The sequence below is a fragment of the Corythoichthys intestinalis genome, chromosome 8, assembly GCF_030265065.1.
Source record: "Corythoichthys intestinalis isolate RoL2023-P3 chromosome 8, ASM3026506v1, whole genome shotgun sequence".
Lineage (NCBI taxonomy): Eukaryota > Metazoa > Chordata > Actinopteri > Syngnathiformes > Syngnathidae > Corythoichthys > Corythoichthys intestinalis.
In genome coordinates, this window is record NC_080402.1 from 13,539,515 (window position 1) to 13,611,603 (window position 72,089).

Genomic DNA, 72,089 nt, shown 5'->3' on the forward strand with positions numbered 1-72,089 from the left:
ACTAAGTTACTTTAAAAGTAACTTATCAGTTACTTTTGATCAATTTTTCTCCTTTTGCTGCCTCAACATAAAAATTACATAAGAAAAATGTCATCACATGCAATTGAATTTTTCAAATAAGACTTAATCTTTGAGTTAGCGGGGGTTTAAATAGTTGATGGAGTTGATTTCAACCACCATTGAATTGTTATTGCTGTATCAGCAGCTAGTTATAAACGCAAATTTGAAATGCTGTTTTTGAAAGTGAATTTGATTTCATTTTTATTTTATAAGTGTTGATGTCATGAGAAACTGAATAAAGACAGCAAACCACACGGACATCTGACGTCGGAGTTTAGCGCGCTGTCTAGCGAGGATGTAGCTCCAATGTCTTGGTGAAGACATTACAATGATGTATAATACTTGTTTTTGATATTTATTTTGAGATTCGCCTTGAGAAGTCACCAGCGTAATTATTATTACATATTATTTTGCTATAAATTGTTGAGTTATTTTTAAAGTGCCAGCTTTATACCTATTTTGTTACAAAAATATCACTTTTAAAACTAAATCACAATTTGCAAAGAATCTAGGGGGGGACTAAGGTCAGATTTGGATTCACCTCCCCAGAATACATAAGAACACGTTTGGATCAATGCACCAAATTTTGTTGACCAGTGTATTTATCGTGATTTCTTGAGTGTAATACGCTCATTTATAGCACACCCCCTACAAAATCACTCAATTTTGTCTTTTGCACATGTACTGTTATACCGCCCTCCCTACCAGAGGTGGATAGAGTATTTTACTTAAGTAAAAGTAGCATTACCTCAAAATATTATTAATAATTACCCCAAAAATTTACTCAAGTACTGTACGAGTAAAAAAGTGCTTGCTGAATAAAATATTCAAGTAATGAGTAACTGCTTACAATGTCGGAATTTATTTTCCCCAAACAATGGCATTTTTTCCCCTCAGCACTACGTCATCTATATGAACTATTTTTTTCTGTACTATAACCAATTACGTGACTATAATAGGCCAGAGAATTACATAAAAATCTAAATTCCGAATACAAAAATCTTCAGAAATAAAACATCACCTGCCCATAGAGCATGAGTGTACGGCGCCCCTATAAAGTTAGCCAATTGCAGATATTGGCTAACTTGCATAGCAAAAGTCCGCTAGCTTAAATGCTATATACTAATGCTAATGTTTACCAGATAGTTTCTGGTGCGCACCAGATTGCTTAAATTAATTTTATTTCTGTCGATGTTCCTTTCGGGGCTCCGTATGAGTGCCCTCTAGTGGAGAAAACATATTTCCTCTCTGTCTATGTTCATTTGAAATTGTTGGAAACATTTGTTTTTGGGTTAAAACGTTTTAAATTTTACAGACATTTTGAGTAAATTTCGTTGACTAAAAGTAGATGACAACAAACACATTTTGAAATGACTAAAATATGACTTCTTCACCACTTTGGTCACAACCTTGGATGGATAAAATATGACTAAGACTAAAATGTATTTTCGTACAAAACACTAAGACAAAAACAAAAAAACGGCTGCCATTTCAATCCATGGGCTAAAAATCAGATTTTGACTACCAGTCTGAATAAGGCCTAAGTGATCGGTATGTGAGGACTGAGGAGCAACCTGTCAAATCTCCAACATCCTGAACAACGATAAACCACAAAGCCTGACGTGAAATCAAGCAAGAGAGAGCATTATTAAACAAAACATTATTTCCTCACCCAATATGCTGATTGCTTCTTCAGTCAAGGCAGTTGTGCATCAGTTTCCCGACGTGACGGACATGCCTAAGATCACAGCCTCTAAACACATCAAGATTCTTCTCAGTTCAGCTCACTATAAAGGAACTGCTGGAAAATGACGTACAGTGCTAGGATCAAACACGAACAAAATTGTTAGGTTTGATTACCATTGTTTGTATTTTTTTTTTTAATGTACAGTCACTTGAAATAATACTAAGTGAATACACATATTTAGAAAAAAAACATTCAATGATATAAAATAAAAATGCTGAGCAGAACAAGTCATTTCACTTGCTATAAAGAAAGAAGCAGGATATGCAAACTTTCACTGTTGAAGAGAGTAAGTTCCTTTTAACATTGACAGGATAAAACCTCCTTAAAAGGTCAATTCATACTCGAAGCCTGCAAAACTCACTTCTTTACAAGTGATGCAAACTTAAAAACTTACAGATAAATTACTTCTCAAAAGAAAATGCCCCCATTAGAGAAAAAAAAAAAAAGAATGAGAGGCTACTGCGTTTGTGTTAAACAGGATGCCAATGTTTTTATTCCAAAAAAAGTGCATAAGAGCAGCAGCATTACTGGGACAGTGTGGGACAAAATATCATTAATAAAAAATTAAATTAGAAGGGATTTTTTTTTAAAGAGACAAATTAAGGATTTTACTATAAAAAGGTGTCAAGAGGGATTACCTGCCAATGTTTTATCAAACCTTTTTTTGAGGCTCTGATACACTCGCCAAGTGAAGTCCTTTAAAAATGTTTGATATGTTGGTCAATGATCAAGTGGATGACAGCTATGCAGCCCAACACTGAAGAGAATATCAAACAAGTAAACAACTAAAATTGCACTCAAGGCAACAACCAGGATTTGTATACGTTATATAAAAACATCTCGTGAATCCCCATCACCTGTTTCTTTTTATCACACAACAGATGTGCGTGAAGGTCACATGGCGCCGGCCACATTTAAGAAAAGTCCAACTTGCTTTTTTGATTGGTTCTCATATGTATACATTACTTTACATTTGACAACTACTGCTGCTATTGCTTAAAAAAAAAAAATAAAAAAAAAAACTCCAATTGCCCTATGCCACAACTTATGATAGCACTTAAATAGATTCATTCAACAGCCAACACTAAAGTAAAAACAGCAGTAATAAAAAGAAACTTTTGAAATAATTTATGTCTTTGTATTCTCATGGACAATATGTGTTTAGAAATGAACCACTGGATCACTCTAAACATAGGCACAGTTTAAAAGAAAATATTTTCAAAAATAGAAAAAAAAGAAAAGAAAAAAAAAGTACAAAACAAGTATAAACACGCCATCGTTAGACCTTTGTTCTCTGTGGTCAAGAAAAATGAACACAAGTAATCATCTCGAAAGAGCGAGGTCGGTGTCAAAAAAAAGGGAAATGATGAAAAGAAAGATAACACCTTTGCGTTATGGCAGCAGCAGTAAATGTGATGATCCAAAGACTTTAGTTTGTTTTTGCATATAGCTGTACCCTCGCTCACAATGTTTGTAATTACTGTAAATACATTGGCAAATGGAGCACGGTTTTGTATGATTAAAAGACTTGCCACTTAGCTCACAGTTACTCAATATAGAAATCCATATATCTTCAGTTTTGGCAAAGAGATGGGAATATTTTCCTCCTGTCCGATTCGGAATGGATTGATGAGCGCTGGAGTCCGAGAATGACTGTTATAAAGTGGAGCGATGCAGAATCTCTTTTCCGTCCATCGCACACTGATGATTTGAGGGGGGGTGGCTGATTTTCTTACAGTGTATGATACACGGAATGGGGCGGGGCAGGCAGGCATGAGGGTGGGCTCCGTCCTCAGACCATGGCACGGTAAGGTCCCTGCATCTTGAGGAACTGGATGATATAGGAGGGGCCCCCACCAACAATCTGGGGTGGCAGATGGCTGAGGGGACAGTTTTCAATGCTCATGATGGACAACTTGCTGCACAAGGCCAACTCAAAAGGCAGGCTGTGCAGGTTGGGGTTGTCGTTGAGGTACAATTCCTCCAGGTTCTCCAGTGTGCCTAAGGAAAGAGTCAAGCACAAGTGCCTTATTAACATCTATGCGCAATCATTCAGACCAAAAACAGTGTATCACAAAAGTGAGTATACCTCTCTCATTTCTGCAGATATTTAAGTACCATAATTTCTGGACTATAAGGCGCGCCTGACTATAAGCCTCTACCCACCAAGTTTGACACGAAAACGGCTAGTGTTCTTAGATAAGCCGCACTGGACAATAAGCTATCCTCGCTGTATTATGGATATTTACCCCAAAAGATATTAACCGTTAACACTTTTTTTGACAGTGGCATCATAAGACTGCCATGAGAACAAATGAACCACCATGAAGCTTTGAACAACTTGGCTGCAAGACTTCATTGCTTCAAGAAGTTTAATTTGGCCATCACTGCTGCCTTGGTGGGAGAGAGTCAACCTCTGCTGCCACCTGCTGTTGCCGTCCAACATGCCTCCGAGCATGCATTGCAATGCTACAGATGTAAAAAAAAAACAATCAAAATTCATGTTCTGCGCTAATTATTTCTTCAGTTACTGTTCCACTTGTTTCATTAATTGCTAGTTATTGGATTTAGTAATATTTTATTTGACAGTGGCGTCATAAGACTGTCATAAGACAATCGTAATTATGACATGACATTGTCATGAGCATTAATGAATGCTTATAACAGATGTTTTTTCGTGTCATCCAGCAAATTATCTCACTTCTGAATGGATGTAAAAGATCTGAGCTGGACATAAAGAGAGTTACTGACATAATTTGCTGGATGACAATGAATGACATCTGTCATAAGGATTCAGTAATGCCCATGATAGTGGCATGTCATACAGTAATTATGACGGTCTTATGACAGTCTTATGATACCGCTGTCAAATACAGTGTTACCTATTACCCCAAATAAATCAACAAATAAACCGCACTGGACTATAAGCCGCAGGATTCAAAATGAGGGGAAAAAGTAGCGGCTTATAGTCCGAAAATTATGGTATATCTTTTCATGGGACAACACTGACAAAATGACACAATGAAAAGAAGTCTGTGTGCAGCTTATATAATGCAGTTAATTTTTTTTCTCCTCAAAATAACTCAAAATATAGCCAATAATAGCTAAACCCCTGGCAACAAAAGAGAGTACACCGATTGGAAACTACGTACATCCCTAACTGTCCAAATTGAGTACTGCTTGTCATTATCCCTCCAAATTGTCATGTGACTCGTTACAGGAGTGCTGCTGAGTGGCAGATGTTGTTGATCTCTCCAGACACGCTTGGAAATAGAGCTGAAACGAATACTCGAGCAACTCGAATAACTCGAGTTTAAAAACTGATCCGAGTAATTTTATTCACCTCGAGTAATCGTTTATTTTGACAGCTCTAAGCATCACGTTTTGCTCGGACTACTTTTAATGCGGGACAACGCGCTGATGTCACGTGCGTAGAGGAAGAAGCAAAAAAAAAAAAAAAAAAAAAAAACTGCTACAAACAACGCCGACGTTGCTAAATACTAGCCCACACGATGCTACGTTGGTAGCAGGTAGCGTCTGATGCGTCTCATAGAGATCACATGTATGTTGAACTAGATACGAAATGACAGAGTCAGCGGCGTTAGTAAACAGCCGCCATCTTAAAGCAGTAGAAAATAAATAAGATTAATGTTACTGTCACTAGCTCACATAACGTTAGCCCTGCGGAGGGCTAGGTTTCCTATTAATTATGACCACTGTCGATGCGTGGCTAACGTGTCTTACATACAGGCTTTAACATAACAGAGTTGTGGAGTGATGAGGGTGTAAAATAAAAACTTAATAATGTTCACTATCAATTTTAGCTCAGCTGTCATTGCTGGATAAAACACCAAGTAGCACTGGTCCCTAATGTGTTCCAATACAGCCTGTATCATACATTTATTTTGAACACTGCAAAAACAAAATCCTATCAGCACTTACAGTTTAGACTAACTTAAAACTTAACTAGAACTTAAAAATGGCTTGACACAAATAGAAACTAATCGCGGCGGGGTCTGGTCCCCATTAACCGCGAAAAACGAGGGATCACTGTAATACATTGTTCATCTTTTTTTCTTCTTTTTTAAAGGAACATTATGTAAGATTTGCACTTCATTTATTTATTAAAATGCCTAACAAACATGCTTTTTGGAAATTAGTTCTAACACTGTTCTCAATGGTTAAGCTGAAATTTTCCCAATTTAAAAGACTGTTTTGGACCACGAAAAGTCATAATGGATGTTTCGTTCACAAAGGAAGACTTCTATAAGCCGGTCATCAATGCATTTGTTTGGACGAAATGGCACGTGGACTTCACTTATAAGTAAAGGTAAGACTGTGTGTGCTAAAATAAAAAAAATATGTGTAAATAATGCAGATATGAGATTTTAAACACAATCAATTAATTGCTGCCAATCAAATGGTGAATACTCTGCTCTGGAGAGCTCATATGTTTGTAAATCTGACTGATGACGTCACTCCCTCACCAGTTATGAACCTCACCGCACCTCACTGTGAAACGCTTATCTGGCAACCCAAAACGAGAAGGGATGTTGTGCGCGTCAACATTTGGATCCTGGTTGTAATGCCATTTTTGGCCGTCAGTCTTACTTATTATTTAAAAATTGAAACGACAAAATACGCCGCAGCCGCCCTGGATCTTAAACAAAAATGAGAAAATGAAGTATTTACCAATCTCTTCGGGGAGATGTTGCAGCAGGTTCTCCCCCAAACCCAGATGAGTCAAGTTGGTAAGGTGGCCAATGCCTCTCGGTAATGTTGTCAGCTGGTTATTTGTTAACACCAATTTCTAATGAATTGAGAATGCCAGACAGTAATCGATAGGAAAAAACACATTTTTAAATTCCTCATTGCACTTCAATGTTCATGACCACAATATTCTCATTGTGTGAATGCTACTCAAACAGAACTAACAACAATGTATTTGCAAAACTTGCCTGTAAATCCTTGAGATAAGCTATTTCATTGGGGAGGCATTCCAATTTGTTTTCCTCCAAGTCAAGCTCTCGAAGCTTTCTCAAATTGCCGATACCGTGCGGTAACTTTTTTAAAAGATTATTGGACAAAATTAACACCTGTGAACAAGAAAAAAAAAACAAGGCGTCAAATATGATTCAATCCAAGGAATTTAGGATTGTCATCGTAAAGTACGTCTGTCGATCGGGACTGACACTACAATGCTCTGTGTGCGGCAGGCTGAAGGCTCACCTCAAGAGACACCAGACCACAGACGTCCTCTGGGATCTTGGTCAGCTGATTGGTGGCTAGGTTAAGCTCCACCATGGAGGTCCATGTGCCAAAGTCCAACGGCAAAGACGTTAACTGGTTGTCCTGAGAAAGACAATGGCATGCATTTAATAAGCTAAATGTGAGACAACTTAGAGGGTCAATACAAGGATCATACTGTTCAAGCAGCTGAGCACCACTTGGATAACTGAGTTAGTTGGCGCCTGAATCAATTCTTATACACTTAAATACACCCAATGCCAATGAGTCTGTGTAATATTACTCCAGTATATGTTGTACAAACAGACACAGACATTTAAAACATGGCTGTACAGTCCCTGACAAAAGTCTTGTCGCTTATCCATTTTGTAGAAACAATTGCTAATAACCTGACTTTTAAGTTTTCAATTGTTTTCAGAAATGGCTCATATGAAAGCTAAGACCCTCCCAAATGATGTTGAATGTACAAAAATATATTTGTTTCATTGAAAAAAGATTGATCATTTAATGAAGATATAAAGGTCAAATTTTGGCAAGACAAAAGTTTGGTCGCCTACAGAAAGTAGTATGAAAATTGAACAAAAAATGTACTTCAAATTAGGGCTGCAGCTGTCGAATAATTTAGTAATCGAGTATTCGACTGAAAATTCTATCGATCAATTGAGCAATCGGATAAAAATATTTTTAGGTAAAGAGCAATTATAAATATACATGAGAAAACAAGACATTTCACCTAAGATCGAACCATTTTCAGACAATCAATGTCTCTATTTTCGATGTGCATTAATGAAAACAGCCAACAATTGCATCTCAGACGTGATTAGAAAAAAAAAAACAAATTCGCTTTCACTCAAAAAACTTCCAGACCTTATTAAAAAAAAAATTTTTTTTTTTAAATTATATATATATATATATATATATATATATTCCTTACCAAAAAATGTCATTACGCTGATAGGATTATGAGTTTTTACAGTGTTCAAAATAGGGCTGCAGCTATCAATTATTTTAGTAGTCGATTAATCGATGAACTACTTAGTTCGAATAATCAAATAATCTGATAAGAAACATAAAAAAATGAAAATACCTGAGCTGAGCCTGAAACGGTATAAAAAGAATAAACGAGGATCTATGTACAACAAAAGAACAATTGGCTAGCTAGCTTAAATGCTATAAAATGGTAAGGTTTTTTTTTTTAACCATGCTCTTAACAAATGGTTCAAACGCATATGCCCACAAAAACAGTTAAATTTACCTACAAACTAAAATAGAAATGCATTAAAAAAAACATTAGCTTAAACAAAAACTTAGCTTATGTTGGTCTTAACAGAGAGCAGCTGGATTCATCCATGTGAAATGAGACACACTAGAAGGCAGTGTATGCACCCAAATCATTACAACTAAAGGCAAACACTTTCAAAACAAACCATTACAATGCCACTATAATTAAACGAATACTCGAAGCAGCAAAATTTAATTTGAATCTTTTTTTTCTAATCGAATACTCGAGTTAATCGATTAATCGTTGCAGCACTACTTCAAATACAAAAATATGTTACATAACATAAGCGAATTAAGTAGTGGCGCTGTGAGATCCAAATTTAATATTTTGTTTCTGCACCCAGATCTCTCAGGTGCAGACATTAAAAAACCGTGTGGCATTTGCCAAGGCCCACAGCCAGTCAAAAGTTTGGACGCTGGAAAAGTGGCAAAAGGTGGATTTTTCCAGATGAATCTTCAATTGAATTACACCACAGTCGCCGCAAATATTGCAGGAGACCTACTGGAGCCGGCATGGATCCGAGATTCACTCAGAAAACAGTGAAGTTTGGTGGTGGCAAAATCATGCTCTGTGGTCACATATGGAGGTGAGCGAGAGATCTGCAGGGTGGAAGGCAACACAAATAGTCTGAAATATCAACAAATCTTAGCTATCTCTTACATTCCTAACCATAGAAAGGGACAAATTCTGCAGCAGGATGGTCCTCCATCGCACTCTTCAATCTCTACCTCAAAGTTCCTCAAGGCAAAGAAGATCAAGATCCTCCAGGACTGGCCATCCCAGTCACCAGACATGAACATCACTGAGGATGTCTGGGCTAAGATGAAAGAAGAAGCATTGAAGACGTAACCCAAGAATGTTGATGAACTCTGGGAGGCATGCAAGACTGCTTTCTTTGATGTTCCTGATTACTTCATCAATAAATTGTATGAATCCTTGCCGAACCACATGGATGCAGTCCTTCAAGCCCATGGAAGTCATACAAAATATTAAATTTGGATCTCACAGCACCACTACTTAATTTGTTTATGTTATGTAACATATTTTTGTATTTGAAGTACATTTTTTGTTCAATTTTCACACTACTTTCTGTAGGCGACAAAACTTTTGTCCTGCCAAAATTTGACCTTTATGTCTTCATTAAATGATCAATCTTTTTTCAGAGAAACAAATATATTTTTGTACATTCAACATTTGGGAGGGTCTTGGCTTTCATAAGAGCCATTTCTGAAACCAATTGAATAATTAAAAGTCAGGTTATCAGCAATTGTTTCGACAAAATGGATAAGCGACAAGACTTTTGTCAGGGCCTGTATATGTTAAAACAGCATTTTAAATTTTGGTTAATTAATCTGACCTTCCTTTGAGGAAAATAAACAAAACAAATACATTTGTAATCTCGCTATGGTCAACCCTTATTACATGCAGTTTTATGATGCGTAAAAGTACAGCAACTCTGACATTTTCATATTGTACGTGGAGTACGTCAGCTTGCATTGTCAGTGTTGTGCTGTGCCTCTTCCTCAATCTCCTTAGTTTAGGATGTGTTTCAAGTTAGGCTGCGTTCCACCTTGCTTGTTTGGAAACACATGGAAAGATTTGTTTTCTTATCTTGGTAAGAGAGAATAAGCAATGTTGCTTTAGCCTTTAAAGGTCTGTGCTTAGTGATCATCACACACTAAATGTAACTCCTTGCGTTAGAATAGCAGTCATGTTAGCATTAGCATCAACTTTAGCATGGCGAGCATCCTCTGAAACAACTTTTTTTTTTTTTCTAGATACAGTTTGTGGCTTCTAGGCGGGCTTAATTAGAATAAGAATTACTGCTTTTGCTGCTGAGTGTGTACTATCATCACCAAGTTGGCATTGCCCTTGTAGACGCTCCAATATGTGCTCGTCCCTCTATGTACATTCGAAATTGTTGGAAACCTTTATTTTTGGAATAAAGTTTTAGAATTTTACAGATGAAAATATTTTGAGTAACTGTGACTAATACTAGACGAAGACAATTTTGTTTAATTAATTCGGGTGGATATACTGCCTAGGCTAGGGCAACAGTTAATATGACATAACTTATTTAACATGGCTGGATCCAGCTGCTCCCTGTTAAGTTTTTGTTTGAGCTAATATGATTGTTTATGCATTCGTAAATTAGTTTAGAGGTATTTTGCAGTTTATGTGTTTGAACGAATTGTTAAGAGCTTTGGAAAAAAAACGTTACCATTTTATAGCATTTAAGCTAGTGGACTTTTGCTATGCAATTTAGTGAACTCCTCTTTTGTTGTACTTTGATCCTCATTTATTATTTTTTGCACCGTTTGTGTCAAAACTAAGGTATTTTAATTTATTATTAAATGGATTTATTCTTTATTATGCATTTTATATCTTGTGGAATGAAACTGCAATTCTGCATAATTTGAAAAAAAAAAAAAAAACACTGCGGAATTTTATTTTGTACTTGGATTTAATGCTCTTTTGAAAGTGCAATCTTCTAAAATTTATTCTGCAACGCATTAAATGTTCCTAATCCGATTACTCGATTATTTGAACTAACAAATTGATAGATTAATCGATTACCTAAATAATCGATAGCTGCAGCCCTAACTAATACTAAAATTAAAAGGGCTGCCAAAAACAACACTGATAAGGTGCATTTGATTATGAGGCGTACTGTTGACTTTTGAGAAAGTTGAAGGCTTTTAGGTTCTTCTTATACTGCGCAAATTAAGGTATTTCATACAAATTATAAAAGTGTGTTCTATTACTATTAATATGGTCAACGAAGCCATGCACACATACACGATTTAAAATATATTCATATTTAAAGAGTACTATACTTTTCAACATGATTTTATGGGGGAAAATAGAATTATGTTGGAAGTAATTAAAGAAAAAAAATTTCTTAGATAAAACACGTACCTTCATGTTAAGCTTGCTTAATACTTTGGCCCTGATGAAGATTCCAAAAGGGATCTTGTTTATGCGGTTGTGCTCCATATTGAGCGAGTAGATGGTTGAGAACTGGGAAGGTCCACCCACTGGGTATGACTGGAAGCAGTTCCTTGCTAATGTCAGGCTAGTCAGGTTGACCAAACTTGACAGGAGGCCCTGGTTAATAACAAAAAGAGGCATGACAATAACGAGTGCGGGGCAATTTTGAAAGAGGTAGTAGAGCAAAAAAATTTTTTTAGGTCGATCATGGTGATCAGCCATTACATTTTTAAGCTAACATAACATGCTGCTGATGGAAACTGAATAGTTTGGAAGATTTTGAACAGTCCCTCAAACAGAGTCCAATGTTGATGTTTTCAAGCAGTTTAATACATTCCAGTTGATGTAATGCTAGAATACATAACAAAGAAACTTGCACATATTGTACATTGAAATGTGCCACCCATGTACAGTCAATGTAAGGCTCATTGAAAAAGTGTGAAAACAGTCACTTATGCCACTATTTAGCCTGCTCATAATATCACAGTGCAACCTTGTTTTTTATGACATTCGTGGATTTCGGAGATTCGGAAGTTTCGACAATTATTTCTCAGGATAAAAAGCACATCTATCATTTGGGAGTATTTTGGATTTGAGACTAAAGACGTACACTAAAAAAATGTCCTTTGCAAAACTTGTCACACTAAGGTACAGTGTATCACCAAAGTGAGTACACCCATCGCATTTTTGCAGATATTTAAGTATATCTTTTAATGTGACAACACTGATAAAATGACACTGGCACAATGAAAAGTAGTCTGTGTGCAGCTTATATAATAGAGTTGATTTATTTTCCCCTCAAAATAACTCAAAAGTATAGCCTTTAATATCTAAACCCCTGGCAACAAAAGTGAGTACACCCCTTAGAAACTACGTACATCCCTAAATGTCAAAATTGAGTACTGCTCGTCATTTTCCCTCCAAAATGTCATGTGACTCGTTACAGGAGTGCTGTCAGCATTGCTGCCGAAATTGAAGAGGTGGGGCGTCAGCCCAGGAAGAAGCCTCTACTGAGGACGGTACACAAGAAAGCCCGCAAACAGTTTGCTGAAGACATGTCAACAAATCGTATGGATTATTGCAACTATGTCCTATGGTCTGAAGAGACAGGCGGACATTTTGGAGGGAAAATGACCAGCAGTACTCAATTTGCACATTTAGGGATGTGCGTAGTTTCTAAGGGGTGCACTAACTTTTGTTGCCAGGGGTTTAGATATTAATGGCTATATTTTGAGTTATTTTGAGGGGGAAATAAATCAACTCTATTATATAAGCTGTACACAGACTACTTTTCATTGAGTCAAAGTGTCATTTTGTCAGTGTTGTCCCATGAAAAGATATACTTAAATATCTGCAGAAATGAGAGAGGTGTACTCACTTTTGTGATACACCGTATGGGGTCGCGATGTCCCGATCGCATATTTTTGCACTAGAGTCCGTGTCACCTGATTTTGAGAATTTGCCGATACAGAGTTCCAATCAGATACCGAAAAAGTAAAAAAAAATAAAAAAATAAAAATATATATATTAAAAAAAAACTTTTAAACATGCTACTGTCCCACCGTGCTGCCTTCATAATGTGAATTACTTTAAAACAAGACTAACATAGAAAATTACTTGTCTTTATTAAATGCTTCATTAAGTGAGTCCACTCAAATCCACTCATGCTTTGATTCTCACGCTGCTGAAAACAGCCTCTCACTTCCACAATGAGTTGCCACAGCGTCACAGCACACTTCCGCTAATGTTTAACAAGCTAGACAATGATTAACAGATGTGCGCCTTTGACGGTAGAGCTACCAAGCTTCTCTGGCAAGATCAAAGCCTCAAACCTGTCAATCATTGTTAACTTTAAATAGCTAACTCCAGGGCAATGCTGACCAGGAAAAGCAGCAGGAGGGAGAGTTAAAAGCTGTACAAGCATGAAGCAGGAAAACAAATATCTTTTAAATTAAAAACCGATTCAGATCCTCTGAAAAATGGTGCGATCGGCCCGATTTCCAATCAAGTGATCGGATCGGGACAGCCCTAATATGGGGAACTGTGAATGAAATCGAAATTGCGATATCTATAGAAAAAAAAGATTTTTTTCTTGAATTGTTCAGCGCTAGTAACCGATATCGGATATAACCAAAACGATACTAAGCCCTACATCTAATTGTTTCCGGGAACTGGAGAACCAGTGCGGCTTGCCGTCCAATTGTGATGTGCGCGCTTGAAATGAAGTTAAAGAGATTACTTGGCAAATTTTTGTTTCCATTTCAAGAACTGTCAGTTATCCTTCAAACTAGTTTTGTGCTAAAATGCAAGTGTAATTTTGTTAAATAAGAGCATGTCAAATATTGTGTGCAGTAAAAATTCTGTCAATCCAAAACATTACTATCGTCATCACAAATTTTCTTGAAATATCATGATTTAATTTTAAGGCTATACATCCCACAACTATTCCATGAAAATTAATACCTTTCACATTTGGAGCACTAGACTATGTTATTTGTTGAACTTACCTCTGGTAACACTGAAATGTTATTGTTTTCAAGATTTAGCTCTTCCAGTTCTCGACATTTGGCTAATGATCTGGGGATGGCTGATAATCTATTGTATCTCAGACCCAAGCGATTTATGCTGGCAAGGTTCCCTGAAGTACAAGATATGCACCATTATTACTTCTCAACACAACAAGTCATTTAATGCTTATTCAGTGATTATACTGATCAAACTAAGTAGCCTACCTATAGTCTCTGGAAGGTCTAAGAGCTCATTGTGCTGCAAGTCTAGGTTGGTTATTTGTGTGCAATTTCCAATCTCCTTGGGTAAGTGCTCCAGCTGATTATGGGCAACATCCAGTGTAATGAGGATGCGAAGTTCCCCTGCAAACCCATACAAAACACAGCCAATGAGTTAACAGGTACAAGATGACTTCATCTATAAACAGCAGAGGTGGGTAGTAATGCGTTACATTTACTCTGTTACATTTATTTGAGTAACTTTCTGAGAAAAAAAATGTACTTCCAAGAGTAGTTTTCCCACGTCATACCTTTTACTATAACTTCAGTAGATTTGTGAAGAAGCGCTGCTCTTATTCCGCTTCTTTGGGTTTACACGAGAATAGTTACATTTTTCCTCTTTATTCTACATATTAAATTTTACTTTACTTTTGCCTGAGATGCCCAGTCGTTCTACCAGTTTGACCAATGATTCGTGGAAACAATCATCACTAGTGCTGCAACGATTAATCGATTACTCAAGTATTCGATTAGGAAAAAAATATTCGAATTAAATTTTGTTGCTTCGAGTATTCGTTTAATTAAAGTAGCGTTGTAATGGTTTATTTTGAACGTGTTTGCATTTAGTTTTATTGATTAGGGTGGATACACTGCCCTCTGGTCTGCCTCTTTTCACATGGCTGAATCCAACTGCTCCCCGTTAAGACCAACGTAAGCTAAGTTTTTGTTTGCGCTAATATTTTTCAATGCATTCACAATTTAGTTTATAGGTATATTTAGCCGTGTTTTGTGGGAATGTGTGTCTGAACCATTTGTTAAGAGCATTGTAAAAAAAACTTTAGCATTTTATAGCATTTAAGCTAGCGTACTTTTTCTATGTAAGTTAGCCAACTGTTCTTTTGTTGTACATAGATCCTCATTAAAAAAATTTATATATACCGTTTGAGGCTCAGCTCAGGTATTTTAATTTTTCATGTTCCTTATCAGATTACTCGATTATTCGAACCAACTAGTCCATCGATCAATGGACTACTAAAATATTCGATAGCTGCAGCCCTAGTAATCACGACTATTATAATAATCAGACGCAACGACGGTCATGACAACACACAAACTGGCAGTCGGAAGTCCTAGGATTATGCCGGTGTGTTCAATTACATGGCGTCTTGAATGTGCCATGAAAAAAATAACCAATTGACATAGAGCGTTGCCATCAACATTACTTGAAAGCGCAGATTTCAACCTCTTTTTGTCTTTTGTTATCGGACGTTATAATAATGGTTGATCTTCATGGCGCTGTGAAAAGAAAAAATATACCGTCGTTTAAAAGAAAACAAAAACTGACATTGTAAGCAGTTACGTTAGAATTCGTTTCACCAAATTTTTTACTTGAGCATTGTTGTTTTTGCTCAACAATGACGGTAACGAAAATGTTTCGTCAACGAACACTTTTTTTTCATGACGATGAGCTATAAACATGGCTTCGGCGACTAGAACATAACGAGATGAAAGCCTGTTTTTGTCTGACAAGACGACAACTATACGAAAATGTGACAGTTTCTGTCATATGTTCACAATACGTGACATTTTCAGACTGTACGTGGAGTACGTCAACTTGCACCGTAGCAGTGTTTGGGTCGCAGCTTGGCGAGCACCCTAAACGCGCTGGCTTTTTTTTTTTTTTTTTTCAACATACTGTTCGTGGCTTCTAGGTGTGTTTAATTGAAATTATTGTACTGCTTTTCCAGCTGAGTGTGTATTATTATCACCAAGTTGGCATTGTCTTTGTAGATGCTACAATATGCGCTCGTATATGCGCTCGTCTATGTTCATTCCAAATTGTTGGAAACCCTTATTTTTTGACTAAAACTTTAAATTTTTACAGACCAAAACATTTTGATTAACTGTCTAAAACTAGACGAAGACAAACACATTTTGAATTGACGAAAATATATGATATTTTCATCCAAAAGACTAAGACAAAAATTAAAAGAGCTGCCAAATGCAACACTGTACTTGAGTATATTTATTGGGTCACTACTTTTACTTTGACTTGAGTAATATTATTTTGAAGTAGCGCTACTCTTACTTGAGTAAAATTTCCAGCTACTCTACCCACCTCTGACAAACAGTAGAGATAGACGTTTGACCTACCAATCTCCGCGGGAAGCTGCTTGATCTTGTTCTCCCGGATACTGAGCATGGTGAGCTTGGAAAGGTTCCGGATGTCTTTCTCCACTGTGGTGATGCGGTTGAAGCGTAGGTAGAGCGTGGCCAGCGACGTCAGTCTGTAGACTACCGGCGGGATCTCCCTCAACTTGTTGTGCCGGAGATCAAGCATGCGAAGCTTCTTAAGGGAGTCCAGTGAGTCGGGCAAGCTGGTCAAGGAGTTCTCACTCAAGGCCAAAGTGAGCAGGCCTGAGAGGCAACCCACTTCAGGTGGTAGGCTCTGCAGCTTGTTGCTGTATAGATAGAGTTCAGCCAGCTGCGTCAGCTCCTTAATGGAGGTGGGCAGCATGTGAATAGAACGTTTGGAGAGATCCAGTCTCATGGAATTTTCCTCCCTGCACTTGTTAAGCTCTTTAATCACCTCGGCATTGCTGGACTTCTTGCGTGTACCCGGTGCCGGGTTAGGCCGCTTTATCGTATTGTCGACAGAGAAGGCAACACCCGGTGTTGAGCTGCTGGTGTCCTTCTTACCTTCTTTGGTCTCTTTCCCTTTGGTCTTGGTTTCTTTGCCCCCTCCATCCTTGAATTGGCCAGCTAGAGCCTTGGCATCCTTTTCCCTTTCTTTGCCTCCCGAACCACTTTTGGGGTCCTTTTCTTTAGAATCTTTTTCTTTGCCTAAAGTACTACTCATGTCGACGTTATCGATCTTCCTGCAGAGTTGCTCATGAGTTTCTCGTCAGGTTACTTATTTAGGACAAAAAGGGGTGTGGAAAACAGAGAAAACATCGCCGTGCGAAACCACACACTTCTGATTCTTCTCGGGAGAAGCAAATTTCGCAACGTTTTCAAATGTTGCTCCTTTGTTAAAATGCCAGTGAGTAAAAAATCTGGACTGTGGCATCCGTGGACCACATGCTTCAGCGTTGAAGCTGCATATAATCGCAGGACTTTTAAGCAAAACTTTTGGAATTCCTTCAGGCTCAAAGGGTCATCAAGGTCTTGGTAATCCGCCTGTTGAAGAAAAAACATTTTTACATGTTGGCAGTTTTAAAAAGAATGATTTTGAGCTTTCTCAAATGTGATGACAATTCGGGCGATTTGTACGACCTTTTGAAATATTCATTAGTTTCTCGCATTTTAGAAACTTTGCGAGTACAGGTTAGTGGTGATTACAAATTGTAATTTATGGGGTCTCGAATCCAGATTGTGTCGCAACCGAACCGAGAAGGACAAACTTCCCTGTGCAGTTCATTGCATAGAACTTTGCTTCAGCCTTATTATGTAATACTTTTTGTGTTCTGTATATTTTATACTCAGAGTAATTGTGTATTTTTAATCCATCCTTTTTTGCCCATATTTTTTACAACTATTGTCATATGGTATTGTCAAATTTAAAATGTTGAAAAATAAACGGAACATCTTGATATTGTATCTTTAAATAACTTTTATTACCAGAAACACACCAAAGCACACAAAATTGTGTTGAGTACCGGTATCAATACGCAGATACCCAGAATCCGTAGAATACCCGTTGGTGTGTTAAGGTAACAAGGTTCAGTTAGCCCACGTTTCGGTTTGGACCTCGGTTTTGGGATCACTTGCCACGTTTACATGGAGCCAAATATTCCAATTACAATCGGAATATTTGTTCAAACCGAATAAATGTGTTCCATATAAACACCTCATTCGGAATGAACAGGCCCAAACCGAATGGAATTTCATTCCGATTCACAGGGGTGGAATATTCCTTTTCCCAAACCGATTAGAAGTAAAATTATATCATGTAAACAGGGAAGCGGAATGGTGTCTGGTTGCGTTCTTTCTGCGCATGCTCCGTACTGACGTGGTGACGTCACTTGGTGACGTAAGTAACGTCACTTGCAACATGGCTTCCAAGCACACGCACAGCGCACCCACACAACTTTTTAAATGAACGGCGTATCATTCTGAAGTTTTGTTTCCACTCGAAAAGTTAAAACAGCAGCTGATCTGACAATCGATCTCCATGTTTTGCAACGTGACGCTTTGTTTTGATTAATCTGCGCATGTCAGACGGCAGTTGTCAAACGTCCTTTCGGAATAAAGGCGGTCACATGTAAAGGCTGGATCGGAATAGATGAAGTGACATGTAAACAGCTGATGTGAAATTTCCATTCGGAATGATTTGACTCGGTATGAATAAAAGTCAGCATGTAAACGTGGCTAATGTTTCGTTTCGGTTTCGGTTTGCGTTTTTTTTTTTTTTAAGCTGCCTTTATTTTGCTTTTTAAAAAATGAAATAAACACTTAAAATGTAAACATTTTCGACTGTTAAAATGCCTCTTAGCTCTTTGGCTAGTGTAGTGACTGACTAAAGAAAAACACACACAGTAGTAAAAAAGTTACTTGGCAAAGTAACTGGTGATACCTTTCATGTTTTTTTTTTTTTTCATAAAAAAAACAAACAAACAAACAAACCCAAAAACATAGTAACCTTTGCTATGTTTGGAGGTCATTTAATGTTGTGAATCAACCGTTAAAGTTGATAAAATTGTTCCCGTTTTTGCATTAGTTCCCTTCTGTCTACTTTCGACATGTGAAAATTTTAAAACTGTTTCATCCTTTAAAGATAGACTAAAATCAAGATTTTGCCGATTTAGGAGTATTTTAGATAAAAAGTTGCTTAGGTTCGCTCGTAAGGTTTATTACAACAGAGCCTTTCTGAGAAGTTTACTGCTCTAAAATGGCGGCTGTTTACTAACGCTACCGAGTCTGTCATTTCACATGTAGTTCTATATGCATGAGATATCTAGGCGTAGATTGTATGTTGTCGGCTAAGTCAGGTAATATTGGAGCCACCTAGCCTAGCATCGCGTTTGCTACAGCGTCTCAACAAACACTCTTCCCTCTCAGAGTCTCTGACTTTTCTCGCGTCATTCAAACAACGCATTGTCTTGTTGCAGAAACGGTGACCAAATCCGAACGGATGAAAAAAAAAAACTTAATGCACGAAAAACGTGCAGATTTTGAACGTAACGTACGGCGTACACATTTAAAAATGAGTGCTCACTTGTACAAATTACGACGAGACCGTACAATTTTACAGGTATGAATTATAGTGGACCGTCACAGGTAGTAGCACTCTGTAGCACGGGACGTCCAACTTCCAACTATCAGTGGTCAGGGCGAAACTATGTGCTTTAGCGAAATCATCTTCGATGGCTTTGCGTGCCATTTCATAAATGTTGGGGATTACGTTTTTGGAGAAATATGTCCGCGAGGGAACAATGTAACGCGGGTCAAGCGTTGCAAATACATTAACGAAGTCCGCCGTGTGTTTTCACTGGTGTCATCTTCGGGGTTGTCCTACCCTGAGAAAGTGATATCTGTGGGTGATGCCGGCTGAGGTGCCGGAGTCATGTTATAAAAGTGTTGCCATTAGCATGGGGAACAAGCGCTGAGCAATGCTTGCAATTTTGTTTTTTCTTCAATATTTTCTCTCCCTCCGCATTGTAGTCCACGGGGAAACCAAAATGTTGCCACACCGCAGATTTGAAAGAAGCCGGTGCTTCCTCAAAATTCGGTCTTTCCGCTCCTCCGCTCGCCATAGCTATTTGTTTTGTTTCTTGTTTCACTTTCACTTCGCTCGTAAGCGAGAGAGGGCGTTACTCGGCTTCTATTACACAGGTGCTGGACAGCGATCCGACATTTACTTGGGGGGCGGGAATTTCTCCACAGCGGTGCTTCACGTCACACACAGGCACACAGAGCTCGATCAATTCATTCCAAAAGGTGCGGTTCATAAAGGCGTATTGAACCGTACAAGGCGAACCGTACGGTTCGGCTTTGAAATGCAAACCGCTGCACCGCTATGGGCAATACAGTGCTTTTTTGGAAATAAATGACTTTTATTGCACTTTTCTACCTTCAAGGTACTCAAAAAGCTTCAACTGAATCCTCATTCATCTCACTCTGACCCGGCATCAGGACCAATAGGTAGGAGTGGGAACCTCTTGGTACCTCACGATACAATACGATTTGAGACACAACGCTCACGATAACGATAATCTGACGATATGGCGATACAACGATTATCGATACATTGGTCAGGAAATCATTCTAGGATATTCTACAAATGACTACCGTAATAAACAGAAAAACAAGCTTCTGCTGTGAATTGGAATGAGTTTATCACTAGTAGACATCCAATCCATTTGAACTGGGAGGGTGACACAACTTCAAGCGGATTAAACGTCTATGGCCGTCAGTGGCAGCCAATGCCAGGCAATGAGGTAATTTTGGGCCATTTAAGGTCATTAACCTGTTGATTTTCAGTTACTTCTTGTTGATTTTGGGGTATCTTATGGGTCACTTCCTGTTGATTTTGAGTTACATAACAGGAAGTGGCCTGGGAATCACCCAAACGAATAGGCAGTGACTCAAACTCAACAGGAAATAACCTGTAAATGCCCTAAAATGAACAGCAAGTGACCTGAAAATGCTCTAAAAATCAGACAGAATGACTGTGAATGGTCTGGTTTCAAATGAATGAACGTTTCTAGTCTAAATGGATTGGGCGTCGAGCACCGTCAATGCAGCTTTAGAGTTAACTGAGACGCTATTATGGTGGAAGATTTTGGTGGCAACTTGTTGGTTCCTTTTTATTTTTTTTTGACATTGACACCTTTTTAAAATGATATCTCGATTCTTGGCAGGAGCATATCGAGAACTTTTGGGGATACAAAGTATCATGATATATCACCATTTCGATATTTTGTGTTTTGTCACACCCCTACCAATAGGAGCCTTCAGTATCTTGCTCTGGGACACTTCAACATAATAATTGACACTCAAACCCACAATCTTTGGGTTGGAAGCATTGTTTATTCCGTCAACAATGACGATAATAAAAATATTTTATACAAATACAATTTTTTCATGTCGATGATGCCACGAGCTAAACACATGGCTTGGGAACATAGCAGGACAAATGCCAGTTTTCATCTGACGAGACGAAAATGCTACATAGTACCTGTCATTTGTTCATAATGCGTGACATTTTCATATTGTACGTGGAGTACGTCAACTTTGCATTGTAGCAGTATTTGGGTCGTGTCACTCATGTCAGATGCGTCTGTAACCCACATGAGCAAAAGTGCACAATAAAAAAAAAAATTGTATGTAATCGTTTCACAAATTTTGCGAAATATATTAGTTCATATTTGATTTATTTTTATCAAACTAATGATAAATAAATAAAACAATCCCGCCCTCGTATGTTTCAGTAGGTAGCAAGATAGGTTGCAGAACACAATTGAGCGGCAACACAGACAGACAGACAGAGAGAACTGCCTAACAGGCGAGTGAACACATCGCTTGGATGGGAGTATTTTGGCTACTGAAAAGAAGCAGATGGCCGCGTCTTAAGGACGTCAGACGTCAAGACTTGCTTGCAGATGATGGCTGCAGGGGGGGGGGGGGGCAACACCTCAAACTTGATTTCACATTTACGTGCCCATCATCAGACTCTTATACAAAATTTAAGGTAAGTAAAAGCTATCATTTACATTTCCCACCAGCTACGAGAGTTCACTCCAGCATGTTTAGCGTGTCTAGCGATAGTAGTGCTGCAACAATTAATCGATTAACTCGAGTACTCGATTCGAAATAAATATTCGAATTAAATTTTGTTGCTTCGAGTATTCGTTTAATAAAAGTGGCGTTGTAATGGTTTATTTTGAAAGCGTTTGCATTTAGTTTTATTGACTAGGGTTGGTACACTGCCCTGTGGTCTCTTTTCACATGGCTGAATCCAACTGCTCCCTGTTAAGACCAACGTAAGCAAAGTTTTTGTTTGCGCTAATGTTTTTTAATGCATTCATAATTTAGTTTCTAGGTATATTTAGCCGGTTTTTGTGGAATTTGTGTCTGAACCATTTGTTAAGAGCATTGTAAAAAAAAAAAAAAAAAAACATTAGCATTTTATAGCACTTAAGCTAGCAGACTTTTTCTATGTAAGTTAGCCAATTGTTCTTTTGTTGTTAATAGATCCTCATTTAAAAAAAAAATATATATATATATATATATATACATATATATATTAGGCCTGAACGATATTGGAAAAAAAGTATTGTTGCGATTTTTGGGGGTTTGCGATATATTGCGATATTAAAAAAAATTATCTATATATTTTTATATTTTTTTAAAGAGATTTTCACTTGATGACTTGAATAGCTGTTTGGAAAGACTTTGGATGACTCACCATCACCACAGTGTACAGTGATCCTTCGTTTTTCGCGGTTAATGGGGACCAGAACCCACCGCAATAAGTGAAAAACCACGAAGTAGCGCACCCCCCCCCCCTTTTTTTTTTGTGTGTGTTTGTGTTTTTTGTGCTCAATGTATTTATTCAGATTTAGCATTGGAAAAGAGATACATATGAGACATGTTTTTTCATCACTTTTTCCCCAAAAGTGATTTAAAAAATGTATATAAAATGGTTTTTAAGCACTTCATATGTCAAAATTATGATCAGTTTTAAACATAACTGTCCAACCAAATCCTTTTTGAACAAGAATACAGTACTGTAGTAGATAAATGCTTGGCTTTATTAAATGCTTCTGTTTATCTACCTTAGCTGTGACTGTTAGAGTGACATGTAGAAATTTCAAACTCCTCATGATCACTTCTGGCATTTATATGTCTCCAAAGTCTCCACACACACGCACATTCATTCCAGCACGGCTTCCTTGCAGAAACTGTTTAACAAGTTAAACGATGATTGACAGATGCCCGTTTGAAGTCTGCTTCTTTGGCCAGATCAAAGCCAGTTAACTTTAATAGACAAGTGCCGCAGTGACTGAGAGGAACAAAGGGCTGGGAGAGGGAGGCTGGGCGCAGAGTAGAAAGCAAGGTGTATATGGATTAAAAAAAAAACAAAAAACTATCGTAAGTTCTTGCGATGGGACTATCGCGCACGTGCACATCGCGATGGCGATGTTTAAACGATATATCGTTCAGACTTTATATATATATAAATACCGTTTGAGGCTCAGCTCAGGTATTTTAATTTTTCATGTTCCTTATCAGATTACTCAATTATTCGAACTAACAAGTCCATCGATTAATCGACTACTAAAATATTCGATAGCAGCAGCCCTAAGCGATAGTAAAACAAACACTATGACGTCATGTAACTGGCTTGTTAACGAGGCAGATAATGTGGCTAGTTAGCATGCTAAGACGGCTAACCGGGTTCCTCCCTACCATTAGCCAACTTTTCTACAGTCTTCCGCACAAGGGTACTTGCCAACAGTACAGTGTGCGGGATTACCCGCAATATAGGAAGTTCCGACTGGTAGTGGTACCACTGCTGCCGACGCCGACCGAACCAATCGGAACTTCCTATATTGCGGGTAATCCCGCACAATCTGGGAGTGATATCTTGGCAAGAGAGAATATGCAATGTTGCTCTAGCCTTTAAAGGTCTCTGCTGAGTGATCATTACACACTAAAAGTAACTCGTCGTGTTAACATAGCATTTGTGTTAACATTAGCATCAACTTTAGCGTGGCGAGCATTCTCTTAAACGCTCGGACAACTTTTTTTTTTTTTACATACAGTTTGAGGCTTATAGGTGGGTTTAATGGAAAATAATGTTCGGCTTTTCCTGCGGAATGTTATAATCACGAAGTTGTCCTTGCTGTCCTTGCAGACGCTACAATATGTGCTCGTCTGTATATGCTCATTTGAAATTTTTGGAAACCTTTATTTTTGGACAAAAACTTGGGATTTTACCGAAGAAAACATTTTTGAGTAACTGTCGACTACAACTAGATGGACACATTTGTAGAGCTGTCCCGACTAGTCGACATAGTCGACGTCATCGATGATGTAAATCCGTCGACGAGCACAACATCCCGTCGACGTTTAATGAAGGGTTAAAAAAATATATGCGTGGAAAGTTCAGAATGTCGGACGCTTAGTATGCAAGCGGGGAAAGTGGCACAAAGCCAAAAAAGCGCACCAGATTCCAAAACATTGACTTATTTTTAAAGAAACAAAGGAGGGTACACTGTTGTGTCCTGTCTCTTCAATGCCAAGCTTGGCTGCACGTCGGCCGTGAACGATAACAACAGGAGATTGTAAGTCCTTCTAACTAACTAATGACATGTTTTATTGAAGTTGCTAAGCCTGTCGCGATATGCAATGAGTCCATTTATCGCATGGTAAATAAAAATGAGGGCGGTCATTTTCACGGCTACGTTTTATCGCTGCACGGGCGTGCGTGCGTACATTTGTGCGTGCGTGCCTGCTGATGGCATATGATAATTCAGTTCTTTTCTCTCATCAACACGCTGTAGAATTAAAGTTCAGACATACAAAATAAGAAAATACATCTATATTAAACACTATATACGTTAGCATTGCTACACTGAGGTGAATGGGGAAAAAAGATGACCTACTTTAGCCGGCTATAAAACAGGCAGCCTTCTCCAAAACTTTCAGTTAAAAGGTGACACTTCAAACATGAAAAATCGCTGGTTAACAGCATTTGCAAAAGGAAAAAGAACTCTATTAGTGACAACACATGCAATACAAAAAGTGCTTTTTTTGCGGAGTGTAAAGCTTAAATTAGCGGTTTAGCGAACGTACTTCCGGTGACCATTTCAAAATAAAAGCATGTAATGTTCGTCATATAAATAACGATTTCTGGAGTTAATCCCACATACTTCAGATTCTACACTAAGAATACCTTTAAAATGACACCCGTTATGAAAATTCTGATTGGCAATGAATAATTATTATAATACTATTACATATAGTACTACAGTATACTATAATATTAATGCTAGGTATTTTTCTAAGAATTGTTTTGAATCATTTTGGAAAGGTGAAGTCAGTGTTCTGAATCTGTTTATATTCCATTTTTTTGTACAAGTTAATTCTATCAGCATTTAAACTCATTGTTTATCTGTGATTTATTATTGTTATTAATCTGTTTATTTGTACTTTAATCAAGAATTTAAGTGTTCCAAAATGTTTTGGTGAATTGACAAGCGTAAAAAAAAATTTCATTGCTAAATTAGCAACAAAAAAAAAAAAAATTTTTTTTTTTTTTTTTTTTTGTCGACTAATCGTAAAAATAGTCGGCTGACTAATCGGGAGAAAATTAGTCGTTTGGGACAGCCCTACACATTTGTATGAGATTTTTTTGACTAAAACTAGACAAACTCATTTTAAAATGACTAAAATATGACCAAGACTAATAAGTATTTTCGACGAAGACAAAAATTAAAAGGGCTGCCAAAAACAATACTGTCCTTGAGTACATTTTTGGATGACTATGACTTGAGGAATACTTTTTTGAAATAATGCCGCTCTTACTTGAGTCAAGGCTGCCAAAAACAACACTGGAACTTGGAAGTCTACCACTTCCACAAGCTGAGCAATCCCTGCAACCTAAATACATAGCCAACTAATAACTTTAATGTGCATTTACTATTTATTTTATGAGATGAAAAGATGAAACACAAACCCTTCGAACAGGTTTGCTGGGTTGCTAAGCACTGTTGAGTAAACAAATTAGGTCACACCAGTCACAACAAATCTGTTGAATGTAATAGACCTAACCTCAGAGCAACTTTCTCCCACTAAATAAACATAGCCCAGCGGGTGTTGACATTACAGATGCCTCCAGCCCCACCTTAACTTGCACTCTGCTATGTAGCCATTCCCTGTTGTTAGTACCACAGAATCGTGGGATATTTGTGTCCTAGAAAAACAAAGAGGCAATGTCTAATCAGTAATAAAACAGTGTTGGTTGCTTGGGATTCAATCTGCTTAGTCCCTGTTAGTGTATAAATCTGGTTCATACATGCTAAGCCAATGAAAAGAGACATTTGGATGAAGTTCAGAACTAAGTAAAAAGGTTAACACTGCGGAGAGAGAGTAAGCTTTTTGAAGTGGCCTTCAAAGCACCAACAACATAGAAGTGGCCTTCAAAGCACCAACAACAAGAGGTCATATGACCTTTACGGAAAACTACAACAGCCCTAACATGACACCAAGTTTGACTTGGCCAACATGTACAGTGGTCTGTGAAATGCATGGCTGTGCTTAAAAGCATTTGGAACATGATGCGAAAAATGCCAGAGCAGCCCCATTGTCATCTAGTCCAAACTGAACAAGAAACTTCCTTTTTTGGTTGTACGTTCTGTGTCCCTGCATGACAAAGTGCTTCGAGGTTACTCACAGCCTACAGGTTATTAGTAGAGTCATGTGTTTTCTTTTTTTTAAAGTGAAACCAGAAGTGCAAATTATGATGTTAATTGTTGTAACACTAAGCACAAACCATTGTTTGAATGAGAATGCACAAAATCGGCTTATGGTATTATATTTTAATATTTTCATTTTTCAGAGGAAGAACCAAAATGACAGCATTATTTTAAAAAATATATATAACAAAGTTAAAATCCAAATGTGGGGCTGGATGATGACAACCATAATTTCCACACTAAAGAGCGCACCTAACTATCAGGTACATAGCCCAAAATTCTCCCAATCAAAAAAAAAAATCCACACCTGACTTTAACATGCATGCGTCAATCTCTTCAAGCAACACAATGTAACCTTTCAGTTTTGGTCGATTTTAGCGACGCTGGTGGACAAAAGCGGTAGTGTTTTGCCCTAAAGTGCGTACGACAGGAGAAAAAAAGTCTTAATAGCATTATTATGTGAATTATAATCATATTTTAAGACGATTCGACTATATACAACAATTTAGCAAAGCGCAGATGACGAGAAATTAGTCTTTTAATTTGCCGGTTAGCCACGCCTACCATTACAGGGTTCTAGCGTCCCCAACAGGTGGATGACGTCAGCGGGTCGGTTTTACTATTCAGCTCATTGAGGGGGAATCATTCAGAACGAGGAAAACGCGACGAGTGTTCAGTCTCTCTACTCCAATATTTTTTTTAATCGAAGTATTTTCCCCAATAGCTAAATAAATGGCATGGTCATGACAAAAAAACAGTCTTGTGATAATTGCAATATGAAATAATAAAAATGCATTTATTCACGACGACATGGCAAAATTACTCCGTAATGGTCAAAACTGTCGACTTCACCTTTACTGTCGCATCTCCCAACGATATTTTATGCCACCTAAGTCGGGCTGATGTCATTTCCCTTCCCCGGCTTCGAAGAATGTAAACAAACCAAGAGGCGTGACAGCTAGTCGACATGCTAACCCGAACCGAGTGATGTTTCAAAGTCTTCGAAGCGGAAAATTACACATAACTAGCCCGGATCATTTCACATGACGACTGGGTTGTCGAATGTCTTTGTCGATCGGCAACCCGCCCGGCGGCAAACAAGTTAGAGCTCGTTGTTCCCCTGCTGAGGGCAGAGGGCTCGTTTGCGGGGAAGCAGCTGGACAATGACCGCCGACAAACTGGTCGACGTCGGAGGAGCGTGTAGCTGCCAAATGGTTAACACGAATATGACAAAATAATGCTTTACTACACGGCGAAGTCGTAAACAGCCAGAGACTCATAGGAGGGCGGCTGCAGTTGTTATGTGTATGAGGAGAGCTTTTTACATGCCCATCCCTGATCAAACGTAAGTAGTCCTTTATTTAAAGAAAGTTTGTAGTGTTACTTTGTAATTGTTGTATTCGCAGCTATTTTTAACACAAAGTTGCAATTTCTGATCGGTTGACAAAACACCGGGCACATGAAGAGGGCAATAAGTCGAGTATAGTGCTCTCCCGGCGGCCGAGGGGACAAGGAGCATGTCAGCCACAAAATGCAAGCCAACTACATATTAAAATGATCCCAATATTTGACATAATACAAAACACAATGTTTACTCACTTCCTCGTACGTCCCATGGTCCCACGGTAGTAGGACTTGTTTTGGTCAATATCCACCGGTGAATGGGTACCTTTTGAAACCCCAAAAAGGCTCACAAGCCTCTCTGTCGTACAGCAAGATTTTTCTGCAGCCATTTGGCTGGCGTGATGCGAAAAATAAATGAATTAATCCGCGAAATCAGCTGAATCCTTAGTCCTTCTCATACAACAGTACGGCTGTATAGTGAAGAGGACTCCTTCTCCCGTACACGTCACAGCGCCCTCTTCCTCAATGTAAGACCGAAGCCGGAAGTCTGTCATTTTCGTAGTCGGGATTCAAAAATTTAATAAATATATCGATCGCTTCTTCACACATCCAAGTAGTCCATTTCATTCAGGAGCATAAAATACCGCGTATTATGAAATAAACATGCTTTTTCGTGTCACAGGCCCTTTAAGGAAGACTGCGTTTCCCATGAAGAACAGCGCTGCTTTTCTCATGACCAGCGCACACCCGCAGTGTCGTAAAATCATCAGTCAATCAAAAATCAATCTCCCGGTCGCCTGCAGATGGATTAAACAACATTTCTGTTTCCAGTGGCTGTGTGACGGATGAATAGTAATTAGGTAATGAATCCAGTTGTGGCTAAACAATAGCATACAGTATGACGTTAGCAACCTGTGGCTTAGTGTGCCTAACCCCCCACCCCCCACCCCCACCAGAACTTGTCAGTGCTGACGAATTCAGATGGAGGGGGGGGGGGGGGGTGTCAGCGAGTGAGTCGGGCCAATGTTTATTCTGTATATCCTGGTAGCCACTAGGCTAAACGATAGTGGGAAAAAAAGATGACATTGCGACTTTTTGGGCGTTTGCAATATATTTTGCGATATTAAAAAGGTGTGCAAAATTTCCAATTCCTAGATTTGGCCTCCATTATTGCCAACAAAGGGTACATAACAAAGTATTGAGATGAACGTTTGGTATAGACCCAAATACTTATTTTCCACCATGATTTGCCAATAAATTCTTTAAAAATCAAACAATGTGATTTTCTGTTTTTTTTTTCCCACATTCTGTCTCTCATGGTTGAGGTTTACTAATGTTGACAATTGCAGGCCTCTCTAATATTTTCAAGTGGGAGAACTTGCACAATTAGTGGTTGACTAAATACTTATTTGCCCCACTGTATATATCCGTCGTGTCTTATCTTTCCATTCCAACAATAATTTACAGAAAAATATGGCATATTTTATAGATGGTTTGAATTGCGATTAATTACGATTAATTAATTTTTAAGCTGTGATTAAGTCGATTAAAAATTTTAATCGTTTGACAGCCCTAAAAAAAAATAAAAATCACACGTCTTGCGATGGGATTATTGCGAATGCGCACATTGCGATGGTCAGACGAACATTGCGCAGGCCTATTAGCCACCCTTTTTTGTATTCTCCACATATTTTTAGTGTATGTACAACTCTACTGTCTTGTCTTCAAGCTCATGGTTGTTTCAGTCAATTGGTGGTTATTTGTATTATTTTCTTCTGAAAACAAAACGTGTTACAAAGGAGAATAAAACAAAGGAAAAATAAACGTAATTATCGTTTCATGCCATCTTTAATGAGGTCTAGTGATGTGCGCAAACAACTCGCATACAATGCCGATGTCACAATTTGACAGTTCAATGTCCAAAGATACGCACAGCATGTAAGGTACATTTTTCTGAATATGCCAAAGTCCACATCTTAAAAGTTTAAATGGATTCAGAAATGTGATATTCAACAGTGATAGAAAAAGGACCAATCCATCATTAGATAGATTGCTACATGCGATACACTCACTCATCTCTCCTTTGATAATAAATAACGTTTTGTAAACTATTGCTCTCACTTAAAATGTCATTCTTTTTATTGTCAGGTTGTCAATGTGTTTTCTTTTTTAGTGTTTCCTATTTGCTAATTTGCTGCCAACACATGAATTTGCAAACTTGTAGCATTTCCCTCCTTTGTGTATTTTTTTTTTCCAATTGAAAAAAACACAACAAGCTTTGTTTCAAGTTCAAAAGTTAACATGAGACCTTAAAACAGTTTGGAGCAGCATGCAAAAGTCCAAAAACAGAAGATTAAACTTCCAGTCTGCATCTTTCAGGAGTTGCAATAGGTCCACTATTAACGCACTCGATTTATTACAAGTAGGGCTGTAAGATACATTGATCTGGATCCATATACCGATCGGTTAGGCACAATTTAAATGAAATCAATCAATGTCCCTGATAGAGGTGTGCGAAATTTGTGATTCTTAGATCATCCCCAATTCGGCCGTGGAAGATTCGAGAACGATTCACAAACATCCAAATTCCGATTATTGAAATATGCCAAGTAAAGCAGAACTAAAACACAGTCAGCGCAATCTTCGGGATGCAATAAGGAACGGACCGAGAGTAAACATCATGCTCAACTCATGCCGCTAAATAAAAAACAACAATACGTGACTGCGGCCGACAGCCGCTACAAACTACCCCCACATAATGCTGCGACAAATGCCAAATGACAGACTCGGCGGCGTTAGCACATGTATAGAAAACTAGATGCAAAATGAAAGACTCGCCAGCGTTAGTAAACAGCCGCCATCTTAAAGCAGTACACTTCACTGGAAGGCTGTTGTAGCCAACCTTCCGAGCGAAAAAAAAAAAACTTTTTATCTAAAATACTCCTCAATCGGCAAAATCTTCACTTGAATCTATCTTTAAATGATGAAACAGTTTTAAAACTTTCACATGTCGAAAGTAGACAGAAGGGAAATTATGGAATGATGGGAGCAATTGTAACAGCTTTAACGGTTGATTCAGAACATTAAATTGAATGTAGTTTAAAGCTGCTGATACCGAATGGGTACTTGGGTATTTTATTTACTGTTTAGGACTGTTAACTTGATACTGAAAAAGTAGTTTATTTAAGCCTGAGAGGATGTTTGTACATTTTTTGTAACTAATGTAGGAAACATTAAAAGCAACTAATAGCTGGGGGATTCAATAATCGATTCTGAATCGGTGGGTTCTGAATCGTAATCGGAACCGGATCATTAGGTGCCCCAAGATTCCCACCTCTAGTCCCTGATCCGATCATGTGATCAGAAATCGGGTTGATCGTGCCATTTATCAGAGGATTGGAATAGGGTGAAAAGGATCGGGTTTTTAATTTCAAGTAAGTAAATACAGTGCCCTCCATAATGCCCTCAGCATGCGCATCTTTCGTGGCACGCCAGACCCACTTAGAGTGTTTGTTGCCAAAAAGCTCAATCTTGGTCTCACACAAAAATACACATCAAATACTGTGTGTCACAATTATTAGCACCCCTGAGACCTCAATCTTGGTCTCATCTGACCAAAGGTTTGTGGCAACAAACACTAAGTGGGTCTGGCGTGCCACGAAAGATGCGCATGCTGAAAAGCACCTCATACCCACTGTGAAGTATGGGGGTGGGTCAGTGATGCTGTGGGGCTGTTTCGCTTCCAAAGGCCCTGGGAACCTTGTTAGGGTGCATGGCATCATGAATGCTTTGATATACCAGGACATTTTAAATCAAAATCTGTTGCCCTCTTCCCGAAAGCTGAAGATGGGTCGTCACTGGGTCTTTAAAGGGTATGTCATGCCCAGGGAAAATGTTAATATTCCATCATTTATCCATAAACGCATGCCTTTTGTATTCATATCATGCCACTTCGTGTAATTACACACAAGAAAATGAGAGAAATTTGGCTCGATTGTCAAGCTAAAACGACCGGCGCCCGAGATCTGGCAGATTGTGTGCGTGACGTCACGACAAGTGAAGAGAGTGCCACCGGCCACTAGGGGGGCAGCGCCTGTCTGCATCAATATAATTCCTTCTAGTGAGGGGAGAATTAGGGGTGTTTTGAGCTGTTTATGCTGATGCATTGTGTTCGTCCTGCACATATTCCAGGTTCCCTCATGAAGAAACACCCCTCGTTGTCAATAAAAGAGAATTCAGAATTGACAGTGAGGGGTGTTTCTTCAACAAGAAAAAGGCTCAGTGCTTTAATACTGAATGGCGGCGATGATGGCAGACAATTTAGTTTCTAGTTCCAGCGACGAATCCGACGTAGAAGGACGTAACGAATGTTCATCTAATGGTGACGAGGAGAGTTACGAAGCTTTAATTGGTGTTTTAGGTTACCAATTTGAGCCCAAACGAACGCCAATGCAGCGTAATGAAACGGTCATTGAGGGGAGCAATGACACTGATGAAACATCGGCAGCAGATCGTGTGGGAAACACCAATGATTTGTTTTGCATTTCTTTTTGTGAAGCTGATACACCGTGACTGCAAAATAAAGGAATGCATAGAATAATTATCATTTATTGCGCTATCATAGCTTTTCGCTCTGCCAACAGACACAAATATGAATGGGATAGGAGGATTTGTTCTATATATTTTACGAACGATAATTTATATATGTGTCCAGTCCTGTATCCAATGCGTGACATTTTTTTATTATAAAAGAGTACTCACTCTGGCCATTTCGAGCTTGGCTGCTCCCCTCCTTTGCTTAGCCTTAGCCTCCTTTGCCAGTCATCGTCCTCGTTCTTGATATCTCGGGATATTTAAGTGACTGCGCGTGTATGGTCGGCACCGCATCTCCTTTGAGCAGCAATCTTTTAGCAAAACCCGATTTCACTTGTCCATAGTTCGAGAAGCTTTCAGGTGGAAAATGCGCACCATAGAAAACCGTGCCGGAGGCTGTGTCTAGAAAATTAGCCCTCTTTGCACGGACGAACTTTACGCATTGTCTGCGTAGTCCAGCTTTTTTTTTCGCGTTCAGGAACTCATGGATACTATATTCCGATAAATAGCTATTTGTACACCACATAGCACAGCAGTTTTGAACCATTCTAGTGATGTTTTGGTCAAACAAACCCGAACGCTACTCTCTCGTCGGTAAAAAACAATGGCACCTGGCTCCGCCTCGACTTTCATTCACTTGTCGTGACGTCCCCGCCCCATTCGGCTGTTTCCGGAACACTTTCGGAAATGTTCGTCATTTTCGATCTATTTTCGATAATTGCTCATTAATGTGATTGATTTTTTTGTTAACTTTATCAATATTTGTTATCTTGGCACATAATGGTTCTATTGATGTCTCACACCCCCTTTGCCGCTACATACCCTTTAAGCAAGACAATGACCCTAAACATATGGCCAAATCTACACAAAAATGGTTCACCAGACACAAAATCAAGCTCCTCCATCTCAGTCCTCAGACCTTGTTTTGCTGGCAAAAGGTGGTTGTACAATGTATTGACGCCAGGGGTGCTAATAATTGTGACACACATTATTTGATGTCAATTTTTTTTTTTTTTCATGTGGGATTTTTTCCCCACTGAATGAATGCACTTGTATTGAAGGTTGGATTTTTCTCTTTTTTTCCATTAAGGTCCCATAATATTTGAATTAAAAAATATATATATTAGAAGCTAAAAAACACATCTTTTTCAGGGGTGCCAATAATTATGGAGGGCACTGCAAGTACAAGTCAATAAGTATAAAGTTTTGGGATACAAAGTAATGCGATAGATCACCTTTTCGATATATTGTCACACCCTTAATCGAATTATGAAATTGGGGATTTACACCCCTAATTATTGGTATATTATATAATTTTCAAGAGCACTTGTAGTTTAACATTGTTCGCAACGGGGTATTTGGAGTGCTATGTTTTTCTTTATAGAATGTACTTGATCTGAAAGGTTTGACAAGGACTTAAACAGAGCATATTTGTATTGTTTGAGAGTATTCGGTTCATTTGCTATGTAGTTTACAAAGAAAAAACATTTGACTGGTTGATTAGGGTACACTTAAAACTCTCCAAGGCTGCTGTGCTAATGACAAATCCTGGGAATCAGATTAACGACACATCAGTAGCAGGTCATGCATGCCTTGACACCTAGATTACCTCTTGTATATAAACCACAATATCTCTAGTATACAAACTCTCAAGACTGACATAAAATTTGACGTAATGATTTTGGTTGCGTGGACCTGATGTAACTGACTATTGTAAGTTGTAATACATATATTGTTAGCTGGTTGAGTCGGGGACGACGCGTTCATAAACAACACATTTGACGCATAGAGTGAATAACTAGTGGAATAGGCAAGTGACATGAGTACAGGAAATAAAAGCAAGTGAGCTAAATGTCAACAGCAAACGTCAGTGTTGCGGGCTGCTAACTTGCTAACGTCAGCGAGCGAGGAGGTTAGCCACTCAAGCTAACTGAATTCCAAGACATGTAACAAGTCCAACAAGCACCACAGTAGTTATATGCTTGAAAACAAGCGAACGTTCTTCCCCTGGTTCGGTGAGGTGGCAAACGTCTTGTGTTTGCTACTGCCTGCTAAAGATGATCTTTGTCTGTGCTGGAGATAGCGGCACGTCGGCCTAAGCTGAGCAGCTGCCTGGCGCGGACCCGCTCGTCAGCCACGACTCCTACCGAGAAGAGAAGCCTCTACACGGGCCGGCTGAGGGCCATCGGTCGGCGGGTTGGTCGGCGGACACGCACCGTGGACACCCACGGAAGCAAGCGACATCTTGGCATAAGCCTCATTGCAGCCACTGGGCGCGGGCTTCTATTTTCACTACAGCATCCGAGCGGTTCTTGCATTGAATGTTTGCCGAAAGGAGGAAAAATGAAAACACTCCTAAAAACAGCGGCCATTCCGAAGCTGAACAAAAGATTGCGTTTGTATTCTTTACAGTAAAATTATACTACAGCTTTAAGCAGGTTCGAGCAACAGTCTGGACACTGTACGATCTCTGGACTTGGGTGACATTGCAATGCGTGTGCACGAAATGTCAAGTGCAAATCCGATAATAAAGTGTAAGTGTTTTACCTTCAGAGGTGTGCCTCCGCCATCCTCGCTGCTTCCTCCTCTTTTCCAACCAACACTGGTGCTCGGCTCCCCCGCCCCGCCCTCACTGCCAGCAAACTGCGTCATTCCAGACCTGGCCAATCGCGTCGCTCGACACCGGCTGCGCCTCAGCGAAGTGGACATGCGCAGTGCCCCTGCGACCCTCGTGAGGATAAGAGGTTCAGAAGATAGATGAAAGGCTGGATTAATATATGGACTGGGGCTTTTCCATTAATTCAGATGCATCAATTATGAAAAAAACACTGACAAAGAAAACAATTTGGCTTTTATTTCATTGGCAGTGGCGCCACCAGGGGGTGGCCACGGCCCCCCCCCCCCCCCCCCCCCCGATAAATTTGTTGGCAACCACACTGGCCAGAATATCGTATCCCTGTTGGGAAGTACTTTTTATGTTTTGTTCATTCAGTAATAATTATTTTTGTGTCAGGAAATATCCAGTTAAGATATGATTGCCTCTGTACTTGCTTTTATTTGTATCTGCCAGCCCTTGCTTTCCCCCAGTAATTATTTTGTCTTGTTAAATGTACACCTTATGCCTAATATATAATGTAACCGGTGTGTCAGCGCTGCCCCGCGTTCCGCTCCGACCTCTGACCAGGCTGTGACGCGAACCCGCGCGCTGCGAGGCTTCCACTCGGCAGGCAAGGACAGTAACCACTGCGCCAATAAGCTCGGGTCAACAGCGCAGCCGTTAGCGTCCTTACATGAAGGAATCGGCAGGGAGGTTTCCACACTCCACAACAGGCCTGCGTGTACCCGTTACACTGACCCCCCGAAACCTTCGCTGCCGATCCGGGTCACTGCGTCATTGTAACCGGTGTGTCAGTGCTGCCCTGCGTTCCGCTCCCAACTCTGGCAAGGCCGGGACACGAACCTGCGCACCACGACACTTCCACGCTGCAGGCAAGGACGGTAACCACTGCGCCAATAAACTTGAGCCACTGGCGCAGGCGTTAGCGTCCTTACATGAAGGAATCGGCAGGGAGGTTTCCACGCTCCACGCTGCGTGTACCCGTTACATTTACATAACACAATAAAATTTGCCTGGTATACCAGACTCACCGCTGTTCCAGCGATTGAGTCTGGCGACCGTCCGGCGGATCAAGCCACAGCAAACAGACAGCGGAGTGGACCAATCAGCGACGGGCAGACGTGACGTTGTTAAAGCGACATGTAATTAGCGTGAGCGGAGAATGGAGAAGTTTATTCAACATGGCTAGAGCAAGCCATGTTGACTGTTGTCAATGACTTGTTTCGATGTGTTTTTGGTAATTTAAAACTGGTTTTACCGCGGATTGGAACATAGTCTCAGCTCTCCCGTTCGCCATCTGTGTTGTTGTAGAGACGACTTTCGGCGCGCAAGAGTGATGTTACTCGTTAAGAACGCGTCATGCAAATAAACTAATCTGATTGGACGGTTGATTTTGTACCTTGCTCAAGAGGCCGTTAATGGGCTGGATCCCAAACAATTTCTCACAGTGTTTGAAAAATACAGGGAGAATAGTCTGGCTGTGCCAGGCAACAATAAAACAGAATTGTTGTGGAACACAAAATGTTGACTGGACAGTTATGGACTAGGCACATTAAATCATTAGTACGGTAACATCAAATATTACACAATACACCAAAGTAGTATATCAGTAGCCGTGTTCTTAAGTCTTTCTGATAGTTTTTTACCTTTTTACTTCAATAATATAATGAAAACCAGAAATTATGGCTTTTAGTTTTGGTGTGCCACCCCAAGATTTTAAGTGGCCCCATCTGGCCACCCCTATGAAAAATTTCTGGAGGCGCCACTGTTCATTGGTTGCCGTTGACAGCGACAGACAATAAATCAAATGATCAATGCCAAGCACCCAATCCTTATGGCGGAAAACACTCAGGTGACTTGAAGTTCCGCTCTGAGACCCCCCCAATTTGGCCAACTTTCAAAATTGTCTGATATGCATGTGTGATCCATCATTGGAAAGCTTAAAATCTCAATTTTCTGGGGGAAGAAACATTTTGAACAAGAAGGCATTTTTAAAAAAATGTTTTTTAAACAGCAAAACCCTATCTGGAGGTGAGAGCACGCGAGAGCAGAATTATAGACGCCAGGACTTTAACGAGATATTATCGCGTACTTACCTTGTTTCGATCCGAAAACTCCATGTAGCATGTATCACTGAGTGTCAAGACACAGCTGTGAATGGCCACAGCCGGATTTTGGGGGGATTTTATGGGTGAAACATGGTAATATAACAAGGCACACAATGCACAAATTGCAGACATCAAGCAGTTGTCGAGATTTTCTTTTTCATATATTTACCCTTTTAAACGTTTTTTTTTTTTTTCAATTTTTCTTTGTTTGGATCGATTATTTATCATCTAACATATCGGAGAAAATGCAACAGTAACAAAAAAAAAAAACATTTAAGCGATAGTTATGAGGTAGATATCCGTGACTTTTTTTACAGATGCCATTTTTTTCATTGTGCCATAATTTGTTTAAAAGTTTAAAATATGTGAGTGAATAATTTTTTTAATTGTTTTTTTTTTAAACGAAATATGAGACATCAATTAATGATTCTAAGCTAAAAACGACAGACATTTTGAAAAATAAATATAATTAATTGCCTTCGTTTTATGGCTGGGTTTAAACAAAAGCGGTTGCGCGACGTCTGTAAACAGGGTTTTCAGGGTAAAACGTACAAACTAAAAATAGTTCCGGGGCTTAATGCGCCGTGAATCTGCTATGGCAGCATATACACATACTGTTCTATCAAACACAACAGTTCTTTTGGCTTAAAATACAGCAGTTTATTTTAAAGAGGAGTGCAAGAGCAGAAATTGCTTTTTCAGTCTATTACCATGAGTGGCACTGAATGAGTTTATTTGTTCCTATACAACGCCTAAAATTTTTACTCAAGAAGGAGTAGCGTTATTTAAAAAATATTATGACTCAGAAGTAAAAGTACCGTATTTTTCGGACTATAAGCCTTTTCTACCCTGTGGCTTTTATAAGGAAGCGGCTAATTTATGGATTTTTCTTTTTTGACGGGACACAGGCTGATTAATAGGGGGCCTATCTACGTCAAAGCTGACCGAGTGGAAACACAGACAGAGCTTTTTACGTTGAAAATCCTTGTGAATAAATGCTTAAATGCCGGTATTAATTATTTATATATGGACCTAAAACAGTCTCGATTCTTGGCTAAAAGCAAAAAAAAAACAAAACAAAAAAAACAGGCAGTTAGCATTTATTTCACGTAAATATGTCGAATGTGCTGCTAGTCTTTAAACCAGTGTGGCGCCGCCTTATCACCACAAAAAACTTTTTCCGTTGAAAATTCTTGTGAATAAATGCCTAAATCCCATGTATTTTATGCAAATCTTGCGAATTATGATGCCAATGCCATAGTGGTTCATTTCTCCCATTGATTTTTTCACAACGTTTCAAAATTCATGCATGGTACGAAAAATATAATTACCTTGAATCCTCGTATAAGTCACTTCTGAGACAATCCTTCCTGTTTGTATGCGGTAGTTTTCTAACTTTTTCAATCTGAATCCGGCGTTGGATCGCTGCATTGCGACAGACTTTGACCAACTGAAGCGGAGTGTTGGACGGCCCCCTAATTGAAGGCGTGGCGCAGTGTCTGGGGAATGTGTACTGTCAATATCAATATGAAGTCTGTTTTTGGTGAGCAATCTTCATATTTTCATGTGAAAAATAATAAAATTGGATAATTAGACATACAGTATTTTAAAAGAATGTTTTTTCCAAATTTTGCCATGACATAGCGCACAGCCGCTATACTAGCACCGATAAAGCTTGCCGGAAGCTCGTCAGAGTAACTCAAAAACTGAGAATTTTATAGATGTATATGGTTCCATCTGATACTATATGCTGCTACAAAAGAACAATTTTAAATGAATTGTAATCCACTATTAGCCACGAGAAGAGAACGCGATGCCTGCATTGATTAGTGGTTTTCAACTGGCACTCGGAGGACTTTATTGCCACAGTATGCTACAACAAAGGTGCTTTGGAAGGGTTAGCGCTAGCTGTTAACAGTTTTTAAGAGGATTTCATCCACTTCAAGTTTAGAAGGCAAAGTAAATATCTTTACAAATGTAGTGACCTGTTTTTTAAAGTTAGTATTTAAGCATTCAGACAACATGTGTTGTTGGTGTTGTTGATGCGTGTTTATCTGGTTAATCAATATATTTTTGATCAATGATATATCTGCGTCTAACATCTATGTAAATATCCAATGTAACACCTGTTTCTTATAGACAAGTACGACATATTTGGATTTATTTCTAAAATATTGTGAAATTGGCCTTTGCGGCTTATAATCAGGTGCGCTTTATAGTCCAGAAATTACGGTAATCATCTAAAAAATTTACTCAAGTACAAGTAAAAAAGATATTCATTAAAAAGAATACTCAAATAATGACCAACAGCCATTTTTTTAAAACAATGGTATAATTTTTTTCTCAGCACAATGTCATCTAACTATATATAAACTGTTGTTATTATACTTAACTATAACCTATTACATTATGGAGGAACAAAACTACCAAAATTATTGTTAATATACTTAACTATAACCTATGACTTTATGAAGGACCAAAACTACTGACATTAATAATAAATATATACTGTAAATGACTGTAAACTAAAGTGACAAGTAAAACAACTATAAATACAAGCGTGAGTAAGAGAACAAAGATTAAAAATAAATTGGAAATAAAAACAAATAAATCAAAGTAAAAATACAAAATAATAATAAATTCAAAGATATACCATGAAAATTAAAAATACAAAGATAGATAAATTGAATGAAATATCAACCAATAAAGCGATTTGCTCTCGTATATACTTCATTGTTAGCATGTATGGAGGACCAAAGCTGCCAAAATTGAAAATTAAAATACTGAAAAAAACAAATAAATCAAACAAAGGCAAAATAAAAACGACTTTAAATACAAAAATAAGATACAAAAATTAAAAATACACAAATAAATATGGAAAGAAATAACTAATTAAATAAAAGTAAAAATAAAAATGAAAATGTATACAAAAAAAAGAAATTACATTCGAAAGTTAAGAATAAATACACATATAAATGTGGAAATAAAATCAAAAATAAATATATTAATTGAATTGAATGTCAATCAATAAGTAAAATCGCTTTACTCTTATTTTTATTTATTTCATTATCAGCGTGAACATGCAGAAGTTGATGTTATTCAAATAAGGGGCAGTCCTATGTGTGTCTTGTGTTGAAATGTTGGCCTATTGGTTGTTTATATAGATGCTAATGTTACATAGATGCTAACAGCTTGTCCTACGCTAATGTGGACGCTATTTGCTGTGATGGTATTCGCTAACATTAACGGAAAATGCTAATTGCTAACACATTGTCATCTGCAACAGCTGGCATTGGCTATTCAAAGTTATCCGTTATGTACTTTTTCTTCTACTTGGTCGTGAACAGGGACGCACTACCTAGTCGATCAATGCACTTGTAAGTCGATTGACCAAAGGCTAAATAGTTCAACACACTTCCGCCACCCGAGGGGGGAGCAAGCTTGAAAACACCTATGCCCGCGACTAACTAATCGAGCACTGTCCATACCCCAGGACCCAGAGCGGTTCCCCAGCCCGTTCAAGTCACACCCAACAAGCCTTCAGGGTTTAGTTAAGGAAGCGCATGACCGTGACGCCCACAATCACGACCCTTCAGAAGTGCGAAGGAAAGCGCACCGGCCACCACCAGGGTCCAAGCAGGATGCTGGGACAGAGGAAACAAAGACATTGATAGGGGCAGGACAACAACAGCAGGCCGCCACTAGGCACGGAGGGTGGAGCCTGGATGAAGAAGAGGCCCCAGGAGCCACGCCTAAAGAAAATTGGGCCCCACCTGCCACCCTATTATTATGTTTGCCAGTTTTTCGGCTGACAACCATTAACCCAACATCATGAAGAAACTGTGCGGGAAGGCAAGTACAGTGTACGCATCAAAATGGGAGAGCTCGGCCAGAGAGCAGCGGGATAGCAACAGGGCATTGCTTGCGCGCCTCCTGTCCCATTCTGGGACTCCAAGGCCACCCAAAAGAGTATAATGTGGGTGGTGCATTAAAAGAGGTGAGACAGGCAAAAGAGAGGCATCTATCAGATACCCCACTCTGCAAACCCAGCCCACGAAAGTCTCAAGTCCGCCCGGAAGAATGGTGTGTTTGGGCCTTGTTTAGGGTTATTGTCTGTTATGGATTGGGTAGGAGGGTTCAGGCGTTACTGTTCTCAGGGCAACGAGAGTTGAGGATTTTGCCAGCCTCAGCGCCACATGAGTGGTGAGTGTAAACTTCTCAGTTCCTGGTTCCTCTGTTATCAGATGTTCATTGTGGGAGGAAATGGTGCCTTTTCATTGTTCTGGACTGTCCATAGTTGGTTACCAGAAGAGCTAGCCATCCATCCATCATCTTCCGCTTGCTCCGGGGTCGGGTCGCAGGGGCAGGAACTTTAACAGGGAAGCCCAGACTTCCCTCTCCCCAGCCACTTCAACCAGCTCCTCCGGCGGGATCCCAAGGCATTCCCAGGCCAGCCGAGAGACATAGTCTCTCCAGCATGTCCTGGGTCGTCCCCGGGGCCTCCCGGGACATGCCCGGAACACCTCTCCGAGGAGGAGGCCAGGAGGCATCCGAACAAGATGCCCAAGCCACCTCAGGTGCCTCCTCTCAACACGGAGGAGTAGCGGCTCAACACAGAGTCCCTCCCGGATGACCGAGCTTCTCACCCTATCTCTAAGGGAGAGCCCAGACTCCCTGCGGAGGAAACTCATTTCACCCGCTTGTATCCGGAATCTTGTTCTTTCGGTCATGACCCACAGCTCGTGACCATAGGTGAGGGTAGGAACGTAAACCGACTGATAAATTGAGAGTTTCGCCCTTCGGCTCAGCTCCTTCTTTACCACTACGGACCGGTGCAGCGTCCGCATGACTGCAGACGCTGCACCGATCCGCCTGTCGATCTCCCGCTCCCTCCTACCCTCACTCGTGAACAACACCCCAAGATACTTGAACTCCTCCACTTGGGGCAGGGTCTCATCCCCGACCTGGAGAGGGCACTCCACCCTTTTCCGACTGAGGACCATGGTCTCGGATTTGGAGATGCTGATCTTCATCCCAACCGCTGCACACTTGGCTGCGAACCGCTCCAGTGAGAGTTGGAGGTCATGGCTTGATGAAGCCAACAGCACCACATCATCTGCAAAAAGCAGAGATTCAATGCTGAGGTCACCGAACCGGACCCCCTCAATGCTTAGAAATGGTGACAAAGGGCAGCCTTGGCGGAGTCCAACCCTCACTGCGATCAAATTCGACTTACTGCCGGCAATGCGGACCAAACTGTGACACCAGTCGTACAGGGACCGAAAAGCCCTTACCAAGGGGCTCGGTACCCCGTACTCCCGGAGCACCCCCCACAGGACTCCCCGAGGCACACGGTTGAACGCCTTCTCCAGATCCACAAAACACATGTAGACTGGTTGGGCTAACTTTCATGCATCCTTGAGAACCCTGCCGAGGGTGTAGAGCTGGTCCACTGTTTCATGGCCGGGACGAAAACCACACTGCTTCTCCTGAATCCAACATTCGACTTCCCGACGGACCCTCCTCTCCAGCACCCCTGAATAGACTTTACCGGGGAGGCTGAGGAGTGTGATCCCTCTATAATTGGAACACACCCTCCGGTCCTCCTTCTTAAAAAGGGCGACCACCACCCCGGTCTGCCAATCCAGAGGCAATGTCCCCGATGTCCACACGATGTTGTAGAGGCATGCAGCCATCACAGGCCCACAACATCCAGAGCCTTTAGGAACTCCAGGCGGATCTCATCGACCCCCGGGGCCTTGCCACCGAGGAGCTTTCCGACCGCCGAAGTGACTTCAACCCCAGAGTTCGGAGACCCCACCTCGGAGTCCCCAGACTCTGCTTCCTCAAAGAAGCAGAAGAGCTAATGGTGGGATTTGATTGTCCAGACATGGGATTGTAGATCTCTTGGCCATCACCTGCTTCTCTTGCTCCCTCAGCGTCAATCTCGTTTGGCTTCCGTGGTCAGTAGGCATCTTCTAGGTGTTATCGCCCTTATCTGCCCGTTGTCTTGGCGTTGCAAATTCCAATCACTCCTAATAGCTACAACTAATGATACTTCAAATATATTCTACTTGTTTTCTTAAATAGCATTTAAATCATAGTTTATTTTATATTTATATTGTGTTAGAGTAATACAAACAGTCAAACGGTAAACATGGGAAAGGATACTATTACCTTCAGGACACTAGTTGATTAATTTTGCTCCCCTGAAAAATGGTTGAAGTTCTTAAAAATGAGTCTCAAACGTCAGATTGCAGGACCAAATGACCACAAAATTCTAAGGCCCGAACTACATACCAAAAACACCACTTTTGAAGTAGTCTTATTGATGGTTTATCAATTGTCACCAATGTGAAAATTTCCATGGTGACTGTCAATGACCCCAACAGCGAATCTGGCAATTTTCATTAAAATCCGATATACGGTTTGGGAGCATTCGAAATATATCGGTTTTGGGATTTTGTAGATTTTCTGCACTTTTGACAGGTGCAACATTGGAACTTCTGAGAAGCTATTGATGTGACTCTCAAGGAGTCTGTCAAATTCGATTTAAATCATGTCATTCCTTCTGCAACCCAATTTTTTCAATTATCGATACTTATTGAGGGTACTTAGGTACAAAACTTATCTATGAACACTCACAGATGTTTATGGTACAGATGTAACAATACAGTCACATGACCATACACAAACTTGCAGTCGGACGTCCTACAATCACGCTGGCCTATTCAATCATGTGGCGTTTTCATTTGTTAGCAGTAGACCACGGGAAATCATTTTGATTTCATGGTAGGAAATGTGTTTTCTCTATATGAGGGCACTCATGCTCTTTAGTTGGGTGATGTTTCATTTCTGTAGATATTTCTAGTTGGAATTTGAAGATTTTTTTTTAGTATTTCTTTGGCCTAATATGGTCATGTAATAGGTTATAGTACAATACAACAATAACAATTCATGTAGATGACGTGCTGAGAAAAAAATATAAAATTGTTAAAAAAAAAAAAAAAAACTGCAGTTATAGAGGTGGGTAGCAGTTACTCATTACTCGAGTACAGTGTTGGGAATAACGCCGTTTTTTCAGTAACGGGGTAATCTAACTAATTATTTTTTCCGCCGTTACAACGCCGTTACCGTTACTGACGGTCTAAAGCGGTGCGTTACTTACTCTGAATAAATTGAAGAAACTACCAGCCGTAGCGAGTCTACTTTGCTCTGTTTGTTTGTCATCCAAGACTTGGGGTGCGTTCAGGTTCGAGAATAGCGCACGTGTTTTGTTTTGTGCTTTTTCTTAGCAAAGATATACCACACAGGAGGTGCTGGCACTCTGTTTCTTTAATAGCACATATAACTTCAACATTAACACAAACGTATGGCTCTCGGCAGGCCGTGTCTCTAACTCACTCTCGCATCATGCGAGCGAAACAATATTGGCGCCGTGTGCACTTTAGGGTGCCTCGGATAATTCTGTTTCAGAATATTACAGCACGTACTTTTTATGACTCCAGGCTGTTTGTCCCTGCTCATTCAATTAGACAATACTTTCCAAAGCTTGCTAACGTTTCTGTTTTTGCTACACCTGAATGCTAGCCTCGTTCCCACCCCCCACTGTCAGCCAGCAAGAATGCTGCTTCCATCTTGAGGACGGCAGACGCTTTGAGGGTGATGGGAGAAGTAGGGGTACGAGGCTACCTGAATGCACCACCTGGATAGATGCGATGGAAGTGATGGTGATTGGCTGAGGGTTAGAATCATGTCAAGCCAATCAGAGCCGGTGTTTTCACACACAAACCCTTTGAGACAACCTTGTTGTGATCCAGGGCTATACAAATAAAATTGAATTGAATTAATTGATTAAACTCACTTTATATTGTTTACTGCTGATTGTTATTTTATTATATTGTTTTCCGTTTATTTTTGTTGCACTTCAAGTGTAGGATAAATCTGTTGCTGGTGAAGTGCAATGAATATTACAAGGTTCTATAACACAACTACCTGTCTGTTCTTCTCTATTCAACTGACTCGAATACTGCTCAGAAAATTTCAAATTCTTTGACATACAACAACTTCTTTGTAAAGTAACGGAAATAATTACTTTCCTTGGTAACTAGTTACTTTTACTATAGAGTAATTCAGTTACTCAGTTACATTTTGGAAGAAGTAGTGAGTAACTATAATTACTTTTTTAAAGTAACGTGCCCAACACTGCTCGAGTATTCTTTTCACTGAATACTTTTTATACCTACATACTTAACAATGTAAAACAAAAATAAGTCATCAAAACTATATATGCGACTCTTCTGAGGATAAGCAGTAACTACAAAGGAAATATAGAATAATTGACTTGTTTTTTGTGTGTGTTTTTTTTTGTAATACAGTGATCCTTTGTTTTTCGCGATTAATAGGGCCCGCTTCCCTCGCGAGAACTGAAGATCCACGTAGAGGCGGAGCTTATTTACACCAATTTTGTGTGTGTGTGTGTGTTCAATGTATTTATTCAGATTTAACAGCATTGGAAAGAGATACAGTATACAAGACATGTTTTTCCCCTTTTCCGCCAAAAGTATTATTTAAAAATATGTATGTATATGTATATATATTTATAAATGGTTTTTAACCACTGCAAATGTAATAATTATTATACAGTGGGGAGAACAAGTATTTGATACACTGCCGATTTTGCTGGTTTTCCCACTTGCAAGCCATGTAGAGGTCTGTAATTTGTATCATAAGTTCTCTTCAACTGTGAGGGACGGAATCTTTGCTTTGCAAGTGGAGAAACCAGCAAAATCGGCAGTGTATCAAATACTTGTTCTCCCAACTGTGTACATCAGCTATATATGAAAGAAAACAATGACTTGGACATGTATACATGCATATATCTTAACATAAAAAAAAAAAAAAAAAATCATTTTTTAAATTAATTTTTAATTATAAAAAATCCGCGATCGATTGAGGGCGCAAAGTTTGAAGCGCGAATAGCGAGGGATCATTGTACTTTGTTGAAATGCTGATTAAAACCGGTGGGGGGGGGATCAAATTAACGCAAAATAACACTCTATTGAGTCTCATCGGTTTTTGTAAATCATTAAACAACAAACACGCACATTTAATGCAACCTCTTCCTTCTTACGAAAAACAAGACAAAAGGTCGTCCAGATCTTGTTTGTGTTGTTCTAAATATCGCCTGTCGGTGTCGCAGAACACACAGCGTGAAAAAGAAATGAAGAACGTGACGTCATACGACCTAAGCGTTGTCGTGGTTACCTCGCGATATCGTGTGCGCATGCGCCTCGGTTCACATGACCCAGAATGCACTGCCGGTAGCCATTATGGTAGTCAAGACATCAACAGAATAGGCGCACATTTGATTGTTCAGCATAACAGAAGGAAAGTTTATCACTATGCCTTGCACGTGTGTCATTCTTGGCTGTAAAAGTCGAGGCGAAAGAGGTGGGAAAGGTTTTTTCCGACTTCCGAAAATCATAACAAACCAGGGAATTGACGCCCAGAAGAAAAGCGAACAACGACGGCGACTTTGGCTGGCTGCTATCAATAGAGCAAATCCACCAAAACTCGATCGTTTCAGAATATGCTCTGATCACTTCGTGACAGGTAAAATATTTCCCCATAACAAGATATGATCGCACCGTATTTACGCTCTTCTGCGGTAGTGTTTTCATTTCGTATATTTAACTAGGCTGATTTCAAAATGAAGCAACCAGAATAAGAGTATGTAACAATTTATAGGTCTGCACTTTTTTTGTTGTTGCACAAAATAAACTAGGAAAGCAGTGAAGTTATTTAAACATGTACAGTTTATTATGTAGTGCTGCATTTGATATATTTAAGTTAGTTTACTTACAAAAATATATATACTAAGAAAGACAATGTAATTATTGCATAAATATCTGTAAACTTTCATTAAACACAAGTTTGCAAGTCTGACAGTGTTAAACTGAAACCCAACACTTTAATTTTATTTATTTCATGCTGGAGTAATAAATATAGTTTCTGTTAGATCTTACATCCTGCGCGGATAGGTAAGGTTAAGGACAATGAACTGCATGGGTCATTCCAGTATTGAATGACATTTGGGCTTCAAAATTATACATTAACCTTCACTTTATTTTCTCCTACATATTCATATTGATTTATTTGCAGTTTACAATACAGTACTTGGTATACAAAACATAGTAGCAGGTAAAATAATTTCAATTTTGAAGCAATTTTCTCCTTTGTTTTGTTTTTGTTTTAAGTAAATAAATTCATAAATGCATAACTAGTATTTTCTCTATAGGATAGTTATTTTTCAACTCTGGACTGACACACATATGAATCCCAATTGACAAATCATGAGATTGGTAGAATAGCCAAAAACTTTACTCAAGTAAGAGTAGCGTTACTTCAAAGTAATATATTCAAGTAAAAGTAGTCATCCAAAAAATGTACTCAAGTACTAGCAGAAAAGTATTTTGTAAAAAGAAAACTCAATGAGTAACATTGTAAGTAACCTCTTATGATGTTTGATTTAAAATAAAAAAATGTATTTTTTTTCTCAGCTTAAAGTTATCTATATGAATTATAATTGTTTTACTGTACAATAACCCATGAAAAAAAAATCATAGAATTATGATGAGAGAAAAATGACAAATTAAGCATCAATCGTAAAAAGAGCATGAGGGCCCTCTAGTGGAGAAAATAGTTCCTAGTTTGAATAGTTAATATTTCCTTCATAGTTCTGATTATGAAATTAAAAGGACCATATCTCCGGTTTTCCGTGGTCAATCGGTGCCAAATAGAAACAGAGAGAGGTTAAAATCCACGCTTTCAAGTAGAGATGTCCCGATCGATCGGGTCCGATCAAGTCATTTTCAAAGTATCGGAATCGGCAAAAAAATATCGGCCATGCCTTTTTTTATATATATATTTTCTAATTAAATCGTTTTCTAATTGTATTTAACGTTACAGTCATAATATGTTACACTCATCCAGAGTCTTTAGACTTAAGGTAGGGTTATCAAATTTATCCCAATAACGGCGGTAATTAATTTTAAAAAAAAAAGTATCACGTTAAAATATTTAACGCAAGTAATGCATGCGTTGCACGACCCACTCACGCATTGTCGCGCTCAATCTGTAATGACGCCTTTTTACCAATATAGAGAGATAAAAGGCAGCGTTAAATGAGTAGAGTGAATTTTGGCAGTCTTTGGAGCCTTTTTTTAATTGGCTAAAGCCTTACAATCCCTCTACCTATGATTAGAAATACCATGGGAAGCCATGTGGGGAAGCAAGGTAGCAATTGATCTTTTTCTTAACACATTATGTTATTCCCCTACGCAGAGAAGATATATCAATTGGTAGCACTACGCACAGTCATGGTTCCACTTCCCATCATGCATTTGGGCATGGCTACAGTATCGTTTACTGAAAGCTCAACAAATACACTAGATGGCAATATTTAGTCACAATATACAAAGTCACAAGTTTTTCTATCCACTGTTCCCTCTCACTGAAAGAACGTTAATAATGTAAATGTCATCTTGAGGATTTATTGTCATAATAAATAGTGATGCACGATAATACATTTTTCAACCGATACCGATAACCGATAATTTCCTCCTCATTCCAACCGATAACCGATAATGTCAAGCCGATAATTCTATTAAAAGATTTATGTAAAATTTTAAAGTATACACAAAAGAAAATATTACTGTGCAAAAATATAATTTATTGCTCTTTTTTTCAACATAGAATATGAACAAGTCGTCAATTCCAACATCTAAATAATGATAGATTGTCTGACATTGTGTAATGGTAAACTTTTGGCAACAATTACTTAGAGTAAATACCTAAGTTGCATAAAAATGCCTTTAAAAGTAAGCCATTCCTAACACATATAACATTAATACACTGCAAAATATACCTCCTTAAAACTAGTCAGTTTTAAGTGTAAATCTATTGGAAATAAGGGAAATTATCTGCCAGCGCTTCAAGTGTATTTCGCTCAGATTTCAAGGAAGAAAAATAGCTAGCTGAAAATAATCTTAACAGCCTTATTTTAAGCAATACATTATTATACTTCATCCTAAAAAAAAACTTGGAAGAAGAAAAGATTTTGAATAATATTTGTGGCTACAGAATATTATTGTTATTTCATTACAACAGGAATGTGCATATTTAAATTGGTAAGTGTTAATATGTGCCAATAAGTTTTGATTATCTACTGTGACTGTAATTGAGCAGACAAATAAGTTAAATTAATTTGAAAAGTGATTGCTAATGTTATATGCTTTGTTGCACACTGTGAAAATGACTAACTCAAAAGAGCGAGATGTCACGTACCCATCCTGCAGCGCTTTGTTTACATTTGCGGCACTCACGACATCTGGTTTACAGCAGCTAAACTGATACACGGCAGTACTATTTGGATGGAGTTGGAGCTCGCATCTCCGTGCGTGTTGTTTTGTGCCTGAGTTTTGTTCAGCCGAAAATAAAGGCAGCGTTACAAAGTCATCTGACCGCTCGTCATTTTACATACTGAATGCATTATTGACTGGCTGACTTCGTTTTCTCCATGTTTAAATTATCATGTAACCACTGTGCCGTCATGATAAGCTTGCTTACTGGACATCACTTTTCCAAATGTATGTGGTGAAAATGTGATTGGCATGTTTTTCATGAAGAATGGTGGTCGTATAAACTGCATTATTTTTTTATCCAGGGCTTTGGCTCTCGAGTCATTTCGGTAAAAAAAAAAAAAAAAAAATCGTGTTTCGTCTCGGCGGCGGCTACGTTCGTACCGGATATTCCGCTCGCACCGGCCGGTTCGCCGTGGCGTATTCGGGGCCTGGCTCTGCTCGCACGCCGTGAGGGAACGCTCGAGAAACCGGGGTGTTCGCCGGAGGTCCAGAGGCCGGGGAACCGGGCTCTGCCCGCCCCGCCAACGGCGAGGCGGCGGCCTGCCGGACCGGCCAGACCGGCGGGCTCCGTCGGAAGACGGCTACTTGCCGACTATCGGTCTCCAGTCGTGCCGGTGTTCAGCCTTAGACGCGAGTTTACCACCCGCCTTGGGCTGTTTTCCCAAACAACCCGACTCTGTATCGTCACAAGCCCCGTAGTTTAACTTAGTGTTTACAATAGCTTTAGCATTCCCGCGAGCAGCAGCCTCGTATTCGTTCCAAAAATCTTTGTGATGCAGTTTTAAATGGAAGCTGGGTTAGTGGTTTTGAATGAGGACGCTTTCTTTCGGCCTCGTGGAACTTCTAAGGTACGTTCCGCAGATGGCGAGAGCGTCGTTTTTTTAGTAACAGCCGCCATAATATTCAACTATTTCTTGTCATGTAACTCCGCCTCCTCAACCCCTCCTCCCTCATGGGCTTCAGAGAGGGGAGGGGTTGAGGAGGCGGCGTGCTGAATTCTTCGGTTGTGTACATTTGGAGGCTAAATCAAGTATATAATTATCGGATTGCATTATCGGTTGAATTTTTTTATTATCTGGATTATCTGTGTGACGTCATAATTGCCATTATCGGCAATTATCGGCCATTATTAATAATAAACAAATACAGTACTAATGTACTGTATGTTAAATGTATATATTCCTCCGAATTTTATTCATTTTTTTCTTAATGCATTGCCAAAATGTATACGATCGGGAAAAATTATCGGGAATGATTGGAATTGAATCGGGAGCAAAAAAAAAAAAAAAAATTCGGATCGGGAAATATCGGGATCGGCAGACAATAGGGATTGGATCGGGAGCAAAAAAAAACATGATCGGAACAACCCTACTTTCAAGTAATGTTGATGGCAGCGCTCCATGTCAAATAGTTTATTTTTCTACGGTGCTTTAAAGACGCCACGTGATTGAACAGGCTGGTGTGTTCATAGAACGACAAGCTGGAGTATGATTGGTATAGTGGAGTCATGCGATTATTGTTGCTACGTCTCATTGGTGAAACTGATTAAGCTACTGTTGGCATCGCTGGCAAAAAAAAAAAATGTAGAATAAAGAGGAAAAATGTCATGACTAGTGTGGCCTAAAGTAGCGGAATAAGAGCAGTGTTTCTTCACAAATCTACTCAAGTAAAAAGTATGGCTTCGTAAAACTACTCTTAGAAATACATTTTTTTCAAAAAGTTACTCAAGTAACTAACGGAGTAAATGTAACGCATTACTACCCACCTCTGCAAATCATAAACTCAATGACTCGTACGCTCCTTAAAAGAAATGTTTGGCACGTCTAGTGTATCACGCATTTACAATACGTACCTTTATAATTAGGTAAACCCCATCCTTGGGATGAAACTGATCTGGACTGGGTACCCAACAAAGATTTACACTGCAGTCCACGAAGGAAATCTACACACAAGCGACTACGAAATGGAAAAGAAACAGCGAAAAAGACCGAGGCTGCGATGACTCTACTAGAGCTAAGATCTTCACAACCCACTGTGGATCCTTCAGAAGAGACGTGTGATGCTTCTCCAGTTGCAGAACTGGACAGTCCAGGTGCTGTCACTTCAGAAATGGACAACGCTCAGACTGAAATGTCAAGACTTAAAGAAGAAAATAAGGAGTTAAAAGAACAAAATGACAGTTTAAGGAACGCTTTGCAGAAAATGAAGGCAAGCAGTCCTGAAGATTTTGAGGACAACGACAAAGTTAAATACTACACGGGACTTTCTAGCCTCAATACTTTAATGGCTTTGCTTACCCAAGTTGCCCCAGAGATGTCAGAAAACAACAATTCTTCCTTGAACAAATTTCAAAAGCTCATTATGACATTAATGCGACTTCGTCTTAATATGCCCATCACAGATCTTGCATACAGATTTGACGTATCTAGATCGACGGTGTCCGAGACATTCAGAGAGACACTGAACATTTTATTTTTAGCATTGACACCTTCGATTAGATGGCCATCCCGCCAAGAGTTGCAAGAAAGTATGCCTTTGGTGTTCAGAACAAATTTTCGCAGAAATATAACATGCATCATAGACTGCTTCGAGATATCTATTGACAGACCGTCCAATAAGATGGCAAGAACTCAAGGCTCAAGCTACAAACACCAGAACACTGCCAAATATTTGATTGCCATGACACCACAGGGAACTGTTAGTTTCATATCCCAGGGCTGGGGAGGCAGAGTTAGTGATGAGCATGTGATTGCTAATTGTAAATTTATTGACAACATCATCCATGGAGATGTGATCTTGGCATGCCGAGAGTTTGACATCAGAGAACTTGTTGCACTGACTGGTGCCGAGTTGGTTTATCCTGCATTTAGGAATGGGAAGGAGCAACTTACACCCTCCGAAGTTGAGGAGATTGCAAATTTTATGCTACATGTTGAGAGAGTAATTGGGACTGTGAGACACACGTTTGGCATTCTTGGCGGTACATGTCCAAGTGAGTATTTCATGAGCAACTCCGGAGGTGGCCATTGCTATTTGGACACAATTGTGCATGTGTGCTGTGCATTGACAAACATGTGCCCATCATTTGTTACGTTTGACTGATTTTCATGTGTAAAATGTTCATATTTACATGTGAAGGTATGAAATTAAAGGACTGTGAGAGAACAAGTATTGCTTTATATGGCAGGGGTACAATCAAACAAATACAGGGGATAGACCAAATCATGGAAACACCTTAAAAAAAAAATTAACAAATTTAATATGGTGTAGGTTTGCCTTTTGCAGCCTCAATTCTCAGAAGTGTTGATTTATACCACTTGTGTGTGAATAGTTTCCAAAGGAATTTTAAGCCATTCTTCAGTTAGAATACCCTCTAACTCTTTTAGAGACTATGGTGGTGGAAATCGACGTCTTAATTGAATCTTTAAAACTGACCATAACTGCTCAATCATAGACTTCATAATGTATTGATGGCTCAGATCGGTCATCCACTTCGCCTCACATTCAAGTAAGGGGCCGCCTACATCAAAAGGAGCTATTCACAAACGCACGCAGCGATCTAACGCCCAGATTTCTGTAGAAAAAGTACGAAAGCTGTACCGCATACAAACAGGAAGGATTGTTTCAGGAGTGATTTGTTCGAGGATTCAAGGTAATTATTATATTTTTCATACCATGCATGCATTTTGAAACGTTGTGAAAAAAAAATCAATGGGAGAAATTAGCCGCCACTGCATTGGCATCATAGTTCGCAATATTTACGTAAAATAAATGATAATTGCACTTTTTTTTTTTTTTTTTTACCAAGAATCTAGACTTTTATGTCCATATCTATCAAGAATTCGGGGAGTTAAGCATTTATTCACAAGAATTTTCACTGGAAAAGCTCTGTTTACAACAGGCGGCCACTAGCTACATTAACAAACAGACTACCATTGTACTTCAACATATTTACGTTAAAAAAAAAAAACACTAACTGCACTTTTTTTTCTTTTAGCCAAGAATCAAAACTGTTTTACGTCCATATCTATCACAAATTTGGGGATTTAAGCATTTATTCACAAGAATTTTCACTGGAAAAGCTGTTTACATCAGGCGGCCTAGCTACATTAACTGACTAGCATTGTACTTTGAGATATTTATGTACAATAAACGCTAACTGCACTTTTTCTTCTTCTTGCTTTTAACCAAGAATCGAGACTGTTTTACGTCCATATCTATCAAGAATTCGGGGATTTAAGCATTTCTTCACAAGAATTTTCACTGGAAAAGCTCTGTTTACATCAGGCAGCCTAGCTACATCCACTAACTTACTAGCATTGTACTTCAATATATTTACGTAAATGCTAACTGCACGTTTTTTTTTTGTGTTTTTTTTTTTGCTTTTAACCAAGAATCAAGAGTGTTTTATGCCCATATCTATAAAGAATTCAGGGATATAAGCATTTATTCACAAAAAGTTTCACTGGAAAAGCTCTGTTTACATCAGGCGGCCGAGCTACATTTATTAACTGACTAGCATTGTACTTCGACATATTTACGTAAAATAAACGCTAACTGCACGTTTTTTTGTTTTTTCTTCTTGCTTTTAACCAAGAATCGAGACTGTTTTACGTCCACATCTATAAAGAATTCGGGGAAATGAGCATTTATTCACAAGAATTTTCACTGGAAAAGCTCTGTTTACATCAGGCGGCTGCTAGCTACATTCACTAAAAGACTAGCATTGTACTTGGACATATTCACGTTAAATAAACGCTAACTGCACAGTGTTTTTGTTGTTGCTTTTAACCAAGAATCGAGACTGTTATACGTCCATATCTATAAGGAATATGGAGATTTAAGCATTCACATGAATTTCCAGCGACAAAAGCTTTGTGATTCCACTACGTCAGCTTTGACGGACTTGCCAACAATACAGGCCCCCTATTTATCGGCCCCCCGCCCGTATGGGACAATAATGTTGAGGTCTGGGGATTGTGCCAGCCATACGAGATGCTCAACTTCATTACAATGTTCCTCGTTTTTCTTTACCAATAATGTGCTATTATTATGATGCCAAAATGTTAGGTGTTTCCATTATTTTGTCCAACCCATGTATGGCTTCAGTTTATGTGAGGACAAATTAATATCTTAATTCTTGTTGGGAAAAATTTTTGGACCAATGGAATTTGCCGTATCGACGAGGCTGGTAAAACTTGCCTAGTAAGTATGTGACAAGAATTCAATTTGTAAATAAAGGCTTTTTCTATGTAATCAGCTTTAATGACGATAGTATGGTGACCGCCAACATGGCTGAAAGAATGGGATTGTGGGATAATTGTGTTGCCAGATTGGGCGAGTTCCCGCCCAGTTAGGCTAGTTTCAAAGACTCGGGTCGGGAGAAAAAAATAATTGGGCTGGCTGATCAAATTTGGGCTACTTTTGACAAAATTCGGCAATTTTGGAAGGAAGAGTTTTGATAAGTTTTAACAGTTGAATGTTTATCACTTTGAAGTTTAGCTACATTGCTTTTTTTACAGCAGCATCTTTGCTTTAATTATATCTGGCATTTTAGCGCCTCACTGCGCGTGGAGCTGTGAACTGCATGCCATTTCTGATTTGGAGGTACAATTAACAAACAAAAATGGCATAATATTGAAATGCGTTAGATGCACTGTAATTAAAAACAAGTAATAAAATTCTAAAAATGACAACATTTAAACGTGTTGAATGCACTGTATTAAAAATGTTTTTTAAAAAATATTTTTGTATTAATCATGACTTTTTAAAAAAAATATTTTTAAAATAATTTACCCCACACCCCAAAATGAATCCTTCAATCCACTCATTTAAAATCATTTATATATTTATTAGGGCTGTCAAAATTATCGCATTAACGGGCGGTAATTATTTTTTTAAATTAATCACGTTAAAATATTTGACGCAATTAACACACGTCCCGTTCAGACAGATTTAAATGTCAGTAGAGTGAAATGCCCACTTAATTGTGTTTTGTGGAGTTTTGCCGCCCTCTGCTGGTGCTTGGGTGCGACTGATTTTATAGGCTTCAGCACCCATGAGCATTGTGTAAGTAATTATTGACATCAACAATAGCGAGCTACTAGTTTATTTTTTGATTGAAAATTTTACAATATTTCATTAAAACGAAAACATTAAGAGGGGTTTTAATATAAAATTTCTATAACTTGTACTAACAGTTATCTTTTAAGAACTACAAGTCTTTCTATCCGTGGATCGCTTTAACAGAATGTTAATGTTAATGCCATCTTGTGGATTTATTGTTATAACAAACAAATGCAGTCCTTATGTACCGTATGTTGAATGTATATATCCATCTTGTGTCTTATCTTTCCATTCCAACAATAATTTACAGAAAAATATGGCATATTTTATGGATGGTTTGAGTTGCGATTAATTACGATTAATTAATTTTTAAGCTGTAATTAACTCGATTAAAAATTTTAATCGTTTGACAGCCCTTATATATATATATATATACATACATATACTGGACTGTCTCAGGAAATTAGAATACACAATATTCTAATTTTTTGAGACAGTCCTGTGTATATATACAGGACTGTCTCAGGAAATTAGAATACACAATATTTTAATTTCCTGAGACAGTCAGGAAATTAGAATATTGTGTATTCTAATTTTCTGAGACAGTCCAGTATATATACACATATATACACATATACATATACTTCAAATAGATGTCAAAATGAGGGATGCAAAATAATGTCACGCAGGTTGCAATTGGCACTTCGGCCGCACGTTTGGGACCCCTGAACGATATAATAATCGTTAATTGAAATGAAAATAGGTTTTAATGTTTACTTAGGACAGTGCTTCTCAATTATTTTCTGTTACGCCCCCCCAAGGAAGACGTAAATGTTTCGCGCCCCCCCCCAACTCTGCCGCCACTGTAAATAGTATCATTCGTCTATATTACTATTATAAGTACGCCTCAGCCTAACATTGTGTCCTTTTTTTTCTATTAAAGAAAAAAAGTAACATAGATCAACTTATAATAAAGTATAACTTTTTTAACATTGTGTTGCTTGTAACAGAAAAGACTTAATGCGCATCAATTTGCCTGAAGTTAAAAAAAAAAAAAAAAAAAAAAAGTCACATCCAAACTGTAAAAATACACTCAAGGTACATTTTTGACCATTTGATACTGAAAAATAAAATGTAATAAAATCAGTAAATAATAACAAATTCAAATTGATTAGAAACATTTACTCTTCAGGACAACATGCCAAAAAATTTGACCGAAAAAAAACAAAACTGAATAGAAGGGGGGGAAAAGGTCTCTGGACAGAAGGAAAGTTTTTATTTTCGCTGATTCACCACAGTGCTCACTGGTTTACTGATATAACACTGACAAAGCGGGACGATTGTGACAATTGGCAATATTCGGCACATTTTCGCTGAAAAACAATCAAGCGGTTTATCAATGAGATTGAGGTCTAATGTCTTTAAGTGGCGTCTTAACTGATTTGGCTTCTCCGCTATAATCATTTTTAGACTCAGTAAACAGTGGTCTTTCCTCATTTCCCACTATATTAAAAGTCGAAGGCAAACGGCCCGAAAAAAGCGCATTCTCGGCGGCCGAGGGAGAACCGTAGGTGAGGGCGGTGGTCGTGACGATCCCAAGCCGAAAACGGCACTTCTCGGCCGGACACGTGAGAAAGACAGTGGGTCGCTGCGTGAGTCCAGCTCTGCATGAGTCTCTTCCGTGTGCTCTTGCTTACTTCAAAAATACTGCACGCACTTTGAAAATGAGAGCGCCACTGCCACCCACGGAGTGGATGTGCAAGTACACTTTATTCTAGTACGGCAAAAAAAAAAAAAAAAAAAAAAAAAAAAAAAAGCATGTTCCCCGAGGTCACTCGTACGGAGCCCCCCGGGTGCCAGGATAGAAAAAAATAAAAAACCCAGGTGCCAGGATAGAAAAAATAAAAAATCATAGCTAATCTGTACCCACAGTTTAGTAATCTGTGGGTACAGTTTAGTAATCTGTACCCACAGTTTAGTAAACTGTACCCACAGTTTACTAAACTGTACCCCCAGTTTACTAAACTGTACCCACAGTTTACTAAACTGTGCCCACAGTTTGCTAAACTGTGCCCACAGTTTACTAATCTGTACCCACAGTTTAGCAATGACCCGGAAACAGTAGTCACCAATGTTTGGCGGGGACTCCGAGTCCAAAGGCTCCCAAAGAAAATGTGCTATAGTTACCTTTTAAATCCCCTTTGTTCGCCAAGGGCAAAAGGTGCAGGTGCTTGCTCGGTTGGTCCCTCGGCGTTTGGAGTCCCCGCCAAACATTGGTGATTACAGTTTCCGGCTCATTGCTAAACTGTGGGTACAGATTAGTAAACTGTGGGTACAGTTCAGTAAACTGTGGGTACAGATTGCTAAACTGTGGGTACAGTTTAGTAAACTGTGGGTACAGTTTAGTAATCTGTGGGTACAGATTGCTAAACTGTGGGTACAGATTAGTAAACTGTGGGTACAGATTAGTAAACTGTGGGTACAGATTGCTAAACTGTGGGTACAGATTAGTAAACTGTGGGTACAGATTAGCTATGATTTTTTAAATTTTTTCTACCCTGGCACCCGGGGGGCTCCGTACACTCGCGCCCCCCCTGGCATCGCTCTGCGCCCCCCTAGGGGGGCGCGCCCCACCATTTGAGAAGTACTGACTTAGGAGAACTACAATTCCCATGATGCTTATCGGCGAAACAGCAATGATCCCTTTACAATGTGTCTCCCACTGTTAATTTTTTTTTTATAGTTCTAATATCAAGTTGTATAAGTGAAACATCTTGAAAGGATGGTTGTTGGTGCTGTTAATGTTTTTTTTTTTTTTAATTGAAATGGGTGGGTTTTATGCTGTGATTGGGCTGGAGCCTACGTTTCCCATCTGGCAACCCTGTGTGGGATCTATTTACTATTTTTAGGACAAACGGACGGAGACCTGTATGTTTTATCCGTTGTAAAGGTGAGTAATCGAAAGATTGTAAAATAGCTAAAACGCGTTTCTGTTGTTAACCTCTTACACAAAGTAAGGGGCGTGTTTACAAATGAAGCGGAGTTGAAGATGCAGCTAATCTAGCTACACACAAATGCTAGCTTGAAATCGGCTAGCACACTGCGGTGCTGTTACCTCCCTCGCGTGACTCGTGAGGTGACAGGTGGAAAACGATGACTGCTCTTGATTGCTTTATAACTGGTGGCGTTTATTGCCGCGCACACATACGTCCGCTGCCTCAACGTAGCTAGACACCTCCGCATTCCAGCTCCCTTTTCCCCGCGCATGCGCACACACCCGCTTGACGTCTCCCAGGCAACCCTTGCAACAGTGCCATTGACGACGACAGACGTTCAACGCAGCTCTCCCAGTTCAAATATCAATCGCGGTCATTTGAAGTAAACGATTTAAGAACGGATTTATAGCTATACTGTCAAAGTACTAAGATGTAGTTGAAAGCTAAATTCTGTCTGGAAGTCAAGTTTACATTCGCTCACAGCAATTAAAGCAACACTAGGTAACTTTTCAACCTCTATAAAATATTTCTATAACATTTGTGATATGTTGACTGACAACTAGTTGAATGACACTTATATCTTGAGGGCATCTGTATCGCTGTCACTGGCACTAATTAACTATGAGGAGGGTGGCAGGAACCCTGCCACACACAAAAAAATACAAATGTGCTGACCAGATGTGGATAGTAACGCGTTACATGTCCTCAGTTACATGAACTTGAGTAACTTTTTTTTTTTTTTCCAAAAATGTACTTCTAAGAGTAGTTTTACAAAGCCATACGTTTTACTTGAGTAGATTTGTGAAAAAAAAAACTCTCCTCTTACTCCACTACTTTGGGCTAAACAAGTCATTGCATTTTCCCTCTTTATTCTACATATTAGATTTTAGTTGTTTTTATTTCCTAGCGATGTTATTGCCAAGAGTAACTCTACTAATTTTAGCAATGAGACATCGCAACAATGATCACATCACTCCATTACACCAATCAGACGCAAGCTTGCCCTTCTATGATCACGCAAGCCTGTTCAATCACCCGTCTTTAAAGCACCGTAACAAATGAGGTATTATCGTAAGTAAGTATCAAAATCGCGGATTTAAAACTCTCTCGCAGTTTTTGGCACCGATTGTCCACGGAAAACCTGAGATATCATCATTTTAATTTCATAATAGTAACTATGAAGGAGCTACAGTATTCACTACTCAAACTAGGAACTATTTTCTCCACTAGAGGGCAGGGCACTCATGCTTTTCATCCATTATCTTCAACTTGTTCCGGGGTCGGGTCGCGGGGCAGCAGCTTTAACAGGGAAGCCCAGACTTCCCTCTCACCAGCCACTTCAACCAGCTCCTCCGGCGGGATCCCAAGGCGTTCCCAGGCCAGCCGAGAGACAGTCTCTCCAGCGTGTCCTGGGTCGTCCCCGGGGCCTCCCGCCGGTGGGACATGCCCGGAACACCTCTCCAGGGAGGCGTCCGGGAGGCATCCGAACCAGATGCCCAAGCCACCTCAGCTGGCTCCTCTCTACGCGGAGGAGTAGCGGCTATCTCTAAGGGAGAGCCCGGACACCCTGCGGAGGAAACTCATTTCGGCCGCTTGTATCCGGGATCTTGTTCTTTCGGTCACGACTCAAAGCTCGTGACCATAGGTGAGGGTAGGAACGTAGATCGACTGGTAAATCGAGAGCTTTGCCTTTCGGCTCAGCTCCTTCTTCACCGCTACGGACCGGTGCAGAGCTCGCATTACTGCAGACGCCGCACCGATTCGCCTGTCGATCTCCCGCTCCCTCCTACCGTCACTCGTGAACAAGACCCCAAGATACTTGAACTCCTCCACTTGGGGTAGGATCTCATCCCCGACCCGGAGAGGGCACTCCACCCTTTTCCGACTGAGGACCATGGTCTCTGATTTGGAGGTGCTGATCTTCATCCTAACAGCTTCACACTCAGCTGCGAACCGCTCCAGTGAGAGTTGGAGGTCACGGCTTGATGAAGCCAACAGCACTAAATCATCTGCAAAAAGCAGAGATTCAATGCTGAGGTCACCAAACCGGACCCCCTCAACGCTTCGGCTGCGCCTAGAAATTCTGTCCATAAAAATTATGAACAAAATCGGTGACAAAGGGCAGCCTTGGCGGAGTCCAACCCTCACTGGGAACGAATTCGACTTACTGCCGGCAATGCGGACCAAACTCTGACACCGGTCGTACAGGGACTGAACAGCCCTTACCAAGGGGCTCGGTACCCCGTACTCCCGGAGCACCCCCCACAGGACTCCCCGAGGCACACGGTCGAACGCCTTCTCCAGATCCACAAAACACATTTAGACTGATCGGGCGAACTCCCATGCACCCTTGAGGAACCTGCCGAGGGTGTAGACCTGGTCCACTGTTCCACGGCAGGGACGAAAACCACACTGCTCCTCCTGAATCCGAGATTCGACTTCTCGGCGGACTCTCCTCTCCAGCACCCCTGAATAGACTTTACCAGGGAGGCTGAGGAGTGTGATCCCTCTATAATTGGAACACACCCTCCGGTCCCCCTTCATAAGAAGGGGGACCACCACCCCGGTCTGCCAATCCAGAGGCACTGTCCCCGATGTCCACGCGATGTTGTAGAGACGTGTCAGCCACGACACCCCTACAACATCCAGAGCCTTCAGGAACTCCGGGCGGATCTCATCTACCCCCGGAGCCTTGCCACCGAGGAGCTTTCCAACCGCCTCAGTGACTTCAACCCCAGAGATCGAAGAGCCCACCACGGAGTCCCCAGACTCTGCTTCCTCAAAGGAAGGAGTGTCGGTGGAATTGAGGAGGGCCTCAAAGTATTCTCCCCACCGGCTCACGACGTCCCGAGTCGAGGTCAGCAGTACACCATCTTCACTATACACAGTGTTAATGGTGCACTGCTTTCCCCTCCTCAGGCGCCGGATGGTGGACCAGAATTTCCTCGAAGCCGTCCGGAAGTCGTTTTCCATGGCCTCGCCGAACTCCTCCCATGTCCGGGTTTTTGCCTCGGCGACCGCCAAAGCCGCAGTCCGCTTGGCCAGCCGGTACCTGTCAGCTGCCTCCGGAGTCCCACAGGCCAAAAAGGCCCGATAGGCCTCCTTCCTCAGCTTGACGGCATCCCTTACCGCTGGTGTCCACCAGCGGATTCGGGGATTGCCGCCACGACAGGCACCAACCACCTTACGGCCACAGCTCTGATCGGCCGCCTCAACAATGGAGGTGCGAAACATGGCCCACTCGGACTCCATGTCCCCCACCTCCCCCGGGACAAGGGAGAAGTTCTGCCGGAGGTGGATGTTGAAACTCTTTCTGACAGGGGATTCTGCCAGACGTTCCCAGCAGACCCTCACAATACGTTTGGGCCTGCCAGGTCTTGCCAGCATCTTCCCCCGCCATCGGAGCCAAGACACCACCAGGTGGTGATCAGTTGACAGCTCCGCCCCTCTCTTCACCCGAGTGTCCAAAACATGCGGCCGCAAGTCCGATGACACGATTACGAAGTCGATCATCGAACTGCGGCCTAGGGTGTCCTGGTGCCAAGTGCACATATGGACAAACGTTTTTTTTTTTCTAATGATTTTTTTTTTTTAATTCTTTGGTTTAATGTAATTATGTATTGGGTTATTGTACAGTATCATTATGACAACAGTTCATATAGATACGTTTGTGCTGAAAGAAAAAAAAATACAATTGTTTAAAAAAAAAATCAGCAGTAACTCAAAATGTTACTCATTACTTTACACATTTTTTGGATGACTACTTTTACTTTTGTTGGGTCTAATCTTACTACTGTACTAAGAAAATAATAAAAGACCTGAGGGAGGACGGAGAGAGGAACAGAAAGGAGACAGAGATAAGGTTTTACTCTGTCAGGAGAAAAAGGTTGATGGGAGCTCGTGGCTCCCAGCAAGCTTCTCTGACTTTCATCCTGAGGAGTGCAGCTTTTATTGAGGGCTTGTTGATGAGCAAAATACAGTTACAACACTTGTTGTCCAACGTGGCAGGTTCGGTCGGGCAAATTCCTTATTCTAGTCAGTGATTGAACAGTCACACTTCCCGATTAAACCTTCCTGATTGAATTACCTGAGCAGGCAAGATAACATTGTTTTAAACACACATTTGTACTCATAGTACTGTAGCTTGGTGGAAAGGTACTGAGACGTTGTGTGATGAATCAATATATGTGTGTGCTTCTATCAATCAGCAGAATGTGAACAATGACCTGTAAGCACATGACGATGGCTAAAACTGTATTCTTCATAATAGCTTGGGAGTGCGCGTATAATAGCTGTGGAAGAGCAAACTGGCATAATACTGTATATTTGGCACCCAAAAACAAGCTTATCTTACATTTCCCCCCTGTTGTGGGTTTAAAACAAAGTGCTTCAATCGGCACTTGGCGTTAACATCTAACCATTACTTTTCTCAAGACGGGTTTGCAGTAACAATTGTCAACAGTACACCACAACATTGGAGTTGAGAAACCAGATAAGGGCGAAAACCTTCTAGGCCAAAATTCCCCTATTCCCTCCCCGCTTGCGGGGACGAGAGCCTCATTGCCTGGCATCTCTGGAAAAAATATGGACAACATACACTTTAATATGGTAGATAAATGCGACAGTTAAATGTTTGTAAATTCAGGAACTCTTCTGACATATGTAGAGTGCCAAGGTGTCTTCGATGAGTGCACGGTAGATCTGCTTTAGACAAGAGTGTCCTTGTTGTCACTGTCCGTGTCAGACTCATCCTTGACCACTGCGGGTGTGGTGATGAGAACCTTGTTGGGGCCTTCCCAACGTGGGCTGGACCAATTCTTTTGATTTTTATGAAGACTTGGTCCCCTGGAGAGACAGGCTTGGCTCTGGTCTTTCACAGGAGTGGACAGCCTGCCAGCAGAGCGGAAAACCCTTCCGCCGGCGGAAAACACTTCCACCGCTCTTGATGACTTTAGGTGAGGTCGGGACATTAGGAATCAGGGCCTGGTGGACTGGCGTCGCTAGGTCCTTCTGGCAACCGGAAAAGCTTGCACTGGGATTAATGAATTCTTCCAGCGCATCCATAGACTTTCACTGCAGTCGGGCTGACGCCAACCATCTCTTTAAGGACCGTCCCAGCGTTCACTGTCCAACCTGGCACACTGCAACACTTTCAGGAACACCAAGTCTCCGACCCGCACCTTGAGAGTCTGTGGATCGGAACATTCTGGCAGATCATTGTTGTCTCGAACTTGTCTTAGATCAAACTGTTTCGTTATGTGAGCTGGAATGCTGCCAGAACCTTTAACAGGTCCTGGAGTTAAATCTGGAAGTCTAAAAGGTGGCAAAGTCTTTCCTTCTGCATCAGTCTGTTACTAATTTGTCCTTCCCAATAGTCCGGCAGACTGGGGTCTGTACATGCAATAACTGTTTTTTCGTCCTCACGTGCGTTACGTAAAATCTTAACTAATCTAGAAAATACATCTATTATCACCAGGCAATATCTTTTCCCCAATGCTCTATTTAACTCAATGTAATCCATGTGCAATGTTTTAAATAGTTCAGATGGTTCTAGGAACCTCCCTCTTATTCATCTCTCTTAACCTTGTTTATGCAAAGTAAACACTGGTTGAAAAAAATTTTTCCAGTATGAATTAAAAAAAAAATCTCAAGTATGAATTGAATTAAAAAAAAAATTTCAAGTATGAATTAAATTACAGCCATTGGGCCACAATTGTCATAGTGTCTATTAACCAATTATTAACCAACTCAGTCCTCTCCCCTGTAGACACTTGACAATCATGTGGCTCAATTCAGCTACCCATAAGATCAATAATTTAGGTAGAAACCTTTCATCGCCCATTTTTGTTTTTCTGTTTGCGATGCTATGTTTTTATAGCCTTTAAGTTTTTTATCTATTAGTTGTTGCGGTTCAGTTTCAGCCAATAGGTGTATTTTAGCTTTATTGCGTTGAATTACAACCGCTATCTTGGCTGCTTCATCTGCTAGCCTGTTCTGGATTGACACGTTATCAAGGCCATCAATATGTGCTTCACATGTACAAATGGTTAACGCTTTTGGTAGTTTGGATGTGCTAAGACTGAGGAGCCTGCCAAGTCTGTTTACAGTTTCCTGAAAGGTACTTCGGCTTCAGGTGTCCAATTCAATTGATCATTCATTGACATTGGCTTGAGGTCAAAATCTAACAGCCAGGCTCGGCAGTGATTGCACAATCCTAAAAATAACATCATTTGTTTTTTCGCGCTACTGCAGAATTCTCAGTTAACCTAATTTATCAGCACGATCTAAACAATTGACTCATTATTCAAAACAGGAAACCAAATTAGCTTTTATAAACTCTACATTAAATCATATCTTCAAAACAAACCAAATGTTATGTCAATAAAAATGTGAAATAAAGATACTTAGGATAAACGTGATATATTCAAAGTCTAAAATCAAGGATTAAGCTTATCTTGGGAGAATGGTAATCATGTATCGTAAATTCAAGAATAACGAATAACCCATTTCTAAAACCCCATGCTATTACTGTTACCGTTACTATTACTGTATCAAAAACAGTTTACGTTCCGCAATCAATCCAAAGTTAGAGTTACAATTCTCCCAGTATAATAATTTACACTTGGCAAATGCCAATATTTGCTTATGAACAATTTTTGTCAGTTCCCATTTTAATCAGTAAATTGAATTTTGCAGTGGCATTAATATATCGCGCAATGTTCCACTCAAGATTACAAAACTGGAATTTGTCTTTGTTTTGGAATTTCTTTAGAGCTGACAAAAATGTCTTTTCACCTTCTTTGGGTCACTGTTGAAGATCCATCAACATGTAATCCAAAAATTACAATTCCACTACGCAATTATAATCTATTCAATTAATTGTTTTTAGTCAAATGCAGTATCTCAATAGGCCTAGGGTATCTTTTGGGTAAATTTAGAAATCAATTTAAATTTCTATTTCAAATTGGAATTTTCCATAATACGGTGTGTTGTCCACATAAGTCAAAATCTGACTTCTTTACCCAGGCAAAGTTTTTCATTTGAATGGGAGGGTATTGTGGGACAGATATACTCTTTTAAGCAATCTTTTTTATTCCACTATGACTTCTCGTCTATTCTTTAACACCTAAGTAAACACTACCTCTTATAGCATTCAATTCGAATTTTAATTCCAATCATTTTCAACTGACATCCATATAATTTATAATGGAGGATAATGCAGCAGTCCAGAGGAGAACAAAGAATGTTTTTTCGTGCACTAAAAAACATCCATTCGTATGTCACTCCAGGTTGGTAGAATTATCTGCTTTCCGTGTGAATTTTTAGAACGTTTTTTAATCCCAACTTTTGATTTGTTATTATTTATACACTCCCTGTAACAACTTATTTCCCTAGTTTAGACTACTTCTGTCATTCTTAAAAAGCGGCAAGTTTAAAATTGCTCTAACGTCTGCTAAAACTTTTTTTCATCAGCTATTAATATTTATTCATTTTGTGACATATACCAAACCGCTGCTCCTTCCTCAACAGGAGTTTATTAACCAACATTTGGACCGCTCTTTATCTATAAGACTTGCATTGATATCTATTATCATTCCCAAGAATTAATGGGAAGTCTTTTGACAGTTCTTACTGCATTTTGCCATGTTGTTCAAAATCTAATTTAGTCAATCTATTTATTATGTCATTATGTGTGATTCCTTTTCTCTTTAAATCTGCCAATAATGAGTACATTTCTCTATTTCTGAATCACCTTCTTCATTGTAAACTTTTATAACGTAATACTCTTTTAAATCTAGCCGAATAATTTTCTCCATCTTACTTTGAATGTTAAGAACTAGTTCAAAGATTAATACGTCAGATTACTCTACTTACTTGGAGTAAATATTATTATTTGTTTCTTATTAGCTCGATACATCTAAAAGTTGGTCATTTTTCACCTGAATTCAGAATAATTTACTTTCAAATAATATTTTGAACAATATCTATTCTTGAATGAAGAACATTTCTAACAATCTAATTTTCTTTTTATCAAATATACTAGCTCTTTGCTTAAAATAAATCTGTTAAGTTTGTTTTCAAATAGCTCTATCAACAGTTGATCTTTTCCTTTTTCAAAACATTAACTATTTTCTTTCTCTTTTAGCCATTCTCTTATTTTCTTTTAAGAGTGTTCTATAAATTTCAATTTAGCTCAACAATCTATTTTTATCGCTATTGAGATTCCATTTTAAAATTCATATCCTAAATAGTACAAGGGAAAGGCTGGAATATTCCCAGCTGCAATTACAACCTTCCCTTATAATTAATTTGGGCAAAAACCCAGCGGATGCCGTCGAGGACCCCATGTTGCAAATAGGGGCCACCGAAGGGCCGCACTCCACATGTTGAAAAACTTCTAGGTTTTTCCCCGATTTTTTCACAATAAACGGTCAGCTATTCACAAACAATTCCCTCGTTTATCGACGCTCCTCTCACACACCCAAAACCTTCTCAACCCTACTTTCTTAATTCCTTTTTGTCACTCCGAACGTCCACCAAACAACTAAACACATTCGCCACCCATCTTTACTTAGACTTACGGTTACCTTCCTCAATACAGCTTACTCAAACTTTCAACAGCACAATTCACCAATTATCACTATGGACATGAAAAATCATGAAAGAAAGCAGCCTCATAATCAGTCACATGACAACAACCATAGTTATCCACAATGACTTATCATACCAGACAGTACAATTTCAAATACAAATCAAAGTCACCGTACATTCTACTAGTGGCTCACCCCAGACAAAAAAATAAACAAACAATTTGAGCTCAAAGACAAACTGTCAACACAGATACACAGAAATTCCTATTTTCGACCGAATTCCCCTTTCGTTTTTCTCTTTGTCTGTTGCTTCTTCATCAACAATTCTTTCTTCAGTTTGGCCATATTTTCTTCATTTTTCAATGTGGGGTCGAATGCATGTTTTTTTTACCCATTTTCCTAAGTAACAACAACTTTTCTGGCTTCATTTGTTGCATGAATTTAACATCAGGATGTTCTTTTATCATTTTTTCTTTTGGTTTTTATCAGTTTTCAAACGTAACGCTTTTACGTTTTATTTACGTCGCCTATGTAGTCTCTTAGTTGTTTTGTGTTCAGTTTTGGTCGCCTATGTTTTATTGCCGTGCACGGACTTTTCACTTTTGCTTTTTATCACGCTATTATGTTTGCTTTACCTCGTCTCTGACTCCGGGTTCGGACGTTTTTATAACTTTTTATGGCTCGGTACTTCGGCCCGCTTTCCGCAATATTTTGTCTTTACTTCGCAAAATATCGCCTGTGTGTTAGTCCTCAGTACTTCGAGGATTACTGTTTACGTAACGTTTTTAGACCCTTTAAACGCACGCAATTCGTCACACAATAGTTCAGTACTTCGAACTAGGATGGTTTAAATTTCAACGGTTTACTTAACGGATGTTCCGTACTTCGAACTATTATGAGTCAGTACTTCGACTTCACAATTCAATCCGCCCCGTATTTAAACCCGAAAGCGTCAACAACTTAATTAAACTTTATCCCACCTCACTCCGTCCTGCCCTGGTTCGTCTGGGACCTGTCACCGGCAATCCGGGTCGTCGCAGGAACAAAGGCGCAGCCGTCCGTTCATGTGAAAAAGGTCGTAAATATCCCGGCGGCGTCCGTTGGCCCCGCGGCGGTCCGGATGAACGCGGATTTTTAGGTCCCGAGTTTTCGGCACCAAGAAATGTTGGGTCTAATCTTACTACTGTACTAAGAAAATAATAAAAGACCTGAGGGAGGACGGAGAGAGGAACAGAAAGGAGACAGAGATAAGGTTTTACTCTGTCAGGAGAAAAAGGTTGATGGGAGCTCGTGGCTCCCAGCAAGCTTCTCTGACTTTCATCCTGAGGAGTGCAGCTTTTATTGAGGGCTTGTTGATGAGCAAAATACAGTTACAACACTTGTTGTCCAACGTGGCAGGTTCGGTCGGGCAAATTCCTTATTCTAGTCAGTGATTGAACAGTCACACTTCCCGATTAAACCTTCCTGATTGAATTACCTGAGCAGGCAAGATAACATTGTTTTAAACACACATTTGTACTCATAGTACTGTAGCTTGGTGGAAAGGTACTGAGACGTTGTGTGATGAATCAATATATGTGTGTGCTTCTATCAATCAGCAGAATGTGAACAATGACCTGTAAGCACATGACGATGGCTAAAACTGTATTCTTCATAATAGCTTGGGAGTGCGCGTATAATAGCTGTGGAAGAGCAAACTGGCATAATACTGTATATTTGGCACCCAAAAACAAGCTTATCTTACAACTTTAATATTATTTTGAAGGTACACTACTCTGCCTTCCTCTGGTGCTGACTGCTTTATGACATACGTCACTTCCCCCTTTCCCAATTCATCATAAAGACCGTTGCGAATGCTTTCGTGCAAATTTTGCAAAGATGGCAGAGCAAATTAAAAAGACAAAAAGTTTTGTCTCAGGACGGGGGAAAAAAATGGATGCTACCAGGATACTCAAGAATAAACACGGACCCGGCTTTCACTAGCTGGCGTAACACCCCCCACCGTCCCCTACAGCCCTGATGAGTTCGAGTGGCGGTGTTAGCCACACGGTTGCTAACCATCATATGCTATTGTTTAGCCACATCTGGATTCATTACCTTATTATTATTCATCCTTCACCTTGCAGTTGGAAACAGAATTGTTGTTTAATCCATCTGCAGACGACTCGGAGAGTGATTTTTGATTGATTGATGATTTTACGACACTATGCGGGTGTGCGCTGGTCCTTATGGGAAACGCAGTCTTCCATAAGGCAAAACATTTTGTCCAACGGCGTGGCTAAAATCGATCAAAACAGAAAATTTACCTAGTGTTGCTTTAACTATAAATGCAAAATTTAGCTAAAAATGCCCCTATAAAATGTTCCAATTAACATTATTATGGCTGTATATCATTGCAATGAGTTATACAAAGACAGGGCAGTAGCTGTTTATGATTTTGTTGATTTAAACACGAACTGTATTAAAAGTATACCCCCCTCCCCAATCTATAGATCGCCGGACGACACAATGCCAGAGGTCAAGGCAGTGCTCAGAGAAGTTCTCCCAAAACAAGGTTTTGTATCTCTGAAATTAAGCAAGATTTCCAAAAATATGCATTTGATCCACAACAATATGACTGATGAAATTACCGTATTGGCCAGAATATAAGACGGATATTTTTTTGCATTGAAATAAGACTGAAAAAGTGGGGGTTGTCTTATATTCGGGGTCTAGACATTATACCCATTCACGACGCTAGATGGCGCCAGATATCACTGAAGCGAATGCTGAACTTAACTTCACAGGCCAAAGCGACCCTTTATGGTTAATGCAGTTATTGCAATTTAGTGTTTTTATCACAGTAGATTGGGTTATTTACATTTCAAAAACCAGAAGCCATTCATTTACGAATGTGATTGCATTTTAGTTTACATATTTAAATGTTGATATTAAGATTTGAATGAGGCAAAGTGACATGCTTTTTCTCTCAAATGTATTGTTATAATCATTTGTTTCAGATGTACTGTAATTATTTTCCGTATAAAAATTAATTTGGTGTTCGAAAAGTCTTTTCAAACGTGAGTCTTGAAAAAGAGGGGGTCGTCTTATAATCAGGGTGGTCTTATATTCGGGCCAATACGGTATTATTATGTGTAAAAATGCAATGCAATTCGGATCTAAGTGAATTTAGTTTCATTTTTTGAAATAGAAAACGTACTTGTGAAGCTGTTGTGGATAACCTGTTAAGAGGCAAAACTCAATGTGGTGCTGTATTTTTATGACACAAATACAGTATTGAATTACTTAGCTCATAGAAAGTATGAATTTGTTCCTGATATTGCTGGCTGATTATGTCACAGGGCAGCTTTCCATGGAAGACGTCCCTACCATGGTTCTCTGCAAGCCAAAACTGCTCCCACTCAAATCGGTCACACTTGAGAAGCTGGAGAAGATGCACATGGAGGCTCAAGAGGCTGTTAAACAACAAGAACTAGCCATGAAAAAGCAGTCGCAGTAGAGAGTTAGTTATGAACAATCCAGCAGTGAGATGCATTGATAATACTTTGCAAACCTTGGATGGACTGATCAGTATTTATATTTATTGGTTTTAGTGTTATAGGCAGAGCTTTTATGTTGAAATTATTCATAATGCCTCAATAAAAAAAGTCGTTCTTCATAGTTCTTTTAATGAACAAACAGGGAGAAACACAGTAAATCACACATTGATATAAAAATAAACACTCTAATGCCAGAACCTGACCTTCAATAAAAGAAATGAGTCACACGGCATAGAAAGAGCAGCTAGTAACGGGGGGCTGTATGGCATAGAACAAAACACCTCCCCTTTTCTTCTTTACACCTTTATAAAGCTTTTGACACAAAGCAGTCATGTGTACAAACGGTTGCTTCCTTAAAACACAAAAGGTGTGGCAGTGAACTCTGTCAATACTTAACATCATAACATGGAATGACTGACACAGAGTTGTGGCACTTTCAAGGTTAGCTTGTTACTATTTATGTTGAAACAAGGGAACGAAGTACTTAAAGAGCGTCAGTCTCAAAAGTGCGTTTGTAACCTAGCATAGGAAAATGACTTGGAAGTCACGCAGAGAAATGAGATGTGAGCCGAAAATGTCCTTTTTAAATGTTCCATAAACACCATGAAGTGTTCAGAAATTGCCTTTTGTAAAAGCTACTCCAAGATGTCAGAAATTATCTAAAAAACAATCATTCCCTTTTGCAAAGGCAGGAAAGATGTAAATATTTCCAGTGATAAAATTAGCCTTTTGCTAGCAGCCTAACATGCTAGTTGCGGATCACCCAACATAAGTCGCATTTTCTCGGAAATGCAACGTCGTAGCTAAATGGTTGCTATGTCAAAGGAAAGCTTTATAATACGCCAAAACAGTTTTGAAAAATGGGTTAACATGACCCATTTTGCTGTGATAGGTCACATTTTTTTACCTTTAAATCGAAAAATATCCAAGTTAAAAAAAAAAAAAAGTCATGAAAATTTCAAAGCGTGTCTCTCCTTAGCTTTCAGTTTTGATGACACCCCCGTCTCCCTCGCTGACAAATCTCTTGCGGCCCCTGACGAGTGAAAGAAAGATATTTATAAGTTTTGTACACAAATATAAACCAGATTCCAAAATTGTTGGGACAATGTACAAATTGTAAATAAAAACTGAACGCAAAGATGGCGTTACACTTGTATAGCATGAGGGGGGAGCATCGAAACCACAACCTCTGGGGTTGGGGAACGATTACACTACCACTGAGCCACATCATCCCCCAGATGTGGAAGTGCCAAATATCATGATCTTATTCAGTAGAGAGTATAGATCAGTGGTTCTTAACCTGGGTTTGAGCCAGGTGAGTAAGCCTTGGGT

The 72,089-nt window shown here is 39.6% G+C and overlaps 3 protein-coding genes across 3 annotated transcripts in view; 1 reads left to right on the forward strand and 2 right to left on the reverse strand.

Annotated features, from left to right (window-relative positions):
- Positions 1-449: 449 nt before the first annotated feature.
- Positions 450-35,065, reverse strand: shoc2 (SHOC2 leucine rich repeat scaffold protein). Its single transcript, XM_057844266.1, has 9 exons — positions 34,963-35,065; positions 16,208-17,233; positions 14,060-14,197; positions 13,835-13,965; positions 11,256-11,444; positions 7,037-7,159; positions 6,766-6,903; positions 6,500-6,617; positions 450-3,808 (listed from the first exon to the last, which is right to left on the reverse strand). The coding sequence occupies exons 2-9, from the start codon at positions 16,911-16,913 to the stop codon at positions 3,600-3,602; spliced, it is 1,752 nt and encodes a 583-aa protein (XP_057700249.1). The 5' UTR covers positions 16,914-17,233; positions 34,963-35,065; the 3' UTR covers positions 450-3,599.
- Positions 35,066-46,437: 11,372 nt separating this feature from the next.
- Positions 46,438-53,351, forward strand: LOC130919927 (uncharacterized). Its single transcript, XM_057842587.1, has 2 exons — positions 46,438-46,755; positions 51,430-53,351. The coding sequence occupies exons 1-2, from the start codon at positions 46,545-46,547 to the stop codon at positions 52,665-52,667; spliced, it is 1,449 nt and encodes a 482-aa protein (XP_057698570.1). The 5' UTR covers positions 46,438-46,544; the 3' UTR covers positions 52,668-53,351.
- Positions 53,352-70,753: 17,402 nt separating this feature from the next.
- The window catches only part of pdcd4b (programmed cell death 4b), a 25,117-nt gene continuing 23,781 nt past the window's right edge, over positions 70,754-72,089 (reverse strand). The window contains exon 12 of the mRNA XM_057842679.1: positions 70,754-71,790. Coding sequence (XP_057698662.1) covers positions 71,733-71,790 — 58 coding nt within the window. The 3' untranslated portion in view covers positions 70,754-71,732. The remainder of the gene's footprint in view (positions 71,791-72,089) is intronic.

Excerpts from the sequence above, each read along its gene's own strand:
- shoc2 (XM_057844266.1), bottom strand. The coding sequence starts at position 16,913 with ATGAGTAGTACTTTAGGCAAAGAAAAAGATTCTAAAGAAAAGGACCCC. Across the intron at positions 11,445-13,834 it reads ACATTTCAGTGTTACCAGAG|GGCCTCCTGTCAAGTTTGGT; the intron begins GTAAGTTCAACA and ends GTTATTAACCAG. Across the intron at positions 3,809-6,499 it reads ACATCTCCCCGAAGAGATTG|GCACACTGGAGAACCTGGAG; the intron begins GTAAATACTTCA and ends CTCTTTCCTTAG.
- LOC130919927 (XM_057842587.1), top strand. The coding sequence starts at position 46,545 with ATGCCTTGCACGTGTGTCATTCTTGGCTGTAAAAGTCGAGGCGAAAGA. Across the intron at positions 46,756-51,429 it reads CTCTGATCACTTCGTGACAG|GTAAACCCCATCCTTGGGAT; the intron begins GTAAAATATTTC and ends CTTTATAATTAG.